The sequence below is a fragment of the Macrosteles quadrilineatus genome, unplaced genomic scaffold, assembly GCF_028750875.1.
Source record: "Macrosteles quadrilineatus isolate MER2022 unplaced genomic scaffold, UCM_ALF_1.0 Scaffold_1__1_contigs__length_201487025, whole genome shotgun sequence".
NCBI classification, from domain to species: Eukaryota; Metazoa; Arthropoda; class Insecta; order Hemiptera; family Cicadellidae; genus Macrosteles; species Macrosteles quadrilineatus.
The window spans coordinates 52,701,300-52,773,048 of record NW_026542594.1 but is presented as its reverse complement, the minus strand read 5'-3'; the positions used below and the strand labels follow the sequence as shown (position 1 = coordinate 52,773,048).

General features: G+C 34.9%; 3 protein-coding genes across 3 annotated transcripts; all 3 read right to left on the bottom strand.

Moving 5' to 3' along the window:
• Positions 1-11,483: 11,483 nt before the first annotated feature.
• LOC128996995 (adhesive plaque matrix protein-like) lies at positions 11,484-24,758 on the bottom strand. The gene is made up of 3 exons (XM_054422570.1): positions 24,255-24,758; positions 14,274-14,318; positions 11,484-12,083 (listed from the first exon to the last, which is right to left on the bottom strand). Exons 1-3 carry the CDS (start codon positions 24,756-24,758, stop codon positions 11,574-11,576), a joined length of 1,059 nt encoding a protein of 352 aa, XP_054278545.1. The 3' UTR covers positions 11,484-11,573.
• A 17,267-nt stretch (positions 24,759-42,025) lies between these two features.
• Positions 42,026-54,709, bottom strand: LOC128996985 (uncharacterized). The gene is made up of 2 exons (XM_054422559.1): positions 54,083-54,709; positions 42,026-42,178 (listed from the first exon to the last, which is right to left on the bottom strand). Exons 1-2 carry the CDS (start codon positions 54,707-54,709, stop codon positions 42,026-42,028), a joined length of 780 nt encoding a protein of 259 aa, XP_054278534.1.
• Positions 54,710-62,336: 7,627 nt separating this feature from the next.
• Positions 62,337-66,037, bottom strand: LOC128983069 (cuticle protein 67-like). Its single transcript, XM_054402213.1, has 2 exons — positions 65,987-66,037; positions 62,337-63,076 (listed from the first exon to the last, which is right to left on the bottom strand). The coding sequence occupies exons 1-2, from the start codon at positions 65,996-65,998 to the stop codon at positions 62,576-62,578; spliced, it is 513 nt and encodes a 170-aa protein (XP_054258188.1). The 5' UTR covers positions 65,999-66,037; the 3' UTR covers positions 62,337-62,575.
• Between the last annotated feature and the right edge of the window lie 5,712 nt (positions 66,038-71,749).

The following is a 71,749-nucleotide window of genomic DNA, read 5'->3' as shown; positions in this document are numbered from 1 at the left end:
GTTATAACTTGTTATAAAAATTATTGTATTAACTTTTTTGTTAAGGAATAATTTTATACTCCAATTATTTATGTAATACAATAAATAGTAATTATAACAATAAAGTTGTTATAATAAAAATACTTAGTGTTTATTTAGCAATACCTCGTATCTTACAAATTGGTAAATTCTAATAACTCGTATACCCAATTTCAATACCACGTAAGTTAACCCTCCAACTGGCACATTAAAAAAAAAGTGTATAACAATACCTCGTATCTTACTTTTTTTTATAATAACTCTTGTAAATAATAAATATACATAAGAAGTGGTTTGTTTTATCAAATTTAATAACTACATGTACATTCCTATAAAGTAATGAGCTGTGTTTTCGTAAAACCATAATAATTACAACGTTTTTTTGCTCTCCTGTAAAGTAGGCATTTTCCTCATACGTGGTATTAGACTTAGGCCCTCGAGTGGTTGTGTAGTTACTTTTAGTTTTTGTTATTTAATTAGGCCTATTTACTACTAGATCTTATATAGATAAATTAAACAAAGTAGGTATTTAGTGTTCTAATTAGGGAACAATGTTATTTTTTAACTATAGGCCTACCATAGTGAGCCTGTTCTGTGACCGTGGGATCATTTAATTGTATATATACATATATAGAATATAACTTAAGAAACAAACATTGTAATAAATACCCCCGCCGCAGCAAACCTGACGACTAAGCGAATTTCCATTTGTCTGAATTGATTTTCATTAAATATTTAAATACCATAAGGTTTAATGATTACCTAGGTTTGCTGCTACAAGGAAACTAATAAAGTGGGTTTTTTAGTCAAATATTAATAGCTTAGTGTAAAATAAATTAATTTGCCAAGTTTGATCAAAATATATCCATAAACAAGCAAACTACAACATTTTACAATATTCTCCATAAGAATAACATGGGAATTTTAAATTTACAACTTTTTTTATTTTATTAAGCTCTTTAAAAAGGTCTAAAGAGAAATTGGGAAATTTTGAGGGTCAAAAGTGAGAAAAACCAATTTTTGCCCCATAAAACCCCCCGTAAAACCCCGTTCCCATGGTCCGATCATGCTGGTTTGCGAACTCATTCAAGTTTTTCCCGCTATACACCTTTAAACCAAATTTCATCAAAATCGGACATAAATTACTCAAGTTATCGCGTTCACGGACACATATGTATATATATATATATATACACACACATATATACAAATTTGAACGAATGGTGTTTTTGGCCTCTGGGGACATCAAAATGAAATAGTTAATCGGTCCCGGGCCTAGGTCTTACCATGCCACCTACGGTAATAGCTACTTCCCTATAACAGGGAAATTCGCTAAAATGTTATAATTAATTTTAAAGTATTAAACCACAGAGAAGTAAGAAAAATAGGATACATTCAAGTGGTGTCTTAACACCAAACGACAATTATAGAATTTCCTCTAAAATTTTCTAGAATAGTCTTCAAAGTTAGCGTGTTGCAAACATTTTGGTGCGAATGTTTTCCGCGAATAGGTACACAATATTGGGTTCAGCACAGTCCGACCGAAGTTAGCCGATAGTGTACTTGGTTAGTTCGGGATGGTTCGGGCTGCACATTCGTCAACATTCGTGGTCACAATCTGACCCGAACATTCGGCGAAACATTCGGTCAAATGTTCGGCGATAGTGTACTACTGGTAGCAATAGACTAGACAACAACACCCACCCAACACCAGATTCAGAGAAGTTCAGAAGACGCGGGCTGGGAAGACCGTCGCTTCGTCGTGAAGTTAGCGGCTCTTTTCATCGCGCTTTTTCGAATTGTAATAGATACGGGTTGGTACATTGTACATTATACGTCGCTATGGCTTAACAAAATGCCTTCAATTAAAACTCCTAACAAAAAAGTGCATCTTTTTCCAAAGCCCATCACATCAACTTTAAGCTATGGCTACAATGGTAGTATAAAAAAGTGCACAATATTTTTCCTAAGCCGACCACATCAAATTTGAGCTAATATAATGGTAATATACTACGTGTATAATAGGTAATCAGTATGAGTATTTTACTCATTGTATATTACCATTAGAATACCTCAAATTTGATGTGATGGGCTTAGGTTAAACATTGTGCACTTTTCCTGATGCGAGCGAGTTTGTATCAACCATATAGACTTGGCCTTATCGCTTTGTAATTCAAGGGACTGCCTCAATCATACTCATAAAAGAAGAACTAACTGTCAAATGAATTTTGATTTACAATTCCACACAGCTGGTTCATACATTTATTACTGCAGGAATATTAGAATAGAGAGTGTAAGGATCAAGATCATTCAATAGTTTACCTTTAAAATAATAACATCACTAGCCTGAATGTAAACATTATTTAACATTACTTAAATGGAGCTGTCAAACCATATGTTAATGTCATTTCATTATAATAGGATTCTTTCACTTACATAATTTGTTTATGTTTATAATCAATTATACTGAGTCTGTTCTAATATTTGTGATATGCTGTAATAATATTTTACAGTGAATATTTCATTGTAAAAAGAAATTATTCATAGATATAGGAAATAATTAAGGTTCTACGATCATTTCCGTATCAACCTAGGCCCTTATCCTGAGTTGTATGAGTATTATGTTTTAGAATTATTTTTGTGTAAACAGTAATTTAATATCCCTGCTGCAGCAAACCTATAGACTAAGCGAATTTCCATTTGCCTGATTGTCATTTCCCTAAAATATGCTAGAAAACTACACTATTGACAGGTTTGGAACTATTGTGATAGCTTTCTTTAGTATCTTAACTTAGAGTTAATCAGGTACTACCACAAAGTCTTCTTTCTACATCAATTGCAATTCCATAATACCCCCGCCGCAGCACACCTGCAGCCTACTTTCAATTAAATCTAATTCAATAACATTAGGTTTAACGAGTATCTAGGTTATGCTGCTACAGGGAGGGTTACGAAGTGTGATTTTAGGAAAATACTATTAGCTTAGTATAGAATAAATAAAATTGCCAAATTTGATAAAGATATATATCCAAAAGGAATTAAAGAATTTTGCTAGCTGTTTCAACTGCACAAGTTAGCTCTATTATATTAAATAGCATCAACAGGTTTTAAGGTTTACCTACAGGGTGCAGCACTATTATTTCTTTCATTTATGACAACAGCTAATTTGAACCAACTAGCAACAAAAAGCTGTGGTACACAATGAGACCTTTACTTTTTTCTATGGTTCAGGGGCAGTGGTAGAACAAAAGAACCAAACTTTCTTAAACCATGTCCTCACCCATAACTGCAATAAGCATTTTATATGCCAACCCCGTACGATGGACGGGTACTCTGCTAGTTATCTATATAATTAATACGCTACATGAAACTTTGTCGGTTGAACTCCTCCGCCATTTCTTTACCGATTTTATCCATTGACGTCTCATTGGAAAGAGCGTATCGCGTAGATTTGAAAACTGGCCTTACATTTTTGAAAAAGTCCCTTGGGCTCTGCCCCAGTGGCTTTGAAAGTTCCCATGTTATCCTTATGAAGAATATAATTGTTTACGTTTTGATCATATGTATAATTTAATTGCTGTTATTTATTTTCCAATTCAACGAAACGCATTGAGTACATTTATTTACTATTTGAGTTTGTGTAAAAATAACCCCCAAGACGGATCGTGTTAGTATGGTTGCATCTTAAATTTGTGTATTTATCATTGTTTTGTGTAGCTATGACGGATCGTGTTAGCATGATTGTAACTTAAATTTGTGCATTTATCGTTGTTTTGTGTAGCTATAATTTGTTTATTTGTTGTTTTTTTTTAATGCCTCCGACACGACGACAATGAAACATAGACAGGAGGCAATCGTGATAACGACCGCAGCTACAGAACAGTGCTGCGTAATAATCATCACAGTCAGCACCTGACCCTGGACAATCTCAACTATTAGGTTACAAATGCACCCTAACACTACCCCAAAACGACTTATCGTTCTCAATTGGCCCTTTATCAATGACCTGTGTTGCCACTGTTGCCCGTACAGCGAGGCATTTTTAGAAGGAGAAACCGACCGGAATGCTTTAGGTTTATCAATAACGAAGATAAACATGGTCTACACACCGGTAATCTTTGAGTTGGCTCTTTTAAACTCATTGTAAATATGACTGATATTCGTTTTGAAATAAATCCTGTAATACTTTGCAATTGATCGAATTCGAGCAACATGTACACTAGTTCTATTTTATCACTTGTTGTAGATTTCGCAGATTTTGTAAGTATAATTATTTTTCGTCATAAAGGACATCACATTTTGCATTGCACGAGCCAGAGCCTCGTTTAGCTGATAGATCAACTGAAATATGTTCAGGTAAATAACAACGGAATTACTTCTCATACCTAATGGGCAATGAATAAATAACACATCAAATATTGTTATTTACTGACTAAGGAGCTGACTATAGCTTCAGCCTCAAAACTATAAGTCGAGTAGAACATTAGTCTAATCCGGCCTCCAGAGCAAGGCGATTGGAGCAGAGAACTCCTTTGAGCCTTAAGGCGGGGACACACTTGTCATACACTCTTCCGATCCTACTACGATCCGATTTGCGGGATTCCAGAAGGATCGGTGCGGGATCGGAGAGGGTGAACACACATGTCATACACGCTTCCGACCCATGCCCGATTTCCTCCACCGGTCGATCAACACTTGCCTGTCTGATTTGTAAACTACGTGCAGCAGAAGGTGGTAAACATGTTCAAAAACTTTGGACTTCGGGATTCAGCCATGATGGCGGTTTGTCTAGATGAAGAGGAAGAAAGTCAGACATCTCTGAAGGGCAGTGGAAAACGAAGAATTTGGGTTCATTCTGTATGGAAAGAAGGTTAGGTGGTTTACTTAAGTGTTCATCTTATACATCCGATTATTAAGCATTATAATATATATATATATTATAAATATATATTAAGCACATTGGGTTTTCTCTCTCGAGTTCGTTTGGCTCTTCTACCCGTCCGATTTTCATGATCGAGGTCTCAAATTGAAGGTATGCACGCACAGATTTCACATCAAGCATCGGCATATATTTATCTTAAACCATTATTCTTAAATCTTAAGAATAAAGGTGATTTTTAAGAAACAACCCATCCTGCATCCGACAAACGAATAGACTGCAGTGTCGGTGCGTGATCGGAACCAAAATCGGAGTAGGATCGGAGTATGACATGACGCGTGTCGGAGAGGTGTGAACAACCGCGTTCAATGTTATGTACCATTCCCCTCTCCGACAGTCGTACCGCAGTATGATCGGAGTCGGATCGGAAGGGTGTATGACAAGTGTGTCCCCGCCTTTAGGCCCCTATTACACGAGGTAGCCTGGCGACGTCGCCAGCGGCAGTAGCTGGCGACGCACTGGCCACCAAACCTATAACCAGTTGAGTAGCCAGAATTTTACCGCCGTGGCGCCGTTGTTGTGAGTGCTTGTCTTGCACTTGTACTTGTTATGAGCGGTGTTTACAGTGAATAATGAGTGATTATAAGTATCTTCTCCTTCTGTTACTTCTGAAGAAAAGGAGGCAAAGGAAGAGAAAAATGTACGTTCATCCAATGCTTAGTGCAAGAGAATCAAAAGGGTTATATTACACCCTTTTTGATGAGCTCTGTGTGGACAATAAAAAATGTTTCAATTATTTTCGTATGTCACAATCCAGTTTCTTCGAGTCATAAAGGATGATATAGACATTTTATCAACTGAAGTGAACAATTCACACACTCACAACACAACAGAACGCAACACAACAGTGTGCAAGTACCCCCGTGATATGAACTAACCGAGTGGCGACGTGATACTGGCGACCTAGAGTAATAAGCTCCATATGCTACAACGCAGCGTCGCCAATATGGGTAGCCAGTGGCTACCACAGTGGCGACGGGGCTCGGTAGCCAGTCGGTCGCCAAAGTGTGGCTGCGTCGCTGGCTACCCTCGTGTAATAACATCCATAAGAATCAATGCCCCATGACAAGCTGAGTAGCCAGTTTGGTCGCTGGCGACGTCGCCAGGCTACCTCGTGTAATAGGGTCCTTAGTGGTGTGGTTCAGATAAGCATAGTTCTACAAACCTTATGATTATAGCTTAACTAGTAGAAAGATAAAGTAGAATCTTATATATTTAAACAAATTGGTTTGTCTTTTTCCAGTTCGTTTGGCTTTTCTACCCGACCGCTTTACATGATTGAGGTCTCAAATTGAAGGTATGCACGCACGGATTTTACATCAAGCAACGGTATATATTTATCTATTGTATTACCCGACCAAAAACATAAATTTGATTTATTTTCGAATTCTTTCTTCAATTTAAGATGTATTTTACCAGTTTAAATTATATAATACTATTATATTTTGGTCCAAGAACCTTCAGTGAAATACCGGCTTTCATTTAAGCTATTAGTTATTCAAATCGGACGAGTTTCAAGCAAACGCAAGGTGAACAACTACTGTAACATAAACATTTTTTTTTATAAAGTTTTTCTATGATAAAAAATCTCTAGCTATTGTTTATGTTTTTTTACGAATTTCCCATATAGGGAATATTTTTTAGGTCCCTAAGAGGCCAAAAACACCGAGTGGTGCAAATCTCGCACAGTTAAGTCCGTGAATTTGAAAATATATGTGTGGATGGATATGGATTTGAAATGTTTATGGAATTAAACAGTAGTATAGGACATTTGTATATGGATGTATAGGTGAAGATGAGGATTTTTTAAAGTGGCAAAAATATTATCCCCATGTTATTCCTATGGGAAAAAATGCCCGAAGTTCCGTCTCTTTGCTATGTTGCCACTACTTAATTAAATTAAATCACTGCAAGGTAAAATAAAATGGAGAGCACATAATTGAGTAAACTGCCTAAGTCTGCAGGAAGTGCAAAGGTCAAACATTTCGCAGTTCCTGGGGCTGGGGGCGATGAATTTCCACAACCTTCCAAGGTTCTGAATGTATCTCTGACCTACATCAAGTTGATCATAGACCTCCTTGTGTTATACGGCCGTCAATGGGTGGAGCGGAGCACTTTATGCTACGAGTTACAATGCAACCGAACATTGGTTACATACTTTACTGATCTACAATTCTTGAGAAAAGGAATCGAACTTGTCATATAAAAATACTTAATATGTAAAACCTTATAACTAGCAGAACTCATCAGGTTCATTAGTTGGTTTTGCGCAGATATGATTATAGGGTTATCTTTTTGCTCCAGCCAAGCAAGTGACGTTCCCTAAAATTGAATGTGTAAAAAATTGCTTTGGAGCAAATACATAACAGCACCTTTCCTTTAATTTCTTTGTCTGTGGCTAGAGGTACCCAACATCCCAATATCATAAAATTGTTACAAAATAATTATCTCACTTCTTGGTGTTAATACAATCTTCTTCATTCCTATTAAACACTAACCCGAACCCAAACGGACAACCGAGTCCAAAATGGCAGCTGTTTAAATACTTCTTAAATCTTATTTTGAATATTTGAACATCTGCCATTTTTCCCCAGTCGTTATTTTGAGCTCAAATTAGCTGTGTTTAAATAAAAATTAAAAATCAAATACATATTCTGTATTTTGAAAAGTTACCAAAGCATTGCTTTTTTATAAAACATACTATTTAAAAATTAAACACTTTTGGTGGTTGTATGCCCTGATCGAATTCTACATTGACACCTTAACAATGTATATATGAATTACAAGCCTCATTATTATGATGGTAAAAAAATATATTAAAATATATTACACCGTTCCGGGACTTTTCAATCACGCTGTATATCATAAACTATTTGTAATTTGAGTAATCATTGTCACTGTATACATCTTATTTATTTAAGACACTTTGACACCTTTACAATGTACGTGGGTAATTTTGGTTTCAAACGTGTTTGGATTTTTATGTATGTAGGTGGTTTTATTTAACTCGTAGTGGCTTATGTTCTCCTTGTTTTATTTTGTCCTAAAAATAGATATTACAAGTTATTCAAAGTAATTGTATGTAATTATATATTGGAACACGCCCAATGTATTAATTTATCGATTATTATAGTGCGAAAGACTTTTAAGAATATCCTCATTAATACACTTGTTTTATTACCTATACGCCTCATGTGGTACACATATATAAAATATATGCGGTATATCTAAATATATGTGTATATGAATTTGAACGGCTGGTGTTTTTGGCCTTTCGGGACCTCAAAGTGAAAAAGTAAATCGGTCCCGGGTCCAGGTCTTAGTATGAGACAGACCTACGGTAATAGCTTATTCCCTGTATGGGAAATTCGCTCAAATGAGACATTTAAATACCTCCACCGTAGCAAACCTGCAGAATCTGCGAATTTCAATTTATCCTATTGGAATTTACACTTAAATAATTCCTTAGATATGTCAGGTGCATTCAATATTAAAAAGCATTAGATTAAACGAGTACTAAGGTTAGCTGCTACAGAGATGGTAAAATGTATAGTTTTTAGTGATATTAAGCTTAGGATGAAATAACCAATCCGCCAAATTTTATCTCACCTAATTTGCCAGAGATAGTGCTCGTCTAAAATCCAAAAGAGCAAGTCAAACACAAACCATTAACAAAGAGCACAACACAATTCAAAATCCTACAGTAAAACGATTGTGAACTTAAAATCACTGGCCCTTCGCAATTGCTTTGGACTACCTACTGAATGACTAACATATGTTACGTCTCTTTTGTTTACCTTCGTATTGTTATATTGCAAATAACGTCATGGCGACCAATAAATCCAACGGCCTATTTTAAATTTCTAAACATTTAAATTCACGTAGAGAAAAGCTTTTAGGCCAATTTGTACCATTTCAGATTTATACCTTAATTTCCATACTTGGTTACCATGACTGTACTAATTTTCATGCTGATCACTTCAGCCGTTCAGAATGAGTATGTGGAAAACAAAAGCAGAAGTGTAGTATAAGAGCTTCGCTCAATAAGTACACAGCACATAGAAAAATTAATATTGGCTGAGCTCCTTTTTCTGGATGTACAAAGATGGTTAGATAGTCCTATGTATTAAAACGCAATGGCTGACCCTGCTGTCCGACGGGTTGCGGTTATTTTCATGTCATTTTGTTGTTTAAAATGAGAATTTTAAAAATGAGAAAATAAACAAAGTGAATCAGTATCTCTGAATCATTGAAGGCGAACTCTTGAAGTTATTCAAAGAGAGATGGGCAAAGCTCTAAAGAAAATTACTTTTTAGTTTACTATTTGTCCCTTCGCTAGGTCTTAAGCTTTAAAATGTCACCTTAATCCTAAAAATCGGTTTACTAGGACGGCTGGACAAAGGGATGTAACCGAGAAACCCCTTGGTTATCGTATTGAATATATGGAATATAGAGCGATAGAAGATATGTAGAACCCAGCAGAATTGCAAACTCACACAAGAAAAGACTATCGTGATAGCTTCCCATATAAAAATATGGTGGAAAAGGCAGTTTTTGCAAAAAGTCACCAATAGATTTGTATTTTGTTTGAAACATTCTCATCCCCACCCTCTTTTAAGTACGTAAGAATAATATGAGAATGGAGGCTTAAAATAAAGCTGTTGGATAGTCAATACACCAACCGGGTGATAATGCAATAGAATCTACAAGCAAATCATGTTTTAAGTGAGCTTTTTTTACATAGTTTTATTTACAATCTGTTTTGCATTAAACAATAAGTTCAAATATGATGGCATTTTTAACAATACAGTAAAATAAAAATTGGAATGCATGAGTTAGCAGCTAAACAGCTTTAGCAGTAACAAAAAAAAAAAAACAAAGACAATAAATTTCAGAGCTGCTGTACAAATCGAGTCGGAAGGTCTAAAACATTTTCTCTTTTTAGTCTGTAGACATGTTGGCTGTTGTCTAGGAGGTTGAGGGCCAAATGTTTCGGATGATTCTCAAGCTTTGAGATGTATTTTTTACTGCAGCTCGTAACTTCTTCAGTAACAAATGGAATTTTGCAATCATTGTGAATGGTGACGTTGGATACATACCAAGGGGCTTTCAGGATGGTTCTTAGTAATTTTGACTGAAATATTTGTAATATATCCAAGTTTGATTTTGAAGCTGTTCCCCATAAAGAAATGCCATATGTCCAAATTGGTTTGAGGACAACCTTGTAAAGCAATAATTTATTTTCTATTGACAGTTTTGAATTTTTATTCATGAGCCAGTCCATTTGTCGAAACTTAGAATTTAGATGTTGCCGTTTGTTCCAAATATGGCTTCGCCAGGTAAGTTTTCTGTCGAGGTGGATGACTTAAATTACGCTGCGAAATAAAAGAATATAATATTTTATTTACTAATACTGTTTCTTACTAGTTTATAATTAAGAATATTTCGAAAATTGATTGGAAAGCATTAAAACAACAATTATATTATATACATTGGAGTTCAAAAAGATGGCCTGTCATGCCTCATGTCATCAAGCAAGACGGAGAAACACAACTGAATAACAATCCAGGCGCAGGTAGGCAATATGACTACAAGCACGGCGACAGACGCAGTCCGCAATACCTACCATTCAGGTCACTGAGTCTACATGAAATATGTTACAATACACAATACTGTATTGTTGATGACCTTCGTATTATATTTAACACACCCCTATCAAAAATCTAAAATAAGGTTCTATTATCAAGAGAGGACATTTATATGCAGCAAAAATATTTTCGCCATGCAGTTAACACGAATTAGGCCTACTATCATCTTATACTGTAAATATTTAATATTTTGATTAACTTTGGAATGTTTAAAAACAAAAGAAGATAAGGTATTGTACCATAATTAATTGTACTCTGCTGTATAACTACCGTATTTTCTGATTAATCATTGAGGTTAACTAAATTATGATATATTGATCGTTACACAATTTGGTGAATTGAAAACAAAGAGTTTTGACATTGAAGAGATGTATAAATAAATAAATGGGTATCAAAGTGTAAACTAAACTTTAAAATGAGGCATTACATAATTTTTTATGACGATACGAACGGTTAGATTAGTTTTACCGAGTTACTAGTTATTACAATTGTCGTATGTTACAGGAAAGTTACATAAAAAGGAATAACTTGTATTGTTGTGTACATTTGAAGAAAGATTACACTTCAGATTTCGGAAAAAAACGAACTGACATTAGATGGATGCTGAGAGTAAAAAAAAGCTTACAATGTGCCTGCTGGTGTTTCTAATTTGATATCGTGTATTCTACAAAAATTAGTAAAATTGTATCAGCACAATCTGCCGGAGGTTCACATCAACTACGGCGAATTTGATTTTTTTTTAAGTGGCGACAACTTGAACATGGAGATAAAATGTCTAGTTGTAAAGATGATGCCTTTAATACAAATGTATCAAATTTTAACGTTCAATTGAATAATATGGTATAACTGCTACAACATGGACAAACAAAACAACAATATTTTAGCAATCTTCTTTTTATTTCATTTCAATAAATTAAATGTAATAAATAGTTGATTGTGAGATGTACAAGTTGACTAGGAAGTGCTGCTTAGTATCCGTAGTGGATGCCGTATCCGTCAAAGGTCAGGTGAGCGACGGCAGGGGCGGCAGAGTAAGCAACTCCAAGGAGACCGTGAGCAGCGGGGGCAGCGGCGTAAGCAGCGGGTGCGTGGTAGGCGGGGGCGTAAGCGGGAGCAACAGCCTTAACGACGGGGGTGGCGTAAGCGGCAGGGGCGTGGTAGGCGGGGGCGGCGTACGCAGCAGGAGCGTAGGCGGGGGCGGCGTAGGTGGCGTAACCGGGGTTGCTCACACGGACGTCAGACTTGCTCACGCTGGAGTAGGGAGTGTCGATGGTCTTGGTGTAGGTGGAGACCTGTCCCAGGTTGCCAGGGGTCCTCAGGATGTTGGCGGAGGTGGAGGTGACGGCAGCAGGGGCGTAGGCATGGGCGGCGTACGCAGCAGGAGCGTATGCGGGGGCAGCGTACGCAGCGGGTGCGTAGGCGGGGGCGGCGAGGTAGCCTGCGTTGGCAACAGCCAAAGCGGCGGCGAGAACCAAGAACTGTGAACAAGTTTTTTATTTTATTTTTAAAAGTTGAATACCTATATAATAACACATATCGTGTATCACTAATATATGCATTAACAAAACATCGTCCCAACGAGTCATGTTAATAAGAACAATATAAGACCCCAACTCTATTAATCATACTTTTTAATAATTTAACTGTACTGCGTCATCTTGCTCAGAAAATTACTCAGCGAACCTCCTCCAAAGACAAAGACTCATAAAGTCCAATGCTCCCTCCCAAAGCACCCACAGAACAGTTATCGCAAGTTCTGCAAAGAGAGGTTAATCGAAACTCCCACTGTCTGGCTAGCCAATTACAGATATGCTATCGGCACGGATCTACAAGTGATCAATTAATTTTCCAGACGAAGATATACAAATTGAACCGAGTCAAGGGCGAGCCACGCCTAGGTCGGCCTCAGTCGGATCTGGGGCAGGGTCATTTTTGAAGAGCTTTTTGGAGAAAGCGTGTTACAACATTTCTTTAACGTCAGTAGATGAAAGGGATTGCGAGTTTACCGGGAACAGTTCCATTATTGGCCATTTGGTTCTGATTCAACTTGCTTCTGACCGGTGTCAGATTCAGATTAGTGAAATGTGTTACTCCGACCGACCATAGAACGCGACGGCATGTTATTTTGTCCTGTCCGTGATAAAGGAGCCCGCCCAAACAAAAAAAAAAAAAATGCTATAGTCATGCTAAGAAACACATCCATTTGACTATTTAGAAATATTAAGGTTTTTAGTTACAAAACTGCGTAAGGCTTTCTCCGGAAACAATGCACCAACATAAATTTATAAATGCGTTTAAATAATAATCGTCAACAATTATTTTAGGTTGATTATTATGAAATTGTGAATAACTAATTTACCTTTCACGTTATTAAAGTAGTTACTCTTGTCAAGTTTCTATCTAAAAGCGTTAAAGTTATATTAGAATATTTGTCCGTACAGTAAATAGTTGTTGTATTAACAGTCAAAGGTAAAACTCTTAAAAACCAAACAGGATATTTTGTTTGAATTGTCTTTACAACAAAAGGTATTTTAATTTTATCACCTACAATGGTCTTCTAAAGGCAACAGTACAAATATTCATAGAGATATTAAAGCCCTAAAAGCTATATTGCAACAAATTATGCTTTTTGCTAACTAAATATTATTTTAATTATTAAATAAATATTTAATTCAGAGGAATTTAAAAAGTTCCATTTCTCTCAAATGTTAAAACAACACCTAATGCTACTCGGCCAAGATTTATTTTGCCAAGTAGTCATTGGATTACTGAACTCTGTACACAAGCCAATTATATTGATTAAAAAATACTTATTAAATTTATTGCTTTTGAAAGAACCTGCTCTGAATTTGCTAAAACTGACTCACTGCGTTAACGGGCTAAGACGATAGTACTATTTTTAGTTAAGATTTGTTATATAGGTAAACATTTCAGATATACTTTATGCTACAGTTTAATTTTCGTGATTGGCTAAGACGATTTCTCATATACTATCACACAAAGTAACAGGCCAGTAGTACGTGTTAAAACTATATCATATATAAACCCACATTTAACGTTATTATTGTAGAACTATGTGAAATGGGTTTAACAATTATAAAATACAACATAACAGGTTGAGGAGTAAAATGTTACATTTAAAATGTATCCTAACAGCTCAACACGAATAACGTATTATAAGCTAACAAAAACTTAACCAATTTGTCTCAGACAGATGGAAAATATAAGAAAATCCTAGTTTGGTTCAATAATTAACGAATAAAATATTCGTAAAGGAAACAAATTTCCAACCCAATTACGATGATAATTTAGTTAAAAAAGAAATCTCCAATATTGTAGACAATGTTTATTAGTTCAATTTGACAAATATCAATTTTTGAAGTCAAGTTTCTATTCACGCTCTTAAAAGCTTACAAATGTATGCTTAACTTATTGAGTCATGTTAAAGGCAAGAAAAGATAAATAAATTAAAAATCCACCCAAAGGATATTACTAAGTTAAATCCATCTCAAAACACCTCGAAAATTCAAAAATCTTAAGTAACCTTAAAAATCCAAAAAGACAAATTGTTTAATAACAAAGTCGATATAATTTTGTTTATGTTTGAATTTATTAAATTCTTTACAAGCAATATAATACTAAAATGGTAGTAGAGTACTAAGTGTTACCTTGTACATGGTGATGTGTTGTTGAGTGTGACACAACTGTACAGCCTGATGGTGGCCGATAGCTTATATAGCAGACCAGGTCCAGGTCCACCCTCCTGGTATGACCGTGACGGGCTGCGGACCTTGGACAACCGACCGGGCTCTGGGTCACCCGCGCCCCGCCTCCTCACCACCGTCAAATACGACCAGGGATGTCAGTTCCGTATATTGTGAGGATTTTTCATACATTCATTATTTGATAACCGAATAAAAATGGTCTGGATCTAGAATCAATCTCTCTTGGAATCGAACCAGAGTACCCTTCAGATTTGAAGGTTAGCATTAGGTCTATAACCATTAACCAATAATAGGCCACCCATAAAATATTTTAAATTGAAATAAATAACAACGAGGTGTTATCCCTTCCTACGTACGGAAATTCAGTAGTCAGTTAAAACCGTGTACAATTCAGATCAGCTAGTTTGCACATATAAAGACAAAGTTTCTTGTAGTTTTAATGTGAAAAATCATCTTATAAACAAATGTTGTGTGACCAAATATGTTTTTATTCCATCATAGGGCTATACGATATGCATTTTAAATCCGATAACTTTACAATAAAACAGCAATTCTGCAATTTTTACGATGTGAAAAGCCTTGAAGTGAGATTTGCAGCCGATTCGCACAGACGCACACTGAATATAAGTAGCCTACAGTAGAGAGAGTCAATTGAGAAGTGTATAGACCTAGACAACGCTACCACCTTCCATAGCATACCTGCTTCTTCCATAATTATTATCACAACAATACAACTACTATACACAATTTCCAGTAGGTCTGAATAGAAACGACCTAAAATAAAACGATAATATCCACTAAAATTCACAGTACACATAATTTAACTTTGGTGTCCTAACAACAAAACTAATCGTCACACCTATCCTTTATATAAATTTCACTTCATTAATTGCTAAATAAATAAGTGTAAACAAAGAAAAGTAAAAACAATAACAGTTTGTTTTAAAATAGCTGTTTGGTTCAAATAACATTCATTTGAAAAAAATAACTGGTCACATGTAGCAGGATTATAAACAGTAAACAAGCTGGTAAAGCTAATGACGTAATTGTCAATGTTTATCATCCATACCGTTATCAGTTCTATCCTTGATAATTACCCACGCTCATTGAATAAATGTACATCGTAATTTTCCATATTAGTTAATTTAAACTACAATATATTCATAGTTGAAATAAAAGTGAAATTTTCACGTTTGGGGGCGCTGATATAGGCACCCCCAAACGTAACCACAACTGAACACGATTTCATAAAAGGATGGTTTGTCTAATTGCAGTATCCTAGGTCAATGTTGACGTTGTGTTCAATCTATGTCATCCATCTCTATCTGTTTATCTTTGTATAAAACCCGGCTGAGGTTGTGGTGGTAATTTAAAATCGTGATTCCTGATTATTCTTGATCTTCTTTTTATGACATCAATATTTCCGGGCCTAATCCAAACAAAGTTAAAGCAGACAAGCATTAATTGTAAACAAAAAGCTACCGTACCATGAAGAATTAAAACATATAAACATTGTTATTTTTCTAATCTTTCCTTGGAAAGTGGAGCAGTAAAATAATTTGCATTTATCCTTTTTCATCAAGACTCTTGTACAGAGCATCGATTTGTACTGTGATTTAATTAATTTTGGTCTAAACTATTTCAAACTGTGGTCTAATTATCTCTACTAATTTTACTTATTTCCTATAATCAATGAAAAAATGAGGGTAAATAAAATAACCTCATAGTTCCATAGTTTATATTTAACCAGCTGTTAGTTAAAATAAATTATATTGCTCTAAAACAAATCGAAGATTACAAAGATTGCTTTAAAAAATAATTCGAACATCCTAGTATTTTACTATGTATATTTAATTAATCTGTCATCCTCTTACAGAAGAATTGAACGTATCAATGATTAGCATTACACATAGTATAAATAAGTCAACCCTAAGTATGTCTTTACATTTTTTATCCAAATGCTGAATTTGTGACACAAAAGCTGAATGTTTACAGCTGTTATGTTAAGCAAATTATTTTATGCCAAAAGCTAGTTTAGAATCTTAGCGTCGGCTGCTAGACTTTAAAAAAATTAAAACTTAATTTCTAAAAAACTGGGACCCTAAACTAAAATTATGGCTTCAACATTCCCTAGTTCTAAAAATTATCATTCTTTCAACACAAAAATCATGAAAATCCGTCAAGTGGTTGATTCAGAATCGTGAAATAAAAAAAAAACCCTGTTACGTTTTAATATTATAGAATAAATAACAATAAAGCCCCTAGTTAAATTCTTTAAATAATATAAATCACAAACCCTCATGGCGAATCTTTTCACCTTAAACATGATTATATAAAAGTATGAATAGGCAATAATAAACTAACAAAGATTGAACTGTTTTTTTTATGACACAAAACTACCTCTAGGTGCTTAGTGTTATTATTTTGTATAAATACGACATAATTTCATCAATTTGCACTCATAACAAGTTATAAGTGTACGACCAAATAACTTTTCTACATCTCGGTAAGGATGAGTGCTAAAAATGTGCCTTAATGATGAAAAATTGTATTTAACATTTCTTTATAGAAAGAAGTCTTTTTGAAATCACCGTTAAAATTAAAAATACCCCCGCCGCAGCAAACCTGCAGACTAAGCGAATTTCCATTTGACTGATTGGATTTACACTGAAATGTCTACTTAAAAATATAACATTTATTCATGATTTAAATAGAATTAGTTTAACAAGTACTTAGGTTTGCTGCATCAGGGAGGGTAAAACTGTTAATGTGAATAGTTAGTAAGAAATAAAAACATTTTCCAAATTTGATCAAAATATGTTCACAAACAAGCAAACTACAACAGTTTACTTTTTCTCCATAAGAATAACATGGGAATTTTAAATTTACAATTTTTTGGAATTTTCTCCGTAACCATTAGGCGCATAATAACGCTTCAATATACTAAATTATTTGTTTTTTTAAGCTCTACAAAATGGTTTGGAAAGGAATTGCTAAATTTTATGTTTTTTGGGTCAAAAATGGGAAAAACCTATTTTTACCCCATAAAACCCCCCCCCCCGTAAACCCCCGTTACCATGGTCCGATCATGCTGGATCGCGAACTCGTTCGAATAAACGTAGGTTTACACGTTTGTACCAAATTTCATCAAAATCGGATCATTTTTGCTCGTGTTATCGTGCTGACGGACACACACACACACACACACACACACACATATATATATATATATATATATATATATATGAATTTGAACGGATGGCGTTTTTGGCCTCTAGGGACCTCAAAACGTAAAAAAAATTGGTCCCGCGTCCATGTCTTACCATGAGTACTACGGTAATAGCTTATTCCCTATATGAGAAATTCGCTAAAACATATTTTTAAGTTGAGGGGAATTTACCGTTTTCTTAATTAATTTAGCCTTATCTTTATTTCATTTTATTTTTGAAGAAGGGCATTTAAGGGTTGTAAAAGAATACTGGATACATTTGAACCATTCTTCCACCTCTAGGTTTCAACGCACAAGTCACTAGTTTCTTTGTATTCTTGTTAAAAATGTCAACCTCTAAAAACCAAGGATATTGAAATCAGACTTCATTATTTTTGACCAACGAATTTTGGTAAAGTTTTATGGAACAACCAAGTTCCATCTTGTACATAATATATCGAAGAATAGAATCTAAAATTCGGATAGTTGCAGGAATTTATGTACATGTTTTAGACTTGTGCAAACAGTAACCATCAAAAAAACGTTGGTATAACGATTTATTCTAAAAAGGCTAAATTAGTGTTAGTTTCAAATTACTTATTTCTCTTCATGTATATCAAAGATATATTTATGCATGAGCCATCTGTGTCTGCACCTCAAACAAGGCCACTTCTGAACATATCCTGGAAGTAGGGAAAGACTAATAAGGTTTATATTTAGGCTTTTTTATAACTGGGAGCCATTCAATATCAGTGCGAAACCTATCATATGGTTGTTTACCTTCTATTGAGGGTCAAGTCCTCAGTATAATGACGTGGAGCTAACGCAGCCATGTCACAAATTAGGTGAGACAGTTTCTCTGTGACGTCATTTATTGTACAGGTTTAAAGATAAAAAAAATGTTTAATACTTTAGAATCAAATATGAAAAGAGAATATAAATTGGAAATATAGGTACCATTTAAAACTGTACACTTTTAAAACTGGTACTTAGTCATTGTATTCCTTTTTTAATGCTACATTATATAGCCTTCTAGATCGATGATATTATTATTTGAGTTAAAAATGTGTGAACTACCTGAAGAATATATCATTTTGTAAACTGCAGTAGAAATTTAAAAAACGGGATCCATTGCCTATATGTGGCACAGGGTATATACTTAGAAAGAGGGCCTATCCAATGACTAATGTTCTAGTATGTAGTATAGTGATTTAAAGAGATTATTAGTGAAGAGTGAATTGTTTGAACGAAAAACAATATATATATATTTTGAGACAGAAGTAGGTATATTTCATAATACTTATAGTGTTGATAGTATGCTAATAAAAACCCAGCGACCTTACCATCCACAGATCAAGTCTAGTTAATTATTTATATTAGACAATGCTTTATATATAATTTATATTGGATTTGAAAATGATATATTAACATCCTAAAAGTTTTCTGTACATAGCAGCCAAGATTTGTCAGGAAACGCAATAATTACTAAAGCAATAACGGTCTTAGAAGACTGACTTGATCAGCAGTGGAACAAGTATAAGCATAATAGTGTGGTGGCTTAGCGAAATTATCGTGACCTGATGGATTAAAGCTACAGACTTTGTACATTTCTTCCATACCGTAAATACAAACAATTTATGGGGAGGCCCGATTTTCAGGTCTGACATCTTGAAATACGACGCCATCTTTGTTTTCTTTAGAGGAATTGAACAATTTATTGAAAATGGCCTAATATCACCCAAAAGGGCACAATTACGCCATTATGTATGTATAACATGTTTTGTTCACAATCAAATTTAATATAAAATTATATTAAAAACCACTTCAATAACTTAAATAGTTTTGAAGATATACACTGTTAAAGTTGAAAAGTTGATATATTCCTCTACGCAACCATAGATCTCTATATGGAGACGGACCAATATTTTAATCATAAAGTTTCATAAAGATTACGTTCAAACATATTACAGCAACTCGTAATTTTTAGCGGTATTTGAAATTGGTAGTAGTAATAAGTATGAGTGTTAAAAATATAGCAATTACGAGTTGGTTAACAACGAGGCTCTCGTTAATCTTTTCATGGATGACCCAGAAAACAACCGGTCCAACGACCTTGCTGTAGGCGTGTCTGAGTGTGTATGTGTGCAACTAGATCTGTCTGATAAAAACAATTAATTTGCATCCATTGAGTAACACGCCTGATGTTACTGTTGGGGCGAATCCATACATCATTGCCATTACATGATAGGCGAAAGTCGCTAAAACAGTGGTTTCCACATAATATTTCGCTTACATTTATTGCTAAACCTTTGAAAATTTGACAGAACAAAACAAAATTAATGTGTTGACAAGAACTGATTGATTGATCAATTACTTCTAAGATTTAACAAAACAATAATTTTTTTAATAGTTACATTTTCCCCGTTTTAGATCACCTTTTCTGGTTAAAATGGGGACGTCATAAGAACGTCTGTAATTTTGAACACATTTATTAAAAGCCAACTGTACATCCCTATTATAATGTGCAATACATCCACAACTTTAGTTACCAACTTAAATCTCTTTAAGACATTGGCAGCCTCTTTTAACCTTGCCTTTGCACTAAGGCAAAGCACCTGGTTTGAACTCCTAACATACAAAAAACCACATTCCAATTACAGCGGAGGATGCAAAATAGCATCCTAATTAATAACATACATAAAATACACTACATCATTATGATATAACTTCAAGGTTATATCATTACCAAAAACCTAAATACGACCAGAATTAAGGTTATTTCTGAATTAAGTTATTCGGTTCGTTTGAATTAAGGTGTCGGTTTTAATAATTAAACGCATACGATAGTAAGTGCGTTGTATCTTGTATATGTATTCAGCCTTATAAACATTCATAGGCTAGTGTTGTAAATATATATTGTTTTTGAAGAATTATTTCTTACAGGCTGTTGTAAGGCGTGTATGCATGCACGCCAATACTGCTATGGCGTGATTTATTAATGATTGTTAATTTCATAAGTATTGGTGGTTACATTACATTAGGTAACTAATGCGATTAAAAGCGTAACACAAGTATAATATTCGCAACTGGTCATATAAAGCAACCGATTAAAATACATACACTTGTAATTAATGTACAGGTTTCAAAAACTAATAAAATTATTTCATTTTTGATATGTGACTGATATTAACGAACAAACATAATCATAGGGAGGTTATTTTCACACATAGGCCTACACCAATAAGTTTACTTTTGCAGAAGGGAGCCTTACGTTTGGTAGCAAAAGTTAGCCAATGGACTCCAAGCGAAGGTATTTTTGTGTAACACAATATTATGACTTTGTACTTAACGTATGCAATGCATGCCATGTTATATGTTTGGTTAAATTTAGCTGCTGTCCTGGTAATTATTTTTTTAATGTAGGACAAACTCATGACCATAACGCCCAGATAAGGTAAAGATTTGTTCCAGAGTGAGAAGAAATCAGAGTGTCAAAAGGACAGAAAATACCCCTTAGGTCAAGGGAAATTTTTTTTTCAAAAAATTGTCTAAGTCCATCAAGAAACTAGAAGGTAAAAATCAGTTCAGTGTAATCCGAAGATCGTTGGCCGTTGTAGCAATGAAATAACCAAACCCACCCAAATACCAAAGGAAATTCATTAATAATTTATGTAACGAGAGGTGTTTTACCTCTTAAATGTGGAGGGTCTCGTAAAAGTAGTACACTGTCATGCAATATGCATTTTATTGGTAAAGTGTTTTTTTTTTATGAAGATATTATTATTGCAATGTTTCATCTGATTACAACATCAATCCACCATACAACTATACATTGTGACGATGCATAATTATTCTCATTGAAACTATCACCCTTGTAAATTTCCCATCGTTAATTTTAACAAATGTTCAATTTGGTTGAATTTGGTTTGGTATCTTCTAATATATAAAATTCTCGTGTCACAGTGTTTGTCTGCAAACTCCTCCGGAACGACTTCACCGATCGTTATGAAATTTGGTGTGTAAATTCTGTAGGTATGCGAATCGGACGTAAACTATTTCCCGTTTCGAAATTCTTAAAAGGGCTCCGCCCCAGTGGCTCTGGAGTTTCCCATGTTAACCTTATGAGAAATGGAATTAATGAATCTTAACAGCTGTTTCAATTAAACAAGTTGGTTCTGTTGTATGATGTTCAATAGCATTAAAGTTACAAGGATTACCAACAGGGTGCAGCACTATTATTTCTTTAACATTTATGACAACAGCTAATTTGCAACCAAAAGGTGAGTGAGCGTAGCGAACGAACTTCAACCTGGAGGCGAGTGAGCGTAGCGAACGAGCTAACCTGAAGGCAAGTGAGCGCAGCGAACGAGGTCCAACCTAAAGGTGAGTGAGCGTAGCGAACGAGCTCCAACCCAAAGGTGAGTGAGCGTAGCGAACGAACTTCAACCAGGACGTGATTGAGCGATGCGAACGAGATCATCTTGAAAATTAAACGTAACGGTACTTTCTTTCCATCGGTCTGTCTTAGGGGAAACCTATAACTTAGGCGATACGAAGTTCGCCGGGTCAGCTAGTTCTTTTATAAAATAATAGTGGTTTATTTACCTTTACTTTCGTTCCAGTTCAATAATACAGTAGTTGTAGTATCTACAACCATAGTTTCGACGCTAGTTTCGTCATGGTCACGTAGTTAGCAAGACGAGGAATATCTTGTCATAGTCAGTCGCTTATCATTTCTCGACTTTCTAACTACGTGACCATGACGCAACTAGCGCCGAAACCATGGTTGTAGATACTACTATTAACTATTATTGAGCTGGGACGAAAGTAAAGGTAAATAAACCACTATTATTTTATATTTGTCTTACCAGTTCAGGGGCAAGCCACAACAATGAGAACATCTTTTTATATTAGAAGATCTTACAAGGAGTAAGCGTATTAATTGTGCACCAAGGGGGTGGCCATATTTTGGCTTTTAAGAAGAATACAATCAGCAAAGACCTTGAACCATTACAAACGGTACTATAGTGCTACTTATTTGTTTACTAAACTATAATCCTTATGCATTTGACTTTTGTGTGTATATCGATGTTCCGTTGCGGTAGAGCAGGGTACCTCTCCCTTTTGAAATTTAATTGACTGAAATTAGTTACTTGTTTTGAAAGCATGATTCATGCTGGCAATGTTCGCCTATGTAAGTTCAATGTTTTAATTAGCATAGGAAGTAATAGAATATTTCGTACCGTGGGCCAAAAATTAGGTTTTGCTGGCTCGAGGTAGTTTTTAAGTTCGAGACGAAGTCGAGAACTTAAAACGAACGAGAGCTGCAAAACCATTTCGGTCCGTGGTACTAACGCAATTTTTCACCACACTATACCCTATTACCACTGAGTATTATATGTGTTGGCGACATTTGAGTGCTGTTGATTAAAATGTATCTCTGTAATTTAAGGTCAGATATAATTTAAGATTTGCGATCAAAAATTAAAATATGTTACAATAGCTTTGCTGATCCATAAGGGTTACATATCTACCTACATATTCTACGTTGTAAGCAAGAAGTATGTTTAAAAATATTTCATGAATGTGTCATACACAATTTATCCACCAGAACTTTAATAAAAGTGAAAAAAAATGTTTAAAACTATACTTATTTTTAAAACAAATGAATCTATTATAGCTTAAAATAAGATCAAGCTAAGAAGTCATAATGTACATGTACCGTGTATTACTATCATTAAAAACATGACTGCGGCCAACGCGACATCAGATGATTGCTAAGGCCTTAGCAACACTTTTCTACTGAAAAAGGTTGTGTGATACTTCGGAATAATCTTTGAACCTCTTTTATGTAATGGTAGCATAGGTCTGTAGCTTACATCATACAGTATACAAGTTTGCCGACTATACAAAATTATTATTCGCATTTGCATTTTAGTGCAATTTGAAAAATAATGCATTGGACCCACTTTGTACAACGAGCTGTTACCTATTCTTTTTAAAAACTGCTACCTTTAATCTTGTCCCCGCTAAATCTTGCCTATGCCATTTCAGTACACCTCAGTCAAAGATGCACTAAACATCAGGCTGTGGTGGACCCGGGATAATCAAGAAGTTGTTACGTTATATTATATTTTTGAACTCAAATTTTATTTGGAAAAATATTATTTGATTATCGTTTTGTGGGCGGACCTGAGACCGTACACCTAGTATATAGGTTAGGTAAAATTAACTTTCCCTAGTAAGTAGATCAACAAGACCGCTTATAGACAATAGATTGAGTTTCATTGCTTAAAATAGCAATCTATGCATATTTTTGTATTTACGGGTTGTATACGGAGATTATTTCTCTACTTAAATCAAGCAATTACGTAAAGAGATGTTATTACAGCATACAATAATCTACGTGTGCTAATTAATTGCATATAAAAAGGTAATTTAATTTGACATAGAAAGACAAAATAAAAAGTTAACTGAGCTTCCGTTGTAGTGTATCGAATATAGGTTGTATATACAATTTAGTGGTGACAAGTTGAGTAATTCAGAGCATAGCAGACAACTGCCTGATAGGGTGAAATAAATCTTGAATATAACATAAAACGTTTATTTAAATAACCTTAGAACTAAAGGAATAAGACACTAGGATGGCACGAGGAGATGGTATTTTATGCAATGAAATGATGAGGGTTGGTGTAAGTGAGGATAGTGGATACTTAGTATCCATAATGGACTCCATATCCATCAAAAGACAGATGAGCTACGGCGGTGGCAGGGGAGTATGCAACACCAAGAAGACCGTGAGTGGCAGGAGCGGCGTAGGCAGCAGGAGCGTGGTAGGCGGCAGGGGCGGCGTACGCAGCGGGGGCGGCGTAGGCAAGAGGGGCATGGTAGGCGGGGGCGGCGTACGCAGCAGGAGCGTAGGCGGGGGCGGCGTAGGTGGCGTAGCCGGGGTTGCTCACACGGACGTCAGACTTGCTCACGCTGGAGTAGGGAGTGTCGATGGTCTTGGTGTAGGTGGAGACCTGTCCCAGGTTGCCGGGGGTCCTCAGGATGTTGGCAGAGGTAGAGGTGAGGGCGGCGGGGGCGTGGTAGGCAGGGGCGGCGTACGCAGCAGGGGCGTAGGCAGGAGCAGCATAGGCAGCGGGGGCATATGCGGGGCCAGAGACATAGGCAGCCTGGGCTACAGCCAGGGCGGCGGCGAGGACAACGAACTGTAACATTACGATATGTTAATTTCGTATACTACATTTCTATAAAGTTGTAAGACTAATTTGGGCTTTATTTATATCATAATCTTAAGTCAGCACATTTTATATTTTTGCATACGGAGGGTTTTTATCTAATAATTAAGTAACTACTAGCAGATTCTTCACTTAAACACTGATTTGAATTTGAATTTCAGGAACCAAATCTTAAAAGGGAGATTCTGTTATGGATCTGTCAATGCTGTACCATAAACAAAGTGTTTTTTCGTTGTAAGTGAGGCTAAGTGACCAAATGGGGGGTTGCGGTAAGGATAATTAATTGGCTATCATTGTAAGGATGTCTAAAAATATAGGCGTGCAATCAAGTGCTTCTTTGACACTTTGCAATTTCGTTTTAATTCATCATCGATGGTGTTTTCTAAGGTGTAGCTATAAATGAATGATATATCAGACTATTTTTATTACTATTGTACCGATTCAGATGGGAACGCAACTGATCGTCTTTTATCCCAGAAATTAGCGTAGAATGGAGAATGGATATAATATGATATAACTCTCATCCCAGCGAATCTGGATGAATAATATTAAAAATGGCGTGTACATTTAAACCATACATTCATTAACCACACTATGTGTACTACTATAAATCTAGTAGACGGGAGTCTGACCTGTGATAGGCGGGGCTGACCTTAGACAAGTGCAGGAGAAAGTACAATCTGTTATGCGCGGAGATAACACTTACATAACGCGCGACCTTGCTCCTCCACGCGGACACTGAACCTCACCTGTCCCACTGTACCACACTCTCCCATACTGTCCCCTACTGTCCCACACTGTACCACACTCTCCCATACTGTCCCCTACTGTCCCACACTGTACCACACTCTCCCATACTGTCCCCTACTGTCCCACACTGTACCACACTCTCCCATACTGTCCCCTACTGTCCCACACTGTACCACACTCTCCCATACTGTCCCCTACTGTCCCACTGTACCACACTCTCCCATACTGTCCCCTACTGTCCCACTGTACCACACTCTCCCATACTGTCCCCTACTGTCCCACACTGTACCACACTCTCCCATACTGTCCCCTACTGTCCCACACTGTACCACACTCTCCCATACTGTCCCCTACTGTCCCACTGTACCACACTCTCCCATACTGTCCCCTACTGTCCCACACTAACTCTATATGTCCCCAAAGATGTGTTTGGAGTAAAGTTGAGAGGAAATCATTTAATGCTAAAGTAATCATTTCACATAGGCCTATCAGGGGAAACTGTAAAGGACAATTTTAAACTACAATGGATTGAGCAAGAGAGAGGCTTGACAAAGATAACATCACGTAAGTTTGAGTAGTAAATAAAACTCCTAAATGGAAAGCTTTAAACTCTGACATGGAAATTCTTCTGTAAAACAAGAAGCTATTACAATGTTTGAAATCAATTACTCTAAATTTAGAAAAACAATGATATTATTAATCTATTGTTCTACAATTAACACCGACTATGTCCTACTTTGCTCATATGTAATACCAGTATAATTTACCTTTTTCGGTAGCCTAAGGAAGGTGTCAACAGTAGAGTTCTGCAGTAGACGTTTCGTGACAATTACGACACATCTTCAGCTGCGTAGTACAGCTGGTTAAAACAGCTCACATTGAGAGTGTTTGTCAAATTTTAAAATAAGTCGGAGAATACGGAGACAAATGCGGACAAGACAACGGACACACATTATTTACACAGTTTATGGCATTGATGAACTCGGCGGAATCACACGAAATTCATCGAAAGAACAACATACGACAAATGTTGTAGGCCTACTCACGCAGCTGAAGATGTGTCGTAATTGACACGAAACGTGTACTGCAGAACTCTACTGTTGACACTTTAGGCTACCGAAAAATGTAAGTTATACCGAATAATTGATAGGTGTCTTGGCTTTAATAACGGACAAGCGTCAGTCGTCAGTACAGCACGAACACTATGATAAACTGTGTGCATCTTTATATGTTTAACGGCAACAAATTAAAACATTATGTCTACTAAATATATTCTTTGCCAATTGTATCAAGAATACTTGGATGCATTGCACGACGTCCAAGTGCCACGACGAATACTTATTACAATACAATTTGCAGTGAATGGGACACTTTAAATCTCAGCCAAACCCACAGTTTACCAATGTTCGGGCAGTTAATAATATTATACGGCATACAGTTTACGTTTATTATCTATATTTTATGAAGTGTCTATATTTATAAACTTATTTTTATTCATAGTTTTTTTTTTTCTATAAGTGATTAAATAGTAAAGGATTGGAACAATTTAATAATATTACGTCGTATTGTAATACGACCTATTGTTCATTGAAATGAAATGTATCAATTAATTTTGTCTAAAACAGGTAACATTGTAATACAAGAAACTATAAAAGGTTTTGTAAAATACTTCTGAGAAATTTTTATGGAAATCTTTATTTTTAATACTAATACAACTCACTAGTTATTTACTAATCAAATTTCATAATTGTTTCATGTGGATTTATTTTTGGTGGAGTTTGATTTCCCTCAGTAATAATAAGTGTCTCCATAGATCTACGATTATTTTGTATTAATGTGCAATTGTGTCCAGCTCGTGGTTTATACTAATAAATTAACAATATTTGTCAAGCCTTGATACACAGTGGTATCCTCACTTAAAGAAATATTCTAACTAACCAAACAAATTTTACCTACGTAAAGCTAACATACGTTGTAAAGTGACCAATTCTTATTTTTACCTAAGATTTATATTTTAAGCGTAATCTTCACCCTCCAATCTGACCTGAGTGTTTTGGAGATCATCAAATGTTAAACAATAACATTATCCATGTAGTCAAACTTTATTATTTTCTTGTGTATGTAGCGTATCTTTATTTATTGTATCGTCGTTTGTGATCATAGTGTAGAAACCACGAATACTAGAAATATACCTGTTTGGATCATAAACATAAACAAATGACGTTTTTGGCCCGAAAATAAACATTATTTAACATTGCTTAAATGGAACTGCCATAACTTATGTTCATTGTTCAATGCTATTATTGGTGCCAACAACGTCATTTGTTTATGTTTATGATCCATACCGGTATTTTTCTAGTATTCGTGGTAGAAACCTTAATTTTTGTAGTGCTATAAAACTATTTGAATTCACAATCAGTAACTAAAATACTATATGCTCTTCATGTCCCTGAAGATATGTCAGGTGTCCAATAAATGTTATGCTGTTTATTTAGTTAGGTGACTTAGTTTTAATTCATTTGGATTTGGATATAGTAGTTTAAGTAGTCTTTTCATCCCATTGTAAAATTTGAATACTGTCTTTATTTATATATTTCACGTTTTTAATGTTTAGAATGTGCTGGTACCTACTAAATATTTCACTATTTACGGTCGATTTAACGATTTATTTCTTTTCCGATTCACATGACACTATACTGGACTATTATACTGGTATTGGTTTAATTAGATTGTTAAGTTTCTTTATTTTTTTACAGGATATCTATATTATTAATATGCTACATGGCTCTTTGTGAACAGTAAGGCTTTTTGTTTTAAGATTTAACCCCACATATTATATACTAAAATGGTCATCTAGGTGTCTACATTCGCAAACTGACCTTAATTTTTTTTATCCCTTGGGCTCTGCCTCAGTGGCTTTTAAAGCTCCCATTTTATCCTTATGAAGAACATATTTGTTTGCATTATGATCAGCTGGATATTTTAATTGCTGTTAATATTTTAGTTCTAATTTAAGTAACTCGTGTATTTGTATTATATGTGATGTGCTACAAACATTTACTGACTTGGTTGAAATGAAATATTTACTATTTGAATTTGGGTTGGCGTAAATATTACAATGGAAAAAGCGAGAAAGGCTGGACAATTTTATATACTAAAAAGAAAACTGAATTAACAATGTGCTGCATTTCTTGAGCAATCATCAAAAGATCCGATTTCGCTATGCAAATAAAAAATACCGCAAACAGGTAAAACAGAAAAATGTTATTTTTGTTTCAAACTATAAACCAGGCATGTTGCTTGTGTATCAGGAGTCAGGACCTACCTTGTACATGTTGGCGGTGAGTGCGTTGACTTGTGAGTTAACCGGTGTGAGACTCAGCTGCCTTATATCTGGCCCCACCCAACACAGCACTCAGCACTTGCCCAACACCCAACACTACCATGTCGCCACCGAGCTTCTAACATCATAGAACCGACGCCTGAATCTAAAACATGTTAATTCCTTTGGCAAAAGAGATGTTATTACAATTGGTCAAACCACTACCACGGGAATCGAGTACATCTTCCCTTGGTAAAAGACAATAGCTTCTAAATGCCACAACAAAAATATATCCCTTCCTTTGATTAATATATTCGTGGTATCAGATCAATTACCGGGGGACCGAGCATTGTCCGCATGTAATTGATTGGCTTAAATCGTGAAAACAATATCGTAAACAGACATTATTTTATAATTTACGAAAAAACATTTTTATTACAAACCATAGACCGCTAAAATAATAAGAACTCTGTAATGTAAAGGACAAGTATGCAATTAAACAAAATTAAGATACACTTTTTTGATAATTGCTTAAGTTTATAAGTGCTATTCGCACAGAATTGTTCTCTCCTCTAGTCGTCGAACCCCGACTTTTACGCTCACCAATGACAGCAGATCAAAATATGATACTAAACAAAATCATAATAGTTTAATAAATGGATTGCGACAAAGATTGGTTGCTTTTTTGCTACTACTTCTAAAAAAAAATTTCATTCTGTCAGTTTTTTTTTCATTGGGATCTAGCTTATGGTAAAACCCCCAGATATAATTAGTTTACTTGGAATGCCTCAGTACTTAGGGGATTAAGTTTAGGTGGGAGAGGGTTAAGTAAAAATATTTGTATTTGATCGAAACTATTTCCCCCTATATCGAGTAATCTTCAGTAATCTTTGCTCAATAGTTACAACTTATGTGTTTCCCTTTGAATTGTAATTTTTAATTTGCTAGAATACTGTGAATGGCTTGTTATAAACATATGAGACAAGTCTTTTGTTTACTTTTTTCTTACTACTTATTTGTTCAACCAACATAGTTACTTGGCAACCCATAAGGCCAATAATAATTTTTAAAACTTTCAAATGAGTTGTATAGTGAAATACGAATTTTCCTGAGATAGTGGCTGTCATCAACCACGTTTTTTGGGCTGTAGTTCCATAGTTTCAAAATGTAGTCAAAATCCTCCAGCTGGATTTTAAGATATATATCACAGACAGACAAACGGACTTCGCTAGAATTAGAGTATAGGATAACCCAATATACTGCCAGTGCCTGGGTCAAAAACTATTTTATTTTTTACACCAAACTTAATTCCAAACATAAAATCACAAACAAATTTATAAATCAAGGTAGTCCAACGAATCTTTGTGAGTGGTTACATTACCTCGCTATAAGTCATGATTAGTGGTTAATAAGTCTTAAGTCCCATAAGTCAATGGGATCATAAAAACGGAAATGAATTTTTTTTTATTTTGGGTAGTAATGGCAAAAATATCGTACGTCACTCGTCCAAAATGTGTTTGTCCATTGCCATACTCGTCTGCTAAACACCCATTCTCGGAATAGTAACGTAATATGATTTTATATATATACTATGAGTACATAAACAATGGTAATATACTACCATCTTCGCACTAATAATTATGGTTAAAACAATTAGATTTACAAAATGCGGTTTCTAACATTTAAAATAGTAAACAATTTTCTTAAATGTGGATATTAAATCTACGAGTGTAGTAATACCATTCCAAAATGTCATGACCTTGTATAAAAACTAGCGATTTGTCGGGAACGACTCGTGGCATAACGTTCTCGTTTTTTACTATCCTGGAGGACGCGGCCTGTCAAGATGACACAGATAATAAAGACCGATACAAAATCCGAGTTAAATGGAATTGGTAATACTTAACGTGGTCTGATCTTTCACTAATTAATTACGTGACGACTGCCCTAAACTAAGTATAAAAACTGCCAAGTATATCTTACAAATGGTCTGTTTATTTTCAAACTCAATATGGGTGACATAACACTCAGAGGGTCTCCCAGGCAGAGGCTGAGGCTGTTCTCGTTGGCGAAAACCACCGCCCTCTCGCCGTTGGTGTCCGGGTGTTTCGGGGTTACGTCACGTCACGGGGGTCAGGTATCCCTCACTGTAGGATGGGTTACATGTTACATGCACGACCTATATAGTATTCCGGAAATATACCGCGTGGCTAAAGAACTGTGTAAGTATGACAACCAAAGTAATACGGCTGCATTCTTGCAGATAGTTTCAAAGCGGTAGTACTAATACTGTTCTAAGTGCCTTACTTTCCATGTTTGCCTCACAGTTCCTGGTTCGGTAGGCACTCGTTTGCCTAACTTGAGCTTCTATGGTAGAATATAAGCATCAGTTTGCTCATTAAATAATAATAAATAGTGTTTTCTACCTATTCTAAGGTTTCTTTAGTGATATAAGAATTATGAATTATAGTTCGGCCGCTTAGAAAGCGACCTCCTCCAGCATTGGTTTAGCATTAGCGCGCAGGTCGTTTTCTAAGCGGCCGAACTATAGTACTTCAGATTTGTTGCCGGGATTTTCCTATAAAACGGTGGGCTTAGTTATGTAAAACATGAAGCAGTTTATCTTGCCTATTTAAAAATTATTAAAAAAAACACACAATACTAAGCACTGTATTAACAATATACATAGCCCTGTGGAGTTTTTACTTTGGGTTTTACTATTACAAGCAGAAATAAAAGAAAGACGCAACAGCACAACATCTTATTGTTACATCCATAGACAAAAAGTATTTTGTTCATATTTTGAATGATGAGACTTCACAAGGTATGTATACTAAGCTATGCAAAATATTCGAAAGACAGGCTGAACAACAAAAATTTAACTTATTGCAAGAGTTTATTTAAATTTTAAACTAGAACAAATTCAGATGTGACTAGTTTCATTGCTAGCTTGCAAAATATGGCAGTTAAATTGAGAAGTTCAAATAAAAAAATTGATAATGACGTGTTGATGTCTAAGATTTTGGCATCCTTGCTTTAAACATTTCGTAACAGCCTGGGAGTCTACAGCTAAAACACATAGAACCTTGTCAAATTTAACTTCACGGTTACTAGCAGAGGAAAAAAGTTGTAAAAACAGTGACACTGAGTATACGGTAGCTTTCAAAAGTCATTGTATTAAAGGAAAGGGATACCAAAATTCTAAATTCCAAAATTTTATCAAAAGTAAAACTGATTTGAGACAACCCAACACTGAGAGATGTTTCGTTTGTAACAAGCCAGGACATCTTGCTAATACATGTACTAGTAAAAAGATAGCTGGATGGTCTGTTTGTAAAAAGAGGAATCATACAGACTGCTATATTTTAGAAACATTAAAAAAGATCAAGAAAAAATGTCATTTTTGACATGTGAAAACGAAATTAAGGATACCTTACGTGGGAGACAGTATATTAGATAGGAGATACCTTATGATATCGTTTGGAAATCCATACGGAAATCAAGAGGCGCAGTCAATAACAGAGTGTGAAGAAAATAAGGAACAGACTGTAAACGGCAAAAACTGATATTGTTGAAAGGGCTGTACCTTTGACTATTGCTGTACCGAAACTGCCACGACGTTTTATGATCATAATCCATACCGAAACTGCCACAGCAATTAGTAAGGGGTGTTTTCGAGTGGGGTAGAAATACTGAAACTGCCACAGCTGATTCCTCAGGTAGGGAGGGTCAGTTTAACAACGTGCAGGGAGAAAGGGCAATGATAAAATCCCTTAATCCCCTTATTCTTAAGGTGCGTTTACACTATGTAACATGTTTAATAAACTTGTTACATGTAACAAGTTATCTGTAACTTTTGTTTTTAAAATAAGTTATACAACTTTTGTTGTACAACCAAGGTTTGATGGACAAAACGAAATCTGTTAACAAGCTACAAAATCATATGTGTTTCCATTTTAATCATGGTGACTACAGATGACGACGTTCTACTTGCTGCTGCGGCTTTTATTGTAATAAGTTCTGCAAAAAACGGGCTAAAAGACGGTATTGGGTACGCCCATCTTTTGATAGTGACCTTTTGAGTGATCTTCGACGGGATGGCCGAGGTTTACTATCAGGAGAGTTAAGAACAGACGGCCTTTTTTAAAACTTTGTTCGAATGGCTAGTCAAAATTTTGAGTTGCAGGGAAAATCTACATTGACCTTAGTCACTAACAAGACTACAAGATCGTGCTACTCATCCTACACTCATCTCCATTCATACTTGGCTTAAAATACCTACTTTGTATGGTCGCCATTTCATTGAAAAAGTACTAAAAGTACACATACTGTTTGGAAAGATATTTCCCTGTTGATGCGCAGAATCCCTTTAAAAATTAAAAAGGCGAAAGATTAGCCCAAAAATGGATTGAAATTAAAAAAAAAAATAACTGGCGTTATGGGTAGCAATGGTGGTTACGAAATAACAACGAAACATAACATAAAATCATTTTTTTATTTTATTTGTTTACTTTACAATCTGTTCTATAATATATTGAACAGTAAGTAAATGCTAGGCTATGTAATACAACAAATTAACTTTTGAGCATTACAAATTGCTGTTAAGCACTGTCAACAACAAATTTTTCAATAAAATCAAATTAAATTGAAGAAATTCCAATCACATGCTTTATTTACAGCGTGGGGTGAAGATAGACAAGTTTGTACATGACATATTTTTGGTCGTGTTTTCGACCACTGGATGACCTCCAGTTACTATTAATCCATACAATTAAAATACAGTACTAAAAGAAAAGTAAATATATTATTATTTAAATATTTAATAATTATTTTAATATTAATATTTAAATGCAGTACTAAAAGAAAAATAATATATATTCACAGTCACAAAACCAAAAACTTAAATTAACATAAAAAATAACTCCTAATATAAATACGAAAGGGGAAATCAAACATTCTTTTTCCAATCATAGTATTGTTTTGAAAGAGGTGTTTGGTGAAGACAGAAATGGGAATTATAAGTCTCCCGTTTCTCCCCGTCTACCTGAGGAATCCACTGTGGCAGTTTCAGTACTTCTACCCCACTCGAAAACACCCGTATAATCCTTCCTAATTGCTGTGGTGGTTTCAGTATGGATTAAGATCATAAAACATCGTGGCAGTTTCGGTGTCCCCGTTGAAAGCTAGAATAGATCAAATGGTCAAAGTAAATATAATAAAAATGCATGAAGAAAATCAAGTGGGTCTGACAACAGAGAGTGGAGAAAATGAAGATGAGATGGTAAATGTAAAAATTAAAGAGAGGGTGTCAAGAAATTATTTTTGTTTATTTGGTCTTCATACTTTTCTTCTCATTTTACTACTCCATATATGCCATGGGATTAAAAAATAACTGTTGTTTGAAGTTTCCATAATTTAAAAGACTCTTGTCAACCAATTTTCCTAGGTTTTCATGCCCATTTAGAGCCATTTCTGATTTAAACTCTTCTTACTTTTAAAATTAGAAAAATTATTCCTTTCAGACAATTCTTGAACAAAAAATTTATCAAAGACTTATCAACTTGATACTTACAAACAAAAATCCCTTTCTTCATATCTTTTTACTATGTTTTAAGCCTCACTTCTATTTCTGCCTGGGCCCATAACCTGTGGAGTTTTTACCTTGGGTTTTACTTTTTACTGGCATAGAAGTGTATATACATATATTTTGTATATACAACAGTTATAGAAATAAATGTATTTTACAATAAAATATTAGGTAAACTCTTGTCCATGAATCTTCAGCCTAAAAATACAAAAACACCAAAAATCTTGTTGCTAGGCAATAACTTGCACAAATTAATATTAATTTAAATTCCAAACATATGTTAATGTACAGACCAAATATCCTTATATATAATACGTGAAGGCGATTTCTACAAAACACTACTCCTCCGTTAATAATGGACGGATTTTTACAAACAACGTGTCAAAACAAAGTATTTTTTGTGTAGACGCCCCCTTTCACCAATTCCTGTAATAAAAATCCTCGGGCTTTGCCCCACAGGCCATCAAAGTTGGATTTTCTCCCATAAGATTAACATGGGGGAATTGAAATATTTAATTGGAAACTTTGTCCCCACTAATTTGAGAGATCGGCTGGGCGTATGAACTTGGTAGGGGTGTCCAAAGAAAGGTCTTGGTCTGTAGATGAGTTATCAAAAGAAAAACTAAGCAAAATCACTCAGGGCTCTGCCCCAGAAGCCTTTAAAGATCCCTCCACAGATTTGTTTACATTTTGGCCATGTGAATAATACTTTTTAATTAAACAGCTGTTCCTTTTTAAATTGTATCTCAAACAACACATATTTATTGGGAGTTACTGAATTCTACCAAATAAGTATTTGCAATGTTATTTTCTGATTTTAAAATTGATTTTCCTCTTTATCATGTCATGTCATGTTTTGCATTATAACGTTCCATTACGAAATCAGTGGAAAATCCTTATTTCACAGCAATTCTTAAATTGTTTCTTATTGAACTATCTTATATATATTGTACGGGTTGGTGTCTGCCTTTTTCACCACTTATGCCTACATTTTATCAAATTATTATTCTACACATATCAAATATTTATGTAGAAATATCTGCTCTTGTCGTGTCTAATAACATCCAAACATAGACACCTTGCCTAAATTGGTACCCATCTTGACAAATTATTTGCACCTGCCAGCTGCCTATATTAAGGACTTTGGCGCACTGGTTTGGTAACATTATGGAAAATAACACTACATTTGGGCTGTAAAATATGGTACAAAGAGAAAATACGATTTAAGCAGCTACTGTCATGACAGAAAGGTCATATTCCTTTTAAACTAGATCACATAATCCTTTTATAAGATACGTTGATTAACATTATGTAAACGTCAATATATACGTAACAGCCAATTTACAGTATTTTTGCTTTTGGAAATGTCCCATTGCTATGTCATTTGCATTATTGGTTGCCAATGAAGCCGCCAACTTCACTTCAAGTATTCCACTACACCTAACATTCTGTAGAGAGATTATTTTGACAACTTTATGTTATTGATAAGGCTGAGACCCCATGTCAAGGAATTCCAGCTTTAACAGTAACCCCACAGTCAATTTCTCAAAACTATACTAGAGGGTTCATTCATTGACACAGAAGTACGATATGAATTGACAACACGTGACGAAGGAAAAATCAATCTTACACTGTAACGGATATACCTCCCTTTAAAGTTAGAATATATCTTCCCAAAAAATATTTTCTTTTCAAATAAAATCATATTATACTGATGAAATCACAGAAGTGTTTAACTACAAAAGACCCACCAATACGATTTTAATACTATTTAAATGTTCTTCCAAAGGATAAGGAAGAGATGTCATATAACACACTAATAATAACTCCAATGACGTACGGTATGGGAAGTATTTTAATCATTGAATGATCAACTAGAGTCGGAAACAACACAATTAATATCATTATTGTTTTTACACTTATTACTCTTTAAAGAATGCTAAATGCTTAAAATATGTATATTTCACCAAATTTAACGCAGTTAGACGAATTAACGTAAGCCTTGAAAGTAACCGTCGATTTCGACGGGTTTCCCCTAGTATAAATTATTTCTTGACAAGGCCTACATATAGTATAAATCTAAGGATTAACAGGTTCAGTCCCAGCCGTCACACTCCTCTGTATGTAAAGTCTCTCACCACAAGGGAGTGAGTGTGTTTACAGTACGATTCATAAATAATATGTCAGTGAAAAAATTGGTGTATTCAGTCTACAGTAGCTATTGAAAGTACTGACGCAAACGAAGCTTCAGTCTTCTGCAAATGTTTAAGTTATTGCGTTCTAAGAGGTTCTATTCATCTTTCACGCTTAACCTTATTAGCGTTTACTTTTATAACGTTGATCTTTAAAATACTTAAATCGTTCTGCTCCAGTGGCACACATCATTGCTATTCTGAAAATTAGAAAGGAATCGAAACAATCAGAAACAAAAGGCCAAGGACAATTACTGCAGTGCTGTTGGCGAGCTGTGACTGCACAATAATAAACTGTCTTATCAAATGTCACCGGCCACGTTTCTCCCATTCGTACCTGGGAACTCCCACGGCTCTGTACTTTGAGATGTCCGTGAGTCTATCTACATGCTGTGACTGTACAATAATAAATTGTCTTATCAAAAGTTGGCGGCCACGTTTCTCCCATTCGTACCTGGGAACTCCCGTTGCTCTGTACTGGTAGATGTCCGTGTGTCTATCTACATGCTGTGACTGTACAATAATAAACTGTCTTATCAAATGTCACCGGCCACGTTTCTCCCATTTGTACCTGGGACCTCCCACGGCTCTGTACTGGTAGATGTCCATGTGTCTATCTACATGCTGTGACTGTGCAATAATAAACTGTCTTATCGAATGTCACCGGCCACGTTTCTCCCATTCGTACCTGGGAACTCCCGTGGCTCTGCACTGGTAGATGTCCGTGAGTCTATCTACATGCTGTGACTGTACAATAACAAATTGTCTTATCAAATGTTACAGGCCACGTTTCTCCCATTCGTACCTGGGAACTCCCATGGCTCTGCACTGGTAGATGTCCGTGAGTCTATCTACATGCTGTGACTGTACAATAATAAATTGTCTTATCAAAAGTAACCGGCCACGTTTCTCCCATTCGTACCTTGGAACTCCCATGGCTCTGCACTGGTAGATGTCTATGTGTCTATCTACATGCTGTGACTGTACAATAATAAACTGTCTTATCGAATGTCACCGGCCACGTTTCTCCCATTCGTACCTGGGAACTCCCACGGCTCTGTACTTTGAGATGTCCGTGTGTCAATCGGTGAGCTGTGACTGTACAATAATAAACTATCTTATCAAAAGTTACCGGCCACGTTTCTCCCATTCGTACCTGGGAACTCCCATGGCTCTGTACTGGTAGATGTTTGTGTGTCTATCGGTGAGCTGTGACTGTACAATAATAAACTGTCTTATCAAATGTCACCGGCCACGTTTCTCCCATTCGTACCTGGGAACTCCCGTGGCTCTGCACTGGTATATGTCCCTGAGTCTATCGGTGAGCTGTGACTGTACAATAATAAATTGTCTTATCAAATGTCACCGACCACGTTTCTCCCATTCGTACCTGGGAACTCCCGTGGCTCTGTACTGGTAGTTGTCCGTGAGTCTATCGGTGAGCTGTGACTGTAAAATAATAAATTGTCTTATCAAATGTCACCGGCCACGTTTCTCCCATTCGTACCTGGGAACTCCCATGGCTCTGCACTGATAGATGTTTGTGTGTCTATCTACATGCTGTGACTGTACAATAATAAACTGTCTTATCAAATGTCACCGGCCACGTTTCTCCCATTCGTACCTGGGAACTCCCATGGCTCTGCACTGGTAGATTTCCGTGAGTCTATCTACATGCTGTGACTGTACAATAATAAATTGTCTTATCAAAAGTTACCGGCCCCGTATCTCCCATTCGTACCTGGGAACTCCCATGGCTCTGCACTGGTAGATGTCCGTGTGTCTATCTACATGCTGTGACTGTACAATAATAAACTGTCTTATCGAATGTCACCGGCCACGTTTCTCCCATTCGTACCTGGGAACTCCCATGGCTCTGCACTGGTAGATGTTTGTGTGTCTATATATATGCTGTGACCGTACAATAATAAACTGTCTTATCAAATGTCACCGGCCACGTTTCTCCCATTCGTACCTGGGAACTCCCGTTGCTCTGTACTGGTAGTTGTCCGTGAGTCTATCGGTGACCTGTGACTGTAAAATAATAAATTGTCTTATCAAAGGTCACCGGCCACGTCGTTTGGTGATTATACTATACTAGCGTTGAGGATGTCTAGAAGGAAGCAGAAGAGTGATAGGGAAGTTAATTTAGAGCCTCACAGTGAGTTGGAGAGGAAAATGGAGAAGTTTTCTTTGATAAATACAAATGTTAAGAAACAGCAGAAGAGTATGTTGAACATTTTCAACGTCTATCGGGTGAAAGGATTGGGGGGTTCAGATGAGCGTAGTAAAGAAGCGAGAAAATACTTACTACTGGCTTATGTGGGAAGTGAAGTGTACTACTCCAGAAGATGCAAAATTATTTCATCCCATCCTCGTCGCCAGTGTAGTATAATCACCAAAAATAAAGCAAACTAGTTAAAGAAATAGTTAATTTTCAGAGGGGGGGGAAGTCTGGGTGCAGAGAGAAATAGCTGGACTCCAGGAGTGATTACATCAAGAACTGGTGAGCTATCCTACCAAGTTCGTGCACGTGGACTTCTGAAGCGAAAACACGCAGGCCAACTACGTAAGAGAAGTGGAGGTTTATCTGGAGGGGGAGAAGTGTCATATTGGACCCCATGTTTAATAGTCTTTATTTTATTGTCTTGTTGAAAGCATATAGCTTATGTTTGTTTATGTTTTTTGTGATGATTTTAGTTAGTGTTGAGATGGCATGAAGATTAAAATGTTCTTTCTTTAACTAGTTTGCTTAATGTTTTTGTGTTTATACCACAGAAATTAAAACAAAAATAGTTCTGCACCCTGTTGGTAAACCTTATAACTATATACTGCTATTGCACATCATAGAACCAACTTGTTCAGTTGAAACAGCCTTTTAAATGTGAATACTTATAAGGTTAACATTGGGAAGTACAGAGCCACTGGGGTGGAGCACTAAACGATTTTTGAGATAAGAATAGGTCTATATGTTAATCAGGAATGTGAGCTATCATCATGCCAAATTTCAGCCCAATCCGTCAAGTGGTTAATGCGTGATTGAACTTCAAAAAATTGGGCCTACGCATTACAAAACTTGACGGCGAGATCTATATTGGGAAAATTGTAAAATCTTTTAAACAAACACAACATTTATAAATTTTTCTCCAAACCTTTTTAAAGAGCATAAAAAACAAATAATTTGGCATTCCAAAGTGTTTTTGTGCGGTGATTGGCTACGGAGAAAATTCAAAAATTCCCATGCTATTCTTATGGACAATATTATAATATGTTGTAGTTGGCTTGTTTATGGATATATTTTGATCAAACTTGGCTGATTTATTTATTTCATACTAAGCTATTGATATTTTAATTAAAAAAACACACTTTATTAGTTTTCCTGTAGCAGATAACCTAGGTACTCGTAAAACATAAATTTTAATTTAATAGATTAATTGAAAATCAATCCAGGCAAATGGAAATTCGCTTAGTCGACAGGTTTGCTGCAGCGGGGGTAACATTAAATGGAATGCAAATATTGCGAATATTAAATTTCATAATAGAACAGCACTGAAAATTCTGGAAATACTGGAAACTGCGATTTCTTCCAATCTTACAGATTCTAAGCATTCTCTGCGACCAAAGTGCATTAGTATGGTCCGGAGGATCGCTACCTGGTCTTCGAAAGAGATAACGATGAAAGTTCAGGCGTTGAAACCACACCTTTTATCACGCTTTTTAGACGGCTGTTAATCTGAAACGTGCAACGCCAATTCAACAGTGCGAGCAATGTGCTCGGTAGATAGTGTCGCAGGTGCAACAATAGGCAGTTACTTGAGTCTGTGATGTTTGTCTGTGTCCCTCTCATCGCACAGTTAAAGGGAACAGAACAGACATTCGTTTTATATAGACGGTATCAGCAATCTGACACATACTTTCTCCCATTTATCATGGGTAAGCGATGAGAGTAACTAACTAATCATAGTTACTAAAATGTAAAAATCACAAAAGTTGCATTCACTTTTGAACCTTAATTTTTACAGGAATGAGGGGTTGAACAATTTTGTTTATAATTATAAGGGCAATAACAGACAATTTTCAATCAGAGTCGGGTTTTCCCGAAAAATACAATTTTTCCGCATTTAAATGGGTTTTAAAGGGAAAATAACAATAGTACAATAACTTTTAAAACGTAATTTTTACAGGAATTGGAGTTGTACAATTTTGTTCGGAATTTAAAGGTCTAAAACATACTAAACTTTTATCAAAATCGTTCGAGTCATTTTTGAGAAAATCTGATTTTTCCGCTGTTTTATGGGAAAATCACCATTAAAAATCAAAACTTCAAAAATAGTAAAAAATAAACTTCTGGAGATACCATAGATTAGGACCAGGAGATACAGATTTTACTACTTACCAGATTTGCTCTAAATTGGACCACAGGTGTAGTACACATCCACACACTCACACGCACACACACACACACACACACACACACACATTTATATGGTCCACACTTGTTTTGGGGCCCCGTCCTCAAACCCTATCATGGGGCCCTAAGAGTTAAATGCATTTTATCATGTTTTATCATTTTTTTCATGTGTGTGTGAATATTTTTCAAAATACACACCAACAATCTTTTACACATCTTGTCACGGACCTCAAATTTGAACATGACACTGACTACGGGGTGTAACGCACCTAATATGGGGTCCTTACGCAAGATGGCCTACGGCCAGAAATAGGGGTCATACGCATATGCGGTTCGAAACATAATTATGGGATGATCACTTTGAAAACAATTTTTTTTGGGTCCGGAGGGACCCAAAACGGATATATCCACTCAAAACTCAAACTCGAAAATGTTGACGAAAACAACACTTTCTCCTTAAACTATGTATAAGGGGAGAAAGTAAATGGTTTATATTCGTTTTAGACTAAAAACTATGTCTATGCTGGGCTCTGTTCGGGGGACATTGTTTTTTTTTTTTCGGAAAACACATAATGAAATTTTGGCCTTATTGGTTGCCAATCAGCCAAGACAGTTTTACAAATAATAGTTCGGAGTTTCGTCCAGCGTAGCCAGGGACCCCTGAGCTTAAAGAGTCCACGGTTGAGGATAGTTGGATAATTGTTGATTCTAGAGAGCCAGCGGGAAGTTGATGCTGCACAGATGGTTTTGAGCATAAGGTAAACGATCAACAGTTCCCGATGTGCCTGAAGATTAACCTGAATATTTCGTTCCAACTGTACCACCGGCGTAGACAGGGGCTCCAGTTTTTAAACTGTTGCTTGCTCCGTGAAGTAGTGTCCACCGTCGGGGCTAGATGAAACTGACCGTTTAGTTTCAGAGGTGTTACGAAACTTTGAAGAGCTGCTGGTGTGATCAACGATTACCTATTTGTTCACTTTTTATTCATAGGAGCAAGTAGCTACTGATTTCTTGAAGCACGTTGCTGCCTTCTTCTCGTTGCCGAGTAGTAGCATTAGCAAACGAGAAGGTCCACAACACAGAGGCCTGAGCTGGCAGCTGGGTGAGTAGGCAAGCTGTCATTGCAGCGAGGAACTCCTGCAAAGGGACGAGACTTTGTTACTATCACTGAAAATATCTAATTTTTATAGAGTTTTTTTACCCGAGAATATTAAGGTTTACGATGTAATACATACACCTTTAGATGGACGGAAAAAAATTATAGTTTTTGTGTTTTAGTAATATTTATAGTTTACTAGCTGTAACCTCGGGCTTTGCCCCGTTTAACTTCATAAGTGAGCGCGTTTGCATGGCTCAATCACGTCCTGGTTGAAGTTCGTTCGCTACGCTCACTCACTTTTAGGTTGGAGCTCGTTCGCTGCGCTCACTTGCCTTCAGGTTAGCTCGTTCGTTACGCTAACTCGCCTCCAGGTTGAAGTTCGTTCGCTACGCTCACTCACCTTTTGGTTGCAAAATAGCTGTTGTCATAAATGTAAAAGAAATAATAGTGCTGCACCCTGTTGGTAATCCTTGTAACTTTAATGCTATTGAACATCATAGAACAGAACCAACTTGTTTAATTGAAACAGCTGTAAAGATTCATTAATTCCATTTAAATATGAGTAATCATAAGGTTAACATGGGAAACTCCAGAGCAACTGGGGCGGAGCCCGAGAGTCCGATCAGAATAAAAACAGCTTAGTTTTCCTATTTAATGCCTAAAGAATCAGTGTACCAAATTTCAGCCTCCTAGGTAAATGGGAAGTAAGAGAATTAGTGATGAGTGAGTGAGTGAGTGAGTGAGCGAGTCAGTCAGTGAGGGCTTTGCCTTTTATATATTTAGATTGACATATCTTTAAGCGTGTGGTACTGTCTATGAATATGAATATTGAGTTGGGGGTTTCTTCTATGTATAATTTTGTCTTCCATCAATAACAAATTATTCAATAATATACACAATCATATGAGGTTTACAACAATGTTGGAGGGGAGACCCAATATAAAAAATTTATGGTTGGGGGGAGGTTAATTTTTTTCAATGTATAGTATAATGTTACTAAGATTTATTTTTATAGTAAACTAAGTACATGGAGAATGGATAAAAAAATAAGAAGGCTATAAAATATATCCCTCTTCTCAAGAGTTTTAAGCAATTAATTTTGTCTGTTACTTTTTCAAACATGAGGATTTCTACAGAAAACCACACAGCCCTTATATACAGTTTGCAAGCTATTGATTATTCAATAAATTTAACTAATGATATTTTATAGCAAGGTGACTAAAATTAAAATTTGTAAACCAAATCCAAAACACTATAACATTTAGACAAAATTCAATATAAATTTACTAACTTAAGTGAATAGTTTGTTCTGTCATAGAATGTTTTATACTGAAATCAAGAAGAGAGATATTGCACATCGACATGATGTATTATGCATCTTAAATGTATTTTAAAATAATTCATATATTTATACAGTGAGTTTTCGTGACAAATGCTGTTTATTCCTTTTAAATCCGTTTGTTTAGGGAATGCATATTATAATTACTACTCTATTCCAATAGCAGACAGAGAATAACGTTACTCTAATTTTTAAGACTGAAAACGCATTAGACATTAGTCCCAGTGACTTTTATTTTTAATCACTGTGAAATTAGCAACATCATTGTATACGAATGTTGAAAAAAATCGTCTGATCGTGACTCGAGTGTGAATCACCAATCCTTCATAGTTGATACATAATTCCAAGAACATGTACAACTTAAAACAAGTATGTATGAGTAAGAGGGTAGAAAACATTGACTGAATGCTGGCAAAAGCCCATTTTGAGAAGCAAATATGCTAGTACAGTAGTATTAAATACAATTCCGAATTTAAATCTAACCCTTAATGCTGTCGGTTTGGTTTGTTTTACTTGACAAGCATTTTAGAGTGACAAGCAAAGTAAGTTGAGTTATTCCTTGAGATTATTTTATTTCTTGAACAATCTTGGAATTCCAGAGGATGTTTTACGTATGATATATTTCTCGACTGTTCATAGCAGAATAGAATATGCTTTGACTTTTTGGGTAGCAGCCTGTGATGTAAATGTCAAACCAATCCAGAGTGATTTTAAAGAAAGCTAAAACAGAGTAATCCTTTCCATTGTTTGTGAAATTAAATATGCTACCTTTGAAAAACTTATTTGTGTACAACAAATAGTTATAAAAACAGATTGAGGAATGCCAACAATGTCTCTGTGTCCAGGCCTTTAATACTTATTTTACTCTTGGTTACAAATTCTTAGCACCGAGAATGTTTAATAAATTGCCTAATGAAATGAAAAACTGTCATAGCTTGAAGAAATTCAATAGTAGGCTCAAAATGGGATTTGACGCAACAAAATATCGATATAAAAAAAACTTTTAGCCGATCCCATTAGAAGATATTTTTTTTTAATTTGCCTTTTAAATGTAATTTACATCCGGCTATAATATTATTTTTATTCTTATTCTTACTTTAGACAGTGTGCAGCATTTGATTATCTTGTTCAAAGGTTTATTGCGGACATCTTATATAAAAATATTATATAAAATATTATATAAAAATCTAAAGGTGTCTGTCTGTATTTGTGTTACTAATAGGTGCAACAACTACTGAACCAACTGGGCTTAAATTTTACAAAAATATAGCTACCATACCAAGGACCATTATAGGACTATTCAAACTTCGATCCTGACCGTGGGCTTTGCCCCTTTGGCTTTAAAAGTTCTGAAATGAGGATTTAAAAAGTAAATATTGATTGGTCTCCATGGCTGCAATAAGAATACTCACAATGTTAACATTTGCTTTGACATTTCAATGTAAACAAGAAGAACTGCCAAATTGCATATTTCACAATTTAAGACAGCTGATCCAGTGAAATTAAATATAATATTTCACACAATTATGTGGTTGGTTTATTTCATCTAAAAATTATCAAAGATCGTTTATTCAAAAACTATGTCAATGATTATAGAAAAAAAATTTTAAAAGCGTTGCTGTATCAACTCAGACTCTGCTTTCGATTTTTAAAGTGTCTTAAGTGTTATGAAAATAATGTTATTGATATATTTTCATGGAAACAGTAAGAAAATTACAATGTATAGATGTTTTCTATGAATTTGGAGGCTACTTAAATAAATTTGAACTGTTTAACATGTGTTAGATTAACTTAACATAGCTTGCACATCACATTGTTTTTTATACATATGTAAATTTAGGTATTGTGTTTTGCTAAACCTATTCTTAAATTAATATAAAGAATATCTTCAATAACTAAATTGTACGTTGTTGATTTTTGTGTTCTAAAATCTGTTGTATATGTGTAACTATATTTAATGACCAAATAGTAATACAAAATACTCTTATTTTATCTTAACATAGCTGTCAGTTCACATTTACTTTATTTGATAAATTTATTATTTGTGTTTTGCCACACCTCCGATTAAATTAAACCAAGGAAAATATCATAAAACTAAGCAGTACACAGTGTTCTTTTTTTTTTTTAAATCAATAAAATATCTGTTACTATTTTTACTTAATGGTAAGTGTGCAAATGAAAATGTAAACGCAATGGAGGATGGAACTGATTAAAAGAACTGGTTTGTATATTGTTTGTTGGTATTTTTGTAGAGTACAATAAGAGATGCAATGAAACATAAACTGTACTTGCTATTACATTTTTTAGTCCATTAGTCCTTGATGCTTTGATCATCGTACAGTATTAGTTTTGTCTGCTGTCTTTAATGCTAAATTACAGTAACAGGATCATTCTGGCAGTAATCGTGTTCTTTTTATACCTTTTATAGTTTGTTCTGTGATCCAAAGACAAAACAACTCAAAATATAAAACTAAATTATTCGTTTCAAAATTGTCATAGTATAGATATAGTTTCTTTAATATTTTAAAAGACTATTGATAAGGCACAACAATATTTCTAAGTTTATTAACTTAGTTTTACTAATGATTTATTGTGAGTGAAGAAACGAAGGATTTGTGATTTAGTATGAAAAAAGGGAAATTTAAAAACATGTTTATTTAAATTTAATAATTATTATTTTTGCAACTTCAAAATTTAAATTTAAAATGTCAAAAATAAAGAAAAAAGGTATGTAATGAAGGTAGATAAAGGTAAATAATGTATGTTAAAGTTGTACTCGAAGATTTGGTCTGTTTTTCTCATATCAGCCTAACACAAGATTTAAAATTAATCAAATTAATTAAACCAAAATGTTGGTATCCACTACTTACCAAATTTAAAAGTCATAACTTAAACGTTTCTATTAAGGCCTTACAAGTTGAATTTTGTTACTAAAAGCGTTGGCGGATGTGTAACTACTATATGCAACAGATGTAAAGATTAAAATGTTTCTATTTTGTGTCCTCTTCCCGTTGCAAAGCACGGGTACAACAGCTAGTTTTCTATATGTTTCCACTGGTCTTTTATGGAAACATAGATTTCATGTCCTTGCCACACCAGTTTTATCTAGCCTTAGAGGGTCTTCATCTGCAATTACCACAAATCAGTAAAACTAGTGTCCCTGTTGCTCGAGGAATTCGAGCAATTGCTAAGTATTGCCGGTGTTATTTTAAAACGAATAACAGTCATAATTTCTGAGGACTTTAAAAGATTTGACTCAATGATTTTGGAAATACTCAAGATGTACATAACAGACACAACATTTCTTGTAAATATCTTATAATTTTTCTAAAGCGGATCTTGTTTTTTAATGTTTTCTAAAAATAGCCTAACTTATAGCCGCATTAGGTTGTCCATAATAACGATTATAAATTCTAAAAACAAAACATTATTTCTATTTATTCTCCTTGGTAGTGTTCTATGACTTTCCTATGTTTCCATAGTTTGCAAATCGGCTCTTTCATAGATTACTAAGAAAAGCAGCACAGTCTTAATTCAGTTTTCTTTTTAGTATATAAATTTATCCAGGCTCTCTTGCTTTTATCCATTGTAATAGTTACGCTAACCCAAAATCAAATAGTAAATATTTCATTTCAACCAAGTCAGTAAATGTTTGTAGCAAACTGTTAAATTAGCAAACTTATTGACTGTTTTGAATTAACATATGTTCTTATTCTCGCTTTTAATTTCCAACAACAGCTGGAGTTTCATAGCAATGTTTGTTTCCCATGTAAATCTTATGGAGAAATACGAAACTTTAATGGGCCCCAGGGACTCACTCTCTAATTATTTCCCTATAAAGAAACCCTGCACAACTTTACGTTACGCTCTTTCCAATGACACCAAAAACATGTCGCGGGTCTAGGTATTTCCGTGCCACAAACGGCAATAGCCTCTTTACTATGAGATAATTCGCTAAATAGTGGCAAGTTAAATGTGTTTTCATTTTTTATGCCCACGTCAATGAATCAGTTAACACTACTCTCTCCCCTACCTTATTGCCCAGGTAGAATGGATGTGGTTGTAGACCTATCTATCGTATCTGATGATACTCTGTACCCATATAACACCCAGCTACTTATACAGCACTCTTACACCCCCCCCCCCTCGATCCATGCACACGATAAGGGTCTTTGAATGAGGCAACTTTAAATGATCTCGTAGATATTTTTGTGTGTTCAACGAATCAACATTTCTTGTTGAGTCTTCATCTTACAAACATACGAATACAATGCTGGTTACTTTGAAGTTCATTGCCACTAACTAACAATTTTTACTTTTCCCCTTATACATAGTATATGGATGGATGAGGTATTGGTTTCGTCAATATTTTCGAGTTCGAGTTATGAGTGGATATATCCATTTTGGCCTTCCCTGAACCCAAACAAGTTGTTTTTGAAGTGACGTATGTGTTCGTGTGTATGTCCTCTGTGATGTGACTGTCTGTACGTGTGGATGTGTACAGAGCTACAGACCACTGTATTGATTTTTTTAATTTTAGCGAATTTCCCTATAGGGAAGTAGCTATTACCGTAGGTGGCACGGTAAGACCTAGACCCGGGACCGATTTACTTTTTCATTTTGATGTCCCCAGAGGCCAAAAACACCATTCGTTCAAATTTTTATATATGTATATATATATAGACTTATATATATATATATACGTCCGTGAACGCGATAACTTGAGTAATTTTTGTCCGATTTTGATGAAATTTGGTTTAAAGGTGTAAAGCAGGATAAACTTGAATGAGTTCGCGAACCAGCACGATCGGACCATGGGAACGGGGCTTTACGGGGGGTTTTATGGGGTAAAAATTGGTTTTTCTCACTTTTGACCCTCAAAACACAAAATATCCCGATTTCTCTTTAGACCTTTTTAAAGAGCTTAAAAAAACAAATAATTTAGTATATAAAAGTATATTTGTTTGATTATTAGTAACGGAGAAAATTAAAAAAATTGTAAATTTAAAATTCCCATGTTATTCTTATGGAGAAATTGTCAAATGTTGTAGTTTGCTTGTTTATGGATATATTTTGATAAAACTTGGCAAATTTATTTATTTTGTACTAAGCTATCAATATTTTACTCAAAAACACACTTTATTAGTTTCCTTGTAGCAGCAAACCTAGGTACTCGTTAATCCTAATGTTATTAAAATATATTTAACTGAAAATCAATTCAGACAAATGGAAATTCGCTTAGTCGGCAGGTTTGCTGCGGCGGGGGTATTTATTTTTATTAATGTTGATTGTTCAATAATAACCCTTAAAATTATTGATAAGTATAATATTCTCAAAAGTTACCCGAATTATTTTGACATAAATTTAGTATGTTATAGTTCATTAAATCTCAACAAAACAACTCCCGTCATGGGTACAACATGGGTATTGCTTTAAAAATTACGGTTCAAAATTTATTGTAACTATGTTATTTCCCCATAAAACACATAATATAACAAAAAACCGGTTTTACGAGAAATAGCCGGTTTTGATTAAAATTAGTAGCCAACGTTATGGTACTTTTAATTCTTAACAAAATAGTGCAACCCTCCATTGTTGTAAAAATCATGGTTCGAAAGTTATTGCAAATTTTGTGATTTTTCCTTATAAAATATCATAGTTACTCCCAACGCTTGCCCATAGTTGTTGACAAGCTAATTGGACGAAATATTTGTCAGATTGTTGATACTGTTTGTTCTTGAATATAATGTATAAGTATTGGAGTATAATGAAGTCAACTATTTTCATGTGTTTTGTTGTTATGATTAAACGCCGCAATTTAGAGTAAAAAATCACTATCCTTTCTAACAATGTACTACTATTTAAAACTTAATAAACAATTTGTTGCCATTATTATACACAAATTTATATAGAAAAAATAAATCCTATCAACAAAGTTTTTTAGGTATGGATCCGTCAGAGTTTACGTGTGTAGCTTGTAGAGGTTTAGGGATTTATTATCTCCAATGAGTTTTCCTTCTGTGAGGTGCAGAACCCCCCACCACCACTACCCAATTCACCGCTTGCAGTCTCATGGTCGCGACACTGACCAGCTTGAGCTCATAATAAAGGGAATACTCAAATATTTTCCAAGTGAGATACTGTCATTGTCAGTTAAATTAATTATTATTTATGTATTTATATTACTATATTACCAATTGAAATGGGAACGTTTAAACATTTTTGCGAATTTCCCTATAGGGAAATAGCTATTACCGTAGGTGGCTCGGTAAGACCTGGACCCGGGACCGATTTACTTTTTCATTTTGATATCCCCAGAGGCCAAAAACACCATTCGTTCAAATTTATATATATATATATATATATATATATATATATATATACACATACATATATATATATACGTCCGTGACCGCGATAACTTGAGTCATTTTTGTCCAATTTTGATGAAATTTGGTTTAAAGGTGTAAGGTGGGATAAACTTGAATGAGTTCACGAACCAGCGTGATCGGACCATGGGAACGGGGTTTTACGGGGGTTTTATAGGGTAAAAAATTGATTTTCTCATTTTTGACCCTAAAAACACAAAATTTCCCGATATCTCTCTAGACCATTTTAAAGAGCTTAAAAAAACAAAAAAATTAGTATATCAAAGTGTTTTTGTACGGTTATTGGTAACGGAGAAAGTTCAAATATTGTAAAATTAAAATTCCCATGTTATTCTTATGGAGAATATTGTAAAATGTTGTAGTTTGCTTGTTTATGGATATATTTTGATCAAACTTGGCAAATTTATTTATTTTATACTAAACTAATAATATTTTACTAAAATATACACTTTATTAGTTTCCTTGTAGCAGCAAACCAAGGTACTCATTAAACCTAATGTTGTTTAAATAGAATTAATTAAAAATTAATTTAGAGAAGTGGAAATTCGCTTAGTCAAAAAAATTAATTTGCTTAGTGTGAGTTTGCTGCTGCGGAGGTATTTTAAATTGGTAAGTTACTACAATCGATCATTTACTCACAGTAACGCGATATCAGATACAGTGTGGTGAAATCATTCACAGTCTGCTGTCGGCTACTTGATTGATCTCTTGTATAATGAAAACAACACTATTACGTAACATAGCTTTATTGAAACGTCAGCGAAAGTACTCTTGTAGTAAGATAATGCGTCCCCACAGGAGATTAAAGTAGAACGCAATGACAGCGAAACATTTTGAAGTGACATTAATTCTCAAGACAACGAATATATAGAAAGGTAGGACAGGAAATAGAAAGTGAATGTTTTATATTTTTATTTTTCATGCTCGATGTTTAATAACCGGTGTATCTTAGATGAGGACTGTTTTACTATAATTATAATAAAGTTATATGTTACCATGTGTTCTTACTATTTATATTGGTTTATATTGGCCATTGGTTTTCCACAATACTGTATGTTGGATTTACTCATTATAATTAACTTTTATGGTCTAGTTAATTGGAGAAGAAATAACTATGATTTCCAAAGGGTTTAAATTATCAGTGAGTTAAATTATTATTTATGTATTTATATTACTATTACCAATTGAAATGTTGACGTTACCCATGTACCCAAAAGTTGATAAGGGTAGTAGAGTGACGCGAGACGCATTGCGTATCTTTGTTACTAACTATGACAAGCTATTTCATTAGCTATATGAGTAATAGATTTGTACTGCAACTATTGGGGCTTCGCTCTGGCCACGCACCTTTCAAAAAAGGAGATCATGACATGTCATAGCAGATTTCTTTATCCTATACTATATTGATATCATTATACGAGTAAAGTTTGCTCGCTTAATGATTTCAAAAACGGATCCAACGATTTCCTCGAAATTGTTACAAATATCTTAGTTTTAGACTAAAAACAATACCTATCTAAGATAGACTCTATTCTTGAAAAATTCGTTTTTCATTAAAATCTTTAAATGGAATTCAATTATTTTTTTAACATTGGCCTCGGTGTCCCAAGTAGCCATTATCGTTTTACGAAAACGGAAGCAACAGAATTATAACATATAATAACATAATAACAATTAACAATAACATATAATAAGCCATTAACCATCTACGGTAAACTAGTAGAATGTGAGATACAGTACAAAAGGAAAGGACATTCGAGTGGATACCATTGAGCATATAATACACTCAAGAGTATATTACTGAGCAGTAGTATATATATAAGACTATATTACAAAACCTAGAGTCTTTTACCGCAAAACAACATATTCTACACTTAATATTGAACTAACTGTCTCAATTGAAGGAAAGTCATGGACGTTTTGATGTTTTCGACGTTGGGCGTTCCACTCGTAGTTCCACGATCCGAATGTTGTGACAATCCGCGATCGCAGTGACAGGCACGTCGCTAAAATGCTGGTAAACAGATTTTAAATATCATGAGTTGGTTATTGAGCTTTATTGTAGACAGTTCAATATAGATTGCTCGGCCGTATGAAACGTTTTTAAGATAAATTAAGAAAGAAATATCAAGAGGGTCTACCACAGAAGAGATATAGTATTTACAACAATATTTTTACTTTTTAAAACTGAAAATTAAGATGAATAATATAGGTAAAACTAATAAATGCATTTTTTTTTAAATAGGTCAACGACCTACAAATTAGTTATGTATGTTTTTAAATGTTTGTTTTTATTCAGACTTATTCTAAACGTGGTTCGGTATCAAAACTAATCCCTCGATACTATTTTAAATCATAAAAATTAAATACCAAGCTTTGGTGTTTTTTTACTAAAAAAAGCATTATTTGTGACACATCTAAAGTTTACATCCAACCGCCACTAACGGTTGAGACAGCATCTAAAGGTTTGCCAAATATAATAAAGAGTAAGGACAATATGATGTTCTAAAAACAAAATACCCATGGGCACATGTTTTTAAAGTAATAAATACCCATCGGTTAAAAAAAATAAAGGTAATGAAAAGATTAAGGTTATTATTATCTTTGGTACCATAAAGGTCTATAGATAACGCTTATCCAAACTACTGTTTGAATATGGTTCAATTTAAAAGAATTCACCATTCAAGAAAATGTATATGTAGTATTTGGTGGGAATATTGTGTGTGTTATTCATAAAATATTAAGGAAACGGGACACTACTAAGGAAAGAGAGCTTGTCCCTCAATACATACAAAAACCATTGTAATTCTGACAACACATGCTAGTAAAGTAACTGAATTTTTATTCGGTTGGATGGAAGTTACTGAAATCTCGATACGCGTCCTAGTTTAACGAGTCGGACCGAATTTCATTTGAAAATAGAAAAAAAACCTATGAAGACAAATATAAAATACCCCCCACCACAGCAAACCTGCTGACTAAGTGAATTTCCATTTGCCCGATTGGATTTTAAATTAAATCTATTTAAATAATATTATGTTTAACAAGTAAGTACCTAGGTTTGCTGCTACAGGGAGGGTAATAAGGTAGGTGTTTAGTAGAATATCAATAGCTTAGTATAAAAAAAGTCAATTTGCCAGATTTTATCAAAATATATCCGTAAACAAGCAAACTACGACATTTTACTTATTCTCCATAACAATAGCGAGGTGATTTAAATTTACGATTTTATTAATTTTTCCGTGACCAATAACTGTATAAAACCTTCAATATACTAAATTATTTGTCAGTAGGTATAATATAGCAAATATACCCCACTTTCGGCACGTTTTCCCCATAAGAATAACATGGTGAGCTTTTTTTTAGCCACTTAAAAAAATCCTGCTCTCGGCCTATACAAGCCCATAAAAATGTTCAATACTATTGTACAACTCCATTAACATTTCAAATCCACATCCATTCGCACGTATATTTTCTAAATCATCAACTTGACAGTGCGAGGTTTGCACGTGATTTCGTGCGCGCTCCCGACCCATAGGCACACTTTTGATCCCCAGCGATGACAAATTAAATGTCTTATGAAAAATGTTTGAAACAAAAATTGAGGAACATCTAATTATCTCTACTTCTTCCGCTGAAAGTTTTTCTCTGACCGAAAAATAAAAAAAGTCCTCGCTTACTTACTTTTTCATATTACTCAGAGTAGCCTTTTTATATTTTCCTTGATTAATAATCACACACTGGCACAAATTAAATTATTTTTATATTGTATTAAACAGTAGTTCATATAGAATTTAAATGTAACTTTTATGCTGTAAATAATTTTATTAGAAGCTAGACAAATGTGTACGTGATAGGAGGCGCATCACTTTGAACATTGTAGGAAATAAACTTGGACGCTATTAAAATCGTGTTTTCCCTACTATTACTATAAACTACAAGAAATAAATATTTTACTGATACAATACTGCAATTCTTTTAATAATCTGAATAAAAACTGTTTACAAAATTCTCACAATGTACCAAAGCAACTGATCCAGAACAAATATAGCAAATTTTAAAAGATCAGCTGTCTGTAAAAAGACAAAAGGTAAAATAGATCAGCTACTGATTCCAACATACTCCCACCAAGTTCATGGAAAGTTAACACTTGAAATGAAGTTCAAAATTGCGTTGGAACAAGTTTAAGTTTGATATCTTGAGGGCATATGTACAATTCTTCCTCTTCTTGTTCTATTTTGTTTCAAATCTTCTGTCATAATAGGACTTGAGTCTTCATTACGAAGTACATCTTGAGTCTTGATCGGTTCAGTTAGATACTTGGATGTAGTAGTAGTTCGTCTTAAGTGGTCTGCAATCTCTTCACTCTCTTGAGATTTTGATTTCAACTCCAGTGGAAATACTCTTTGTACTGGTCTTAACAGTTCTCCATGCTGGGTTCGAAGCCTTACTATTCTCACATTACCGTCCTTCCCTTTGATAAGTTCTGTAATTCGAGCTAAGGGCCAGTTAAGTCTTTTTACTCCATCACTACCTATCAAGACGACTTCACCTACTGATAGTTCATAGGGTATCTGGTTTTTGTTTCCATGTAACTGTAGTTGTCCTAAATATTCTGTTCTAAATCTTTTTGACAAGTCTTCTTTTAACATTCGTCTGTATTTCAGTCGTTTATTCAAGTCAGATGAGTCTGCTAAGTCTAAATCGGGGACTCCAACCTCTTCCACGTCTTGTAAAAATAAGGATGGTGTTAAGGGGGTCAAGTCTGTTGGATCGTCCGAAACATAAGTAAGGGGTCGAGAGTTCATGATCGCTTCACAGTCACACAGAATAGTTTGCATTTCTTCTTGGTTGACATATGAGTTTTTTAGTACTTTACGAAGTAGTGTCTTCAATATTCCAATTAACCTTTCCCACCACCCACCCCACCAGGGTGCTATGGGTGGTGAAAATCTCCAATGAATTTTCTTTACTTGACTGTATCGTTCAATAGAAGTCCAATCCAACCTTTTGATAACATTATTAGCTCCAATAAAGTTCGTACCATTATCACTATAGATTATACTCGGACGTCCTCGTCTACTGATAAATCGTCTGAGGCCCATAAGAAAATTGTCTGTTGATAAGGCTGTTAGAAGTTCTAGGTGAACAGCTCTGTACACGCTACACGTAAAGATGCATACCCATGCTTTGCAAGTCTTTTTCTCAATCTTCAAGAATAATGGACCCCCAAGGTCAACTCCAGTTATTTCAAAAACCTTAGCATTTCTTACACGATCTAGAGGCAATGGTGTGGGTACAGACTGTACTTTCTTTGATGAGTGTCGTTTGCAAGTAATACAAGTTTTCAAAACATTTTTAACACTTCTTCTCCCTCCTAATATCCAAAATCGTTGTCTCAGAAGGACAATTGTCTTTGTGCATATCCATTATTAGTTTGAAAATGATAGGATGTTTTGAACTTGGTAAAACTAAGGGGTAACAGAAGTCATGTGTATCTGCTCTGTTGCTAACTTTAGTTTTCACTCTGATGAAACCTTCTTTATCTTCAACAGGAAACAACGTTTTGAGTTTTGGATCTGTGGTACCTAAAAATGATTCATTTTGTACAAGTGATAACAATTTATTCTCTGCAAATGTGTACTCTTCATTAGTTAAGTCACAATTGAGTTTCTTATTCTTTGTCAAAGTATTGTTTTTAAATCTATAGATCCATCCTATAACTCTAACCTTTTTCTTATATGTAGAACATCCTCTGTAAAAACTGTCATTGGTTGAAACACTGTTAAAGGTAGAGACAACAGTATTTTTCCTTTCGCTATTGATGTCTTGCTCATCATATTGAATAATATCCAGTTGGGGCCAGTTTTCTGGAGGTAATCTTAGCCAGCTGGGGCCCTCCCACCAACGGCACTCCAATAGTTTCGAAGCAGAACATCCTCGAGAGGGGTAGATCCGCTGGGTTTTCATTACCTGGGACATATTTCCATTCCTGTTGTGAAGACAGATCTTTTATTTCCAATACTCTATTTTTTTAAAATGCATTCCAGGAGTCGTCTCTTTTTATCCATGCTAGTACGGTTGTAGAATCAGTCCAAAAAAAAGTTCTTGTGTCAAATAATCCATAACCATCTACAATCGTTGAATACAAACGAGCAGATATCGATGCTGCAAGTAACTCCAATCTAGGGATTGTCATTTTCTTAGATGATTTGCTGACTGGTGCTACTTTAGACTTTGCTGCGACTAGTTGAACATTTATAGAATCTTCTAACGACACTCTCAAGAATACAACTGAAGCATAGGAAGTCTGGCATGCATCTGAAAAGATGTGTAGTGTCCAATTATTCATTACATTTGTACCAGGTAACCATCTTGGTATTCTTATGTCGCTCAAACAGTGAATGTCTCTCAACCATTTTAAAAATTCTTCCTTTGTTTTACTGTCAACTTCTTGATCCCAACCTAATTTATTTTTCCAGGTACGCTGAAGTAGCAGTTTGGGTATCAAGGTTACGCAACATGTGAAACCAATGGGATCGAAGATGTGATGTGCTACACTCAGAATTACTCTCTTAGTTATCTTTTCCCTATCAATATCCTGAAAACTAGGCAAATTAACTTCTAATGTGTCCAAGCCTCTATTCCAAATCAGACCTAGGACGTTAGACTTTGTAGAGGATAAACCAAAATTAGTTGTATCAGTCAACTCCCACCCACGAAGCTCAAATTTTCTTTCATTCATGATACTCGTTGACATTTCAATGAATTGTTGTGCCCTTTCTGTGGTTTCCAAGCTACATACACAGTTGTCAACATAAAAACTAAACAACAAAGTTTCAACTAGATCAATTGGCCAATTTAATTCACCTTTGTTACATTTGGATAATACTTCTTCTAAATGAAGTTTTATGGAAGCTTCTAATAAAAAGGGGCTTGAAGCAACACCAAACACTACTAGTTGGTGTCTGAAAACCTGTAATATACCTTCCTTTGTCAACCATAAAAATCTTAAGAAATCCCTATCTCTGGGATTTAAGACAATCTGTAAAAATGCTTTACGTATGTCACCTATTATGCCAACAGCTTTAAGACGAAAACGAGCGATTACTGAAGGGATCTTCGCCAGGAGATTCGGTCCTTTTTCTACACACTGATTAAGAGAGGTGTTGTTGTATTCCTTTGCACTAGCATTGAAGACTGGACGGATAGGAGTTGTACTATTTGGTTTCAAAACAGGGTGATGTGGCAAATAGTGAGCAGGTTGAGCTATTTCAGCTACAGGAACTTCCTCTATTATATCTTCCTTTAACCATTCATCAAACACTCCTTGATATGCATCAACCAAGTCTTCTTTCTCCGTAGTTTTTTCACCGTTGACATCAACCTTTTCTTCGCTAACTGGTAATTATCTTGCAACGGAGGATGATCTTCAGTCCAGGGGAGGCAAACTTCAAATCTTCCTTCATCTGTAATCTTTACTGTTTCTAAAAAGTGTCTTTGAGTTTCCATTTCTAATTCTTGTTTTGAACTTTTCTCATACGGATCCAAAATTCCAAGGGAGTCAAGAGCCCACAAGTTGCTAATTTTTGCTTCTGTTGTCAACATTGAAGTTACAAGTAATGCTGCATTTTCATCTGGCTTTTGTTCGGTTGGGATTTTACCCATCAATGTCCATCCTAATTTTGTGTTTACAGCAACCAAACCACAATCTAAATCCTTAAGTTGGCCTGTCCATAGTTTGCCTACGACATCAGCTCATATCAACACCTCTATAGGTCCGTAAGAATCAAGATCGTTCAAGTTAACATTTTGAGTAGCTAGTTCTTCAATCCAGGGTCCTCTTGTAACAGGGGAAATGTTACCACATATCTGTTTGTGGTCAAAAACTTCAAAATGACACCTGTAACTGTCATCTAAGGAAGAAAGTTTAAGTTCGTACACGTTATGACAGATGACATTCGTAATGCTTCCACCAAAAAGACTATGTTGAACATTTTCTTGACAAATGGGAGTATACCCTACTTTGGTAACTGTACTGGACAAAATATATGATCTTTGGGAACCACAATCTATGTATTTTTTAGCTCTTACGCTAAATACACCTTTAGGACCTCTTACATTTACTTTTAAGGTTTGCATAAGAACATCGCATGTGTTAGTGTTGGCAGGTGCTTCATCTGATTTAGTGGCTTTGGTTTGACTATCCGAATTTTCTCTACCTAAATTCTTCTTTGTAGGTTTATTTTGACTTTGACCTACCGCGTCACACATTATAACAAAATGAGATTTATTGCAAATTATACACTTAGGTCTGTTCTTACATTTACTGGCAATGTGACCTGGCTTCAAACAACAAAAACATGCCTTTTTATTGTGTACAATATTTTTCCTATCTGATAGTAGCATAGATTGAGCTTTAATACAGTCTTGGGATTTGTGTGACAATGAACAAAATACACAGCCTGAACCTACCGGTTTCTCATTCTTCATTGACGTATATAAACTTGAAGCTGTGGATAATTCGCTTGAATGACTTGATCTATTTACATGAGAAGAGGCAGAAATCTTAGTGGACCTACTTTTGTCTTTAGAATCATTTTTTGTCAACCCAAACCCAGATATTGCTAGTTTAACCTTTTGTTCTCCCTCTATTTCCTCCTTAAGGAAATTAAGTAAATCTTCTAATAAGTCCTTAGACGTGTTATTACTAACTGTAGATCTACTGTAGCTTGATCTTTCCCAAAGTTTGAGAACATCCTCAGGTAAACATGAAGAAACCAAAGGCAAAAGAATGGGGGCACATGTGTCCGATTACACTCCTAAAGTTTCTAAGTTTCTTAGATGGCTTTGTAACTTATCGTACAACTCTGATATAGAAAGCTTTTTGGCAGATGAAGCATGAACAATTATTATTTTTAACAATTCCCTAATATAATACTCTGTAAGTAAATCTTCTCGGCCAAAACGGCTTTTCAATGCTTTGACAACTTCCTGGTACTATTGCAGTGGCTGGATAGCTTTCGACAACTTCCCTAGCAACTGAATTAGGAACAGTAGCCATTATCAAATATTGTATTTTGTCATTAGGGTCAATTGAATTGTTATTGTGAATTTTTGAAAATTGAGACCAAAAAGGTAACCATTCTTTTAATTCCCCATTAAACTCTTTTAGTTTTAGTACTGGAAGTTTGTAGGAACAATTATTAGCTAGATTTACCTGCTCAGACTTCTGTGATGCTCCACTTACCGACCTTACATCACTTTCCAAAAGTGGTTCAACTGTTTCCTTTACAATTTGGTATAATATGGAGTATTCTTCTAGTTCATCCTTCTCCTTATCCATTTCGTTATCATCAGTTCCATCAATATCCAACAAATGTTGATAAATAACTGCATCTTGTTCAACTAGTGTAGAGTAATGTGTGTCAAGCCTTTTTAGTAAAGCTTTAATTCTTATGAAGTCAGTATTTTCATCCCTTAAAAGTCCTTCAATTTCATTTTTAGTTTTAGTTAATGTTCTTCTTGTGATTCCTCTTGATTTCTTTACTTTGGTAATATTCATCTTGACTCAATAATGTACTCTCTGAAAGACTATTGAAATAAACTCCATTGCAATATTATATCAGTCTTTAAATAAGTAAAAGTCCTGTCACGGTCGCCAAATGTAGGAAATAAACTTGGATGCTATTAAAATCGTGTTTTCCCTACTATTACTATAAACTACAAGAAATAAATATTTTACTGATACAATACTGCAATTCTTTTAATAATCTGAATAAAAACAGTTTACAAAATTCTCGCAATGTACCAAAGCAACTGATCCAGAACAAATATAGCAAATTTTAAAAGATCAGCTGTCTGTAAAAAGACAAAAGGTAAAATAGATCAGCTACTGATTCCAACAAACATCGTCATGCCCCCGACAGTCCCGTGCTGGCAACACCTGGAGTTTGTAACCATTGCTAATGCTGAAATTATATTTTAACACATTTACATACAAAAGAAACTGGTAATTTATATAAAACACCAAAGATCAATTTAACTGACAGGGTATTCGCCAAAAATATACTATACTGAGTGTTATTTTGTACCAAAATGCTTTCTTTCAGTTGCAAATTAAAATTATTAAACAAATGAAGTTGCTACTTTTCATTCTTAACCCCAATTTAATTGCTCAATTTCGAGCAACGGGTCTACTAGTGTATAATAGATGTCATTTGTAGAGTACTGCTCTATCAGAGAATGTTATATGACAGCATGATTACAGATATGCAGCAGTATGTCAAGATGATTGGGGCGTGTCGGAGAAGCCATAAGTCTGACGTGTGTGTGTGTGTGTGTGTGTGTGTGTGTGTGTGTGTGTGTGTACGTGTAAGTGTGTGGGCTGTGATCCAGAAACTGGCCAATCAGGTCCGGTTACGATACGACACTGTTTAATACACAGTTAAGCAACCCTAAGGTCAACCTGACGCATGACGTACCAGCATAGGATAAGGTTGGATCACTTATCCTTACAAGGGACACTATTCTTCGTACGATCACCTGCAATAATTTATCATTTATAGAGGTGAAGAATACGCACTGCTCGAATGACTATATCATGCTATGTATTTGTAGTATATGCCAGATTTTTTTCTTGCCGCATGTATTTATTTGATACTGTAAATTTCTATACGATATCCTAGTTTTATAGAAAGTACACAGAAATACTAATGAATTCAATGTGTTTTGAGACACACCTGAATTTCTTAAATATGTAAAATAAAAATCTTTTTACATTAAAACAACGTTGACACCCAAAACTACTTTACGAATTTGTATTTGCCCAATCATAGGCCCATTTGATCCTATTGTTCATAGACATCCTTATTGTCAAATTTAAATATAAATTTACTAGGTGAAACCCGTCGAAATCGACGGTTATTTTCAGGGCTTAATATTAATAAATCATCTAACCGCGATAAATTGAGTGAAATTGTACATATTTTGAGTATTTAGCATTGTTTAATAGAGCAAGAGCCCATGACTGCCAGACCTTCGTTATTTTAAAAGCTGAGAGTTTCTCAGCAAATGCTCCCAATTCAGTTAAGAATGATCGGCGACTATGAAATTTGGATCTTGGTTACTTTGGCAACAAAAAGGTAACAAAGGTCTGAAATTTACAAATAATGTTCGTTATAGTATAAAGCTTGGTTCTTTCATATTTTCTTCAGAGGAATGTCAGAAATCATTTCCTCCATTGCCAAACACTTTGTGTGGTTTAAACCCTCTGCCAGAAACCCTTAAAACGTAGGTATGACGAAGATTAATTTTCGTCATTTTATAAAAGCTGAAATTGATATATGTTACTTGGGGAGCAATCAAAAGACGTTTTCTCAAATTATGTTTTATGGTTTTATGGTTAATTATGTTTTTTTGACAAATTGTCTATACATGGATTTAGGACATAATTTTTTTACAAAAAAACACGGTCGCTTAAATTATTTTTTTAACACGCCAATTGGGTTATGATTGTTATAATATGTGTTTTATGTAGAAAAAAAGATGCTGATTCATAAAATATTTTTATTTTTTGTATTTCTTATAAAAAAAATATAATAAACATTTTCCGAGTTTTGTTCATCTTCACCCCGCTGTTCATCTTCACCCCGGTTTACGGTAACATTGAAAATGCTTCTTTTGGACAGTTCAGTAACTCCCAATTAATGTGTCTTGTTTAAAATACAATTTACAAATTAACAGCTGTTTCATTAAAAAGTATTATCCACATGGCCAAAATGTAAACAAATCTGTAGTGGGATCTTTAAAGGCTTCTGGGGCAGAGCCCTAAGGGAATTTACTTCGTTTTTCTTTTGATAACTCATCTACAGATCAAGACCTTTCTTTTGACACCCCTACCAAGTTTCTACGCCCAGCCGTTCTCTCAAATTAGTGGGGACAAAGTTTCCAAAGGGCAATTCTTTTGACACTTTATTCATCAAAATCGGTCCAAAAATGAGGGAGGAGCTCTGTTCACAAAAATCGGCTTAGTGTATTATATATATAGATGTTCTGAAAATTTAAATAAAATTACTCGAAGCGGATAATAATAGCGTCATTATTTATTTGCTATATCTTGCTTTTAATACATTTATGTAGTAGTCCTAAATCAATTCAACACATAATTATCAGCCAGTGTATGTGTTTTATATTTATATTTAATATCAATTTCTATATATTTTTATTTATGTTTCCCCGTTTGTCGGAATAAACATTGAAAACGTCATTTATAAAAATAGCTAAATGAATCTCATTTTCCAAATCGTCTTGACGTGTTCTGTTGTGCTTAACATATCTTATTCAATTGAAATTATATTATATAAAGGTATACACAAATCACTAACAATAATTATCATGAAAATAAAAATTATTGTAATACGAAATATTTCTATATTTTAACATGAATGGGGAATGATTAGACCAATGTATGGGACGATAATTTATTCACTTAAATTTACACAATAAATAGGTATCAATAAATAAATAAGATCCACATATATACAGATGATAAGAGGATGGAAGATAAAGGAACAGGCAATAGTCAATTTAAAGTTCGGTAACAGTCAGAAGTATATACAGTGGGAGAAAAGAGGAAAATAACACTAGGAACGGGAATTTTGATAGAGCGCTGAAACAATGGAAGGAGATCGTGGTTTAAAAGGTCCTTAGTAAGCGTACTGGATGCCATAGGAGTTGGTGTAGGTCATGTGAGCGACGGCGGGGGCGGCGGAGTAGGCAACACCGAGGAGACCGTGAGCGACGGGAGCGGCAACGGGGGCGGCGTAAGCGGGAGCTACAGCCTTAACGACGGGGGCTGCGTAGGCAGCGGGGGCAGCGTAAGCCACGGGCTTTGCGGCGTAGGCAAGAGGGGCGTGGTAGGCGGGGGCGGCGTAGGTTGCGTAACCGGGGTTGCTCACACGGACGTCAGACTTGCTCACGCTAGAGTAGGGAGTGTCGATGGTCTTGGTGTAGGTGGAGACCTGTCCCAGGTTGCCGGGGGTCCTCAGGATGTTGGCTGAGGTGGAGGTGACGGCAGCAGGGGCGTAGGCGTGGGCGGCGTACGCAGCAGGAGCGTATGCGGGGGCAGCGTACGAAACGGGTGCGTAGGCGGGGGCGGCGAGGTAGCCTGCGTTGGCAACAGCCAAAGCGGCGGCGAGAACGATCAGCTGTAAATCAAAATAGGTTAACTAAACCTTTTCATATATTTTTAAGCATTAATATCTCCAGTTAGATATTTATATTTATATAATCAATAATTAATATAATATCAATAATTAAATACTTTCATAGAAAAATTTGTACAATTACGTTTTTTATTCCAACCTATGACAACGGTAACCTACTTCTAATGAATCATGAAGCTAAATCCCATACATGGCTTACCACTACATGATGGGTTGATGATATCTTGTATGTGAGCCGGTAATAAATAATATACGACAAGTATTAGGCGTTGTTCCATTTTAAAATATATTGTCCGTATTGTTTAACTTTAGGGAATCATTATTATTGTTATTATTCCATTACGGTAAACATTATTAAAAAAAAACTCCAGCAATATGTTCCTCGCCATAAAAACAGTTTTTAGATTATAATTTTATTTGTCTGTGTGATTTTTTTTTATTTATCAATTTTTTTGGTTACACTAGAAAGAAGAACACATTTTTGTTAATTTATCTTAAAAAATATCAACTCACAGCCTGCAGACAATGCAATACCTGGTAAACACAGACTAGTGCAAGAGACTTTAACGGTTGGTTTGCTAGAAGTGACAATAAACAGTGTTACTCTGGTTTGGGACTAAAACATAGTGGTTTTGAACTATTATAGGTTTTATAAGAAACTTATATTTCCCTGCCAAACAAAAGCGATAACATGTCAATAATGATTATGCAATTAGTTTCTGTAGTTCGATATTAAAGCAAATTTAGCTGATACTTGCTCAATGTGGTTCAATAGATTTGGACGGCATTAAAATTTTGAAAATCGTGGTTTTAGTGAGATGAAGTTTTTTTATGGTCACAATCAGAATGAATAATAGTATATTTCATCACTGGGGCCTAAATTGACTCTTTTCTTCGACCCAAGCTCAAGTATCACATATAATAATCGAAGGATGAAAAGACACTTTTTGCCCGTATGATGAAATATATTTTTTGTCATATTGCACCATTATTTGAAGAAACTATGTTACAAAACTAAAATAGTTTTCATTTCAAGATAACCTCTCAAAACCACATCTAAGTTGTTTTCAATTGAATTTGCTAAATTAACATAAGAAGCTGTTGAGTAAGTAAATCAATCGTTTCGTCTATTACGATTGTGTTAATGTACATCATACTATCGATATATCAAACTATTTACAATAAGGCAACGATTAACCACAATCGATTCAATAATCGATTCATATTTTTGATACATGCAATTTTGTTTCAAATAAGAAATTTTCAACTTTGTTGACAACAGTTTATTTGTATTCCCTGGGGGCTAAAAACCTGTTTTAAATCCCTAGAGAGTAAAAATGCTACTTTAAAACCGCAACGCATGCATTAGAAACGGCCGTTTTGCTGCAGTGTGACGAAAAAGACTATTTACGTTTTGGTATTGATTTGGGAATCGAAAGTACTGTATCCAGATGACATTAAAAATTAAAACCATGAACCACCAACTATTTATATACAATCTCATCGTAGTAGTACGAATTAGTCTAGCATTGGCCACTGCTAGGGTTAAAAAATAAACAAAAACATTATATCTACTACAATAAAGTAGCCTCCCTACATATTAAAGATATCGTCAAATGGTAATATAACACTACCAACCAATAAAAGATGTTTTCATCAAGCCAAACGTTCTAGCCAACCTGATCGATAAGTAAGTATGGCTGATTGATATTTCGTCTAAAAAAGGGTTCCAAATATTATTTTAATTTTATCTTTGTGTCGTATTGACATAACGGATCATATTTTGAGCATTTTTAACAACCAAACTTAACATCAACCTAAGTCATAAACATTAACGATTGCTATATACATACAGTATTCTATTCATAGTATGAGTATACAGTTCGCAATTGTATTATTTATGATCATTGCATAAAATGCAATGGCACCAATATACAAATAAAGACTACCTTTTTTGTAAAGTAAAAACCGCTTAAATTAATAGAATTCAATTTATTAGATAATTTAAATAAGCTTACATAAATTCAAATAAGTTTGAAGATAAATTAATGAAAGGGCTATTCAAGCAATGAATTTATGTTCAATGAGTATCTTTGTAAGGCATTTTATTTAAATACAGTTAAGAAACACGAAAGACACTATCTTAAGGCAAAGTAAATATAGTTTAAATTTATTGTGTATCTCTTTGAAATGGGAATATGCTATTTTTCTCTTAGGATGATGGTTTAAATTTTGTTTGCATTATACTTAGTTACTAATATTGTATTAGGTCCGGTACTTTGTAACACTATACTGGTACTTTAAACAACAAGTCGTCTTAACTAATTAAAGCTTTTGGCTTTTGGTTTATTTGAGTTAACATTTTGGAAATGTTTCTGTTTTTAGAAAATTAAATCTTTAAGAGTAAAATTGTGTTAGTCACCAATTGATAAAATATTAAGTTTAACTACATGACGAACAAAAATAGCTTTTATGATTTTGGTAACTGGCTCCGTACAAAACAATGCAGGTTGAAAATCAAAACCTGGAATGACATTTGTTGAGATAGATGGTTAGTTTAAACACTTATAAACTTAAGATGGGGTTGATTATGGATACTTTATATACATGATTTATGCTATTTGAGTTTATAGTTTTGATTATTTCAATAAAATACGTTAATTTATATAGTTACACTTTTAAACAATATCGTTTTTATATTAAATATCAATTTAACACATTTTTTACATAGAAAAGAATGTTTACAGGTTGTTCCAGAGAATAATTTTTTGGCCTAAACCTATTTTAAAACTTGTCATCCTCCTAGCTGTGACTATGACCCTCTACACTAGATTCTCGCACTAGTACACCGTACCATTATTGTTTGCAATGTCAGTGTGGACGCCCTCTTACCTTGAAAGCCATTGTGTTGGAGTTGAGCGGTGTTGTGTTGGTACAACTGACTGTGCCATTACCAGGTGAACCACGCTTATATACAGGGGCTGACACAAGGTTTGGGGAGGGGGGGGGTAGCCCTTGACAATTGGCCACCACCCTGTATTATTGACACAATGCTACATGTAATTAAAAATTATATTGTTCAATATGAACTTTGACTTCAGAAATCAGTTTTATAGCTATATAGTCCAGTCAATGAATGATCCAAAAGTAGGTGTAGAGTGCGTGAGCAGGTAACTAAGCGATTCCTTCAGAAACTTGTTCAGGGGGCTTAGGGTGTTAACATACCAAAAGTCCTGACTCCTAGGTGGTGAGCCAGGGGGTGGAGGGGGGAAAAAGGGGGGGGAGAAAGGTACGCATTTTGGGTTTTTTGATTATATCTCGAAAACTAACAACTTTTTGAATACTATAGTAAATTATAAAATTGAAGAAGATTAAATTTTCTACAAGAAAAGTATATAATGTGTTTATTTTGGTTCAACAGATTACGAGTTATAACTTATTTAATTGATATCTTATTAAAATACTCCTTCCATAAGAAATACATGTAAATTAGTATGCAAAATGGGGCGAATCCTATCCGCCCAAAGGAAATATAACTGATATTCTGGAAATCTTGACAAAATTTCCAGTCATTTGACACTTTAATCATGAAATTTTGTCAAAAATTAAAGCGAGGGTGAGCGTTTAAAAATGGGATGATTTAAGGTTTTTTTATATTTCCAATAAAAAAACACCAAAACTCGACATTTTGTTACCTCGCCCTCGCCTTAATTTTGGATCGATTTTAATGATTAAAGTGTCAAATGACTGGAAATTTTGTCAAGATTTCCAGAATATCAGTTATATTTCCTTTGGGCGGATAGGATTCGCCCCATTTCGCATACTAATTTACATGTATTTCTTATGGAAGAAGATTTTAATAAGATATCAATTAAATAAGTTATAACTCGTAATCTGTTGAACCAAAATAAACACATTATATACTTTTCTTGTAGAAAATTTAATCTTCTTCAATTTTATAATTTACTATAGTATACAAAAAGTTGGTAGTTTTTGAGATATAATCAAAAAACCCAAAATGCGTACCTTTCTCCCCCCCTTTTTCCCCCCTCCACCCCCTGGCTCACCACCTAGGAGTCAGGACTTTTGGTATGTTAACACCCTAAGCCCCCTGAACAAGTCTCTGAAGGAATCGCTTAGTTACCTGCTCACGCACTCTACACCTCATTCCTTGACTGGACTAATAGGAATAAATATGCTATATTTCAATAATTTATATGTATTTTTATCAGATAAAGAGAGATCTGGGATATCAAGGATATTACTTGTTCGAAAAGTAATATACATCTTAATAGTGTGGCTTATTGATTGAGAATTCACACACAAGCATGGGAACATAAAGGGACAATCCTGCCCCATTTTCCTCCAGGTTGGTGGTTGCAATTGGTTGGGTTCTATTTTATTTAAAGTTCTTACAAGTTTGGTTTGAAGCTACAAGCTACAAACATGGCTTTTATCAATAACCATGAAATGTTTATTGTGGAAGGATAGTATCAGACAAATCAACGTGGGCGTTTCTGTTAAGATGCACTGAAACAAAAAATGTCATGTACCACTTTCATGTTAAAATGTTTAAATTAGCTGTTTCTAGAGGAATTAAAACATTATTCTCGCAAATTTAGCATTTAAGGACTATTTGCAAGACTGTGCTACTCCAGTGGCTGAAATTACTTGCTTACTACAAAACTAAATGCATTTAGTAACTGTATTCATCCAATAAAGCTAAATTTATCGATTTAGAATCAATGTTATTTGTGTTATCTGCTCCATAGCCATGCTTCAACTTTTTTATAAAAAACTGTTTAAATTCTGGTCTATTTAAATATAGGCCTAACGTTGCCTTTTGTTGGATAGAATCATTAATTAATGCCCAATGATATTGGGAATGGCCACACTACTAGTTCTACTAGTTAGTTCTACTAATTCTAATAGTTGAAGACATGTGTCCAATAATTAAGTTAAGCTATGATTTTTTCTAAAATAAATCTGTAATCTTAATTGACCTATCTATCTATCTATCTATCTATCTATCTATATATATAAAATCCAATGTTTGTTTGTTTGTTTGTCCATTATGGACTCTGAAACCGCTCGACAGATTGTAATGAAACTTTCAGGCATTATTAAGCATTATTAAATGATAGTTTGTGTGAAGTTTGGTCCAGATCCGTCATAAGGGCTCCGCCCCAGTAGTTCTGGAGTTTCCCATGTAACCTTATGAGTACTCATAATAAAATGGAATTAAAGAATCCTAACAGCTGGTTCAACTAAACAATTTGATTCTCTGATGTGCAATAGCATTAACAAGCTAATAGGTTTACCAACAGGGTGCAGCACTATAATTTTTTTTTAATTTATGACAACAGCTAATTTGCAACCAAAAGGTGAGTGAGCGTAGCGAACGAACTTCAACCAGGACGTGATTGAGCCATGCGAACGAGCTCATCTTGAAAATGAACGTGCATTTGACATAAAACCACATTAGGACAGGACGACGTCTGTCGGGCCAGCTAGTCTATTATAAGGAAGAGGTGGGGTCTGTCTGTGTGTTTGTATGAGATAAACTAAAAAACTACTGAACCGACTGGGCTCAAATTACACACAAATGAAGCTACAGCTCCGAGGATACATATAGAACTATTCCCGCTTCGATATTGACCTAGGGCTCTGCCCCATGGGCTTAAAAAATCTGAGGTGAGAGATTTAAAAGTAAATATTGATTGATGGTATCCATGGTAACAAAATAAACCTACAAAGTTTCAAAATATAAACAAGCAGATTTAACTGTCAAATGAATTTTGATTTCACCACACAGCACACAGATGGTTCAAACATATTAAATACTGCACGAATATTAGAACAGAAACTTTATGGATGATAAACATTAATAAATTATGTTACTCGCCCGAATGTAAATATTATTTAACATTACTTCATACCATATGTTAGTGTCATTAGTATAGGATTCATTCACTTACGTCATTTGTTTATGTTTATGACCTACTGAGTCTGTTCTAATATTTGTTAAAAGTTGTAATAATATTTTACAGGAAATAATTCATTGTAAAAGATATTATTCATGGATATAGGACGTAATTGAGATTCTATAATTATTGCCGTATCAACCTAAACTCTTATCTTTAGTTTTATGAGAATTATTTTTTATATATATTATGTGTAAACAGTAATACAGTATAATACCCCTGCCGCAGCAAACCTACAGACTAAGCGAGTTTTCATTTGCCTGATTATAATTTCACTAAAATATGTTAGAAAATTACACTATTGACAGTTTTGGAACTATTGTGATAGTTTTTCGTTTACAGTACAAACCATTAAACATGTTATTTTATTATACTTAAAATCTATCATTGGTTTTGTATCCTGGTAGCCTAAAACTTATTTAGGCTACCAGGATACAAAACCAATGATAGATCATTGCACAATATGTTGTTATGTTGTTTGATCACAGTTTGAGTTAACAAAAACTTACCATTACGATTTTAAAGTTAAGTAATACAGTTCAATTTTGTTTCTGAACTAAATGTTAGAGGTGAAACCATTTTTAAGGAATTTTCAAAGAGCTAACATTGTCTCTTTTGCATACTGACCCCATTGCATGGCACGGGTATACCTGCTAGTATTTCTATTTTTATTTTATTTTATTTTATTTTGCATGCAACAAAACAGAATACAAATCCCATTTACATTGCAGCACTATCCTGGTTTGTACACAGTTGAGAACATGCTGTGAGTTCATGAAATTGAATACAGCCTAAAGTGAATCATCCATAGACTACGAATAGTAATAGATACGAATAGTATAACATATTTAACATCATAACCACTTAAGTCAGCTGTGTTACTGAAAAATAAACAGGAATGCCAATTTTTACTGGTAATTATTACTAGAAATATTTTTACTAGTATTCTCTATCTCTTAAGACAAGTTTTAACAACACATTCCTTAAAAAAATCACTTAAATAGAGGTTCAGAGACGAAATATTTTATAGGCGTAGCAATTTTATGAGAAGATGATGGTTTTAATTTTGAGTTAATAACTGGTCAGATTATAATAAATTATTAGATGATCTCCTGAAACAGTTCTTGTATATATTTTTTTATTTTTGCTAATTTAATATACGTCTCGCCCACTTCCATATCCTAGAACGTCAAACATAAACACTTTGAAACTCAACTGTATAAACTGTCTGACACCAACCACCAAAAACCATCATCACTGTACACCTTTGAACCAATTTCATGGTTAAAGAATGCAAAGGTTGTACGAGATCTGGAAATTAACTTTAATTGATATGCTTTGAAATGTCCTGTCTTAGTAAAGAAACCGCCTGGTGCTGCCGATCCAGCAGCAATTTAAAATTATTATCTACCTAAAATATACCACGATATACCGTACCCATGTTGCTTGGATGGGTATATGCTTTAATAAAACGCACCACATTTTGTCATAAACTATCAAATATGGTTATGACCAACTGGCATTTATAACTAAAGCAATATGTTTATGCTTGATAGACAACTTTTTCAAACTCAAAGGATAATTAATTATGTGACAGTAACGATAAAAGAATGTTTCCTAAATCTTCGTCCATGTGCATTTTAAAAGACGTCATTAAGTGAATGTCTGGAACAACCTTAGGCAATATATTAATTATCGAAGTATAAACTACTTTCTGAACCACTATAATTATTGTTACGGGCTTAACAGGTTCTTTACAATAAAAACTTGGCGATTTTATTATAACTATTTATTTACACTAATTATTCTCTATTTACAATATTTGCAATTACCTAACCCCTAACTAACCCTATCTAAACCTAGCTAATGCCTATTCTAATTTACAATGTTTCTACTTACAGCTAGCCTCTACAGGATTTATCACTACTTCTGTTACAGCACTGTCACAACACTGTCACTAGTGTCACTACACTGTCTCTACACCGTCACTACACTGTCACTTCCACTAGCACTAGCACTGGTCACTAACACCGACGGGCGCTTGCTGCGACGATTCTCGGAAGGCTCAACTCAACTCAACTGCCGTGTGCCGGAAGACGGTCCCTTATATGTGTTTACCGTGGAACATTCTGGAGACACCTAGTAGCCTAGACAAAGGTGTTTACAGATCACCGTGGAAGCTTCTGGTGGATGTCAAAGACCCTATTGACGTAGTCCGTTGACATGGGTCTATTGTCTTTCGGAGAACCCCGTGTTGACAAACAACCCTTTTGAGACGGCGCCTGGCTATTGTTGCGCGGGACTCCTGACTTGTAACACTACCCCCTCCTTAAGACTGTTCTGCCCCAGAACAGATTTCTCTCGAAGCTTGAGATCTTCTGGACCAATGTCTCCGGTCCCCCACGGGTTGAATACGCAGACCACAATGTCGATGCCAGTGTCCTCGAAAAGTTCCTGCACCATATTTCTTACAATCTTCCATTCCAATCCGTCATAACCACATCCCAGCCTTGGAATAGCCAGCTTTTTGATTCCAATCCGAAGGAGCTTGTCTCGCAGGTCTTGCAGGCTTTTCTTCAAAGATTCGTAGGACGGTTTCTTGTTAGATGTTTCCTTCGTAACGAGGTAGAACAAATGCTGTCCATTGCGCTTCAGGTGAAGGGTTGTGCCA

Excerpts from the sequence above, each read along its gene's own strand:
- LOC128996995 (XM_054422570.1), bottom strand. The coding sequence starts at position 24,758 with ATGTTACAGTTCGTTGTCCTCGCCGCCGCCCTGGCTGTAGCCCAGGCT. Across the intron at positions 14,319-24,254 it reads ATGGAGTCCATTATGGATAC|GCTGTACAGTTGTGTCACAC; the intron begins TAAGTATCCACT and ends GGCCACCATCAG. Across the intron at positions 12,084-14,273 it reads AACACATCACCATGTACAAG|TTCTTGGTTCTCGCCGCCGC; the intron begins GTAACACTTAGT and ends ACTTGTTCACAG.
- LOC128996985 (XM_054422559.1), bottom strand. The coding sequence starts at position 54,709 with ATGCAAACTATTCTGTGTGACTGTGAAGCGATCATGAACTCTCGACCC. Across the intron at positions 42,179-54,082 it reads GAACAAGAAGAGGAAGAATT|GAGTTCCTCGCTGCAATGAC; the intron begins GTACATATGCCC and ends GTCCCTTTGCAG.